The following is a 72,089-nucleotide window of genomic DNA, read 5'->3' as shown; positions in this document are numbered from 1 at the left end:
AATCTTGCACAAAACCATTAAATTCACTTTCAACTCGCTTATTCACAAAACTAAAGAAAAAATATGAGTTCAAGCTAGTTTCTGAATGTTAAAGGTTGCTTTTAGTATCAATTTTAAGCATGAAAATAACAGTTTTTCAACTGTTATCAGCTTTCAGCGCCCTAGGAAGGACGCCCAGGTGTGAAACGCTACTTGAAGACTGGCGCTCAACGTCCCTGAAAGGGCGCTCAGACATGTGTTAAGACTTCGACAAGTGTATCGAATAGTATCAAATAATAAACAAGGTAAGACCAAGTATCGTTTCCCTAGAGACTCACGACCTAAACAATTATGTGATTTCTTGATTAAATAAGACTTGAAAACAAACTCTTTTAGGTTTAAAATGCAAATACTGAAAAGTAAATATGCATGCAATTTGATCAATTGGAAAAAACTGCAAAGATGGACGAGGTTAGATTTCACCTAGTTTACTCTCATGTATATATGAATTCTACTTCTTCATTAATGTTAATGTCACTATCTAAAATACTTAAAACCCGATTCCTCGGCGAAGAAAGTCTATCCTTAACTATTAGTTCATACGATTTTTAGCATTCCTAATAATTAATTCTGAAGAACAAAAGCTTAAGACAACCAGAACTCATACCCCCATTCCTGGGCAATACTGCTTCTAGGAACATTTCTCCGGATCATGAATTGTAAGATATCTTTCGGTACTCATGCAAATCATACATCATGCTAAAGAATGAGTTAAACGAAGCAAGCATTACACAAAGAAGAATTACCCTAACAATTAATGAAAGAAACATATACAATCAAGAATCAATTCAATACATGAGAGTTTACAAATGTTACATCATCCCCAACAACAAATAGAGTTTAGTTCACCATTGACATGGTGAAACTAGATGAACAATGGAAAAAGAATGAAAGATAAAACCCTAAAAATTGAAGGTAGGAGCTTCCGCATCCAAATCTGCCTCCGAGGAAGTAAGGAGTGTGTTTCTAAGCCTATTTCGTCCAATGATGTGAACCCTAGGACGTCCAAGTCCTTAAATAGAACATAAAAATAACATAAAATGGGTCCAAGCCCACAAGACTGACGCTCAACGCCCCACTTATGGAGCCCAGCGGCGTGTGGGTCAGAATTAACGCTTAAGGTTAGCTCAGAGGGCAAGCAAGCATGGTGCGAGTCGAGGAAGTTGCGCTCAACACCCCTGAAAAGGGCGCGCGGGCGCGAGCCAAGGGTATCCTATGCTGAGGGCTCCAGAAAAGGGCATCCAAGCATGAGACAGCGTACTCTGGCGTTGAGGGCCCTAAAGTGACGCTCAACGCTGCTGCGATCCTTCTTTCTTGATGCTTTTCCATCCCTTCCTGAGTTCCAACTCCTTACTATTTCAACTCTTCTTCCAAATCATCTCAATTACTGTTGAAAACACTGAAATCTAGCACAAGACCATTAAATTCACCTTCAACTCTCTTTATTCATCAAAACTATGATTCCAAGCTAGTTTCTAACTCAAAAAGGGTGTTTATAGTCTCAAAATAAGTATCAAATAACAATAAATTCAACCGTTATCACAACCCCAAACTTAGATCTTTGCTTGTCCTCAAGCAAACAAAATGTAACTTGGCTTTCAAACAATCAATACAATGGTTTCAACACCTTTCAAAACCTTTTCTTTCAAGACAAGTAATTGTTCAAATCAGCTTATCATAAAGAATATCAGTCAAGATGAATAAATGCCTTGATTCAATTAAGCTCATTGTGGAGCTCACATACTCACAAAATGTTCAACAGATGCTATACTCATGACTGATCAACCAAGCAAAGATGTAATCATGCATACATGGAACTACTCCTCACCAAGAAAAAGTGTTTCTCTCAGACACATAGGTGTATATAGAGGTGACTCATTCATTCTACTATCAGAATGTCACATAAATCAACTTTGCCTTTCATTTAACCACAATCAATCAAACTCACAAGCAAGTATCATCAAAAGGGCTTTTCTATGGCTTGTAATGTGGCTGGGCTAAGAAGAAAATTGGTTTTTTCGGATCAAAAAATCCTTGAGTTAAGAGAGTTATTCATAATTTCATCATTTACACACAATCTCTCTTTTTCAAGAAACCATTCTCACTTCTTCCCAACTTTCCCTTGCATTGAGCTTTTCTTTCTTTTCTTTTCTTTTTCTTTTGCTTTTCATTTCCTCAACACTTAGATTAATGCTTATTCTTTTCCAAATTTCCCAACAACCCCAAACTTGAACCTTTATCAATACCGCACAAAATATTCTCTACTTAACTCAAGGTAAAGATTTTCAAAAATGGTTTTCATACTATGTTCAAAGCTAAAGGTTCAAAGGATAGAACACATTGTGCTCTCTTTTATTGGGCTAAAATCATGCATTGGCTAAAAAGGGATAACAACAGATGGCCTTGATCATATGACACGTGCAAGCAAGTGATTCAATCATAGAAACCTGGGCAAAGTCATTCATGCTTTCAAAGTAATAACAATCATTCACAAACACTCTGGAGTCCAATCCTCACCCAGGCTAATTCAAGTTCCAACATTCAGATAAACATCTTGCTCAGTAACACAATCACAAATCATCATGCATCAGTTTCACAATATTGTGAGCAACCACCTGTATATCATCATCATGCATAATCTCAACATCAATAACTATAATCAACATCATGAAGCAACACTCAAAACAAACATCATCATCATCAAACCATTGCATACAGATAAAGTTCTAAGCCAAGTATATCACATAATAGAAGCAAAATATAGTTCGAAACAAAATGAATAAAGTTAGAAAACTGGGTTGCTTCCCAGTAAGCGCTTGTTTAACGTCACGAGCCTAACCCAATAAACTCAAAGATCAACCAACTCCATGATTGTAGTAAGGCGTTCAACCTCACCACTCAAATACTTCTTTTTGGATCTTCAGTATACGGATTTGTCAACTCAATTGCTCCATGCGGATGAACATTCTTCACTATAAATGGACCAGACCACTTATACTTCAACTTCACAAGAAAGAGCTTTAAGCGTGAGTTAAACAATAACACCTGCTGTCCTGGATGAAAAACCCTTTTTACCAGCTTCCTGTCATGATAAAATTTTACCTTTTCTTTGTAATTCCTAGAGGAATCATAAGCATGCAACAACATCTCTTCAAGCTCAAGGATTTGCCTTCTTCTCCTATCATTAGTGTCAAATGGATCAAAATTTAAGAACTTCAAAGCCCACAAGCTCGATGTTCCATCTCCACTGTAGATGACATGCTTTTCCATAGACTAACTGAAAAGGAGATAGCCCTATAGTTGTCTTCATTATCGTCCTGTATGCCCAAAGAGCGTCATCTAGCTTTTGAGACCAATCCTTCCTTGATGAAGCAACCGTTTTCTCCAGAATCCTCTTTATTTCCCTATTAGACACCTCTGCTTGTCCATTTGTCCGTGGATGATAAGGTGCAGCCACCTTATGTTTCACGCCATAGTGCTTGAGTACCTTTGCAAGCTGACAGTTGCAAAAACGAGATCCTCCATCATTAATGAGTATCCTGGGAGTTCCACACTTGGCAAAATTTGTCTTTTCAAAAAATTAATTACAATGCTAGCATCATTCTTGGGACACGCCATAGCTTCTACCCATTTACTCACATAATCTACCGCCACCAATATAAATTCATTATTGAAAGACGGCGGAAAAGGTCCAACAAAATCTATCCCCCAACAATCAAAGACTTCAACTTCCAAGATACCTTGTAATGGCATTTCATGTCTTCTAGAGATGCTTCCAGTTCTCTGACATTTATCACAATTTCTGGCATGATTATGAGCATCTTTAAACAAAGTGGGCTAATAAAATCTTGAATAAAAACAAATCATCCCAGATAAATTGTTTTACATCATGCAAAAACTTTTTCTTCTGTTGACAATTAAAATCTTCTGGAATTACTCTCGCAGCTTTAAAATTAGTCATATCAACAAACCATGGCCTTTGTAGAATATACAAAAGTGTTTCATCTGACCATTCACTAACCGGGATAGATGATCAGCAATCACATTCTCACTCCCTTTCTTGTCACGGATTTCCACATCAAACTCTTGCAGTAAAAGTACCCATCTAATCAAATGCGATTTAGAGTCAGGTTTAGTTAGTAAATACTTTATAGCTGCATGATCCGTGTAGATGATCACCTTAAACCCAATGAGATAAGGTCAAAATTTTTCCAAGGCATATACTATAGCAAGAAATTCCTTTTCTGTGGTAGCATAATTCAACTGAGCTTCATTCAAGACTTTGCTAGCATAATAGATGGTGTGAAAAACCTTCTCCCTTCGCTGGCCAAGTACAACACCTATAGCATAATCACTGACATCACACATTAACTCAAAGTCTTGATTCCAATCTGAAGCTACAATAAGTGGCGCAGAGACAAGCTTCTTCTTTAGAATCTCAAAAGCTTTCATGCATTCATCATCCATTACAAAAGGCACATCTTTGACAAGGAGATTGCTTAAGGGTTTAGCAATCTTTGAAAAATCTTTAATGAATCTTCGATAAAACCCAGCATGGCCCAAAAAGCTTCTAATTCCTTTCCCATTTGTTGATGGTGGAAGTTTCTCAATAACCTCCACTTTGGCTCGATCAACTTCAATTCCCCTGGAAGAAATCTTATGACCCAAAACAATTCCTTCAGTCACCATAAAATGACATTTTTCCCAATTAAGCGCAAGATTTGTTTGGACACATCTCCTAAGCACAATATCCAAGTTAGCCAAGCACACATGAAAAGAATCACCAAACACTGAAAAATCATCCATAAAGACTTCAATGCATTTTTGTATGAGATATGCAAAGATTGCCTGCATACACCTCTAAAACGTAGCCGAAGCATTACATAATCCAAATGGAATTTTTCTGTAAGCAAATACACCAAATGGACATGTAAAAGCCATCTTTTCCTGGTCCTTTGGATCTACCACAATCTGATTGTACCCAGAATATCCATCCAAAAAATAATAAAAAGCCTGACCTGCCAATCTTTCCAACATCTGGTCCATAAAAGGAAGAGGAAAATGATCCTTCCTTGTAGCCTTATTCAGCTTTCCATAATCAATGCACATCCTCCACCCAGTAACTGTCCTAGTAGGAATGAGCTCATTTTTCTCATTATAAATTATTGTCATTCCACCTTTCTTTGGCACTACCTGTATTGGACTTACCCACGCACTGTCAGAGATAGGATAAATAATGTCAGCCTCCAAAAGCTTCAAAACTTATTTTCTCACCTTCTCCTTCATCACATGATTTAGTCTTCTCTGTGGTTGAGCAACTGGTCTATAATCATCCTCCATAAATATTTTGTGCATGCAATAAGTCGGGGTTATACCTTTGAGATCCATAATTGACCATCCAATAGCTCCTTTGTTGGCTTTCAACACTTCTACCAACTTTTCTTCTTCTATGAGAGATAGAGAATTACTAATGATGACCAGTTTCTTCCCATCTTCTTCTAAGAAAACATACTTTAAATGTGGTGGTAACACTTTCAACTCCAGTTTCTTTTCCTTGACCTCTTCCTTGGTATCAATCTTCTCAAAATTTGCCTCATGCAATGGAAGTTCTTTTAACACCTCCAGGTCATTCAAGCACTCATCAATTAGTTCTTCTTCCTCTTCATTCAAATCTTCACATGCATCAATGAGCGTCTTCTCTAAAGTAGAAGAACAACTTACCATCTTCTCTTGCACCATACAAACTTCATCAAGTGTGTCAAACTAGAAATATGCTTTATCATCCTTGGGATGTGACATGGCTTCAAACACATCAAAATTCACTTCTTCATCTTGAACTCTTACTTTAAGCTTGCCATTCTCCACATCAATTAAGACTCTTGCAGTCTTCATAAATGGTCTCCCAAGAATGAGAGGCACATTCACATCTGATGACAACTTTATGAACACCGAAAAACAGTGCCACAAACTTGTTTAACAATCGGCAAGTGTGACTGAATCGTATCAAGTAATAAAACTCGGTAAGACCAAGTATCGTTCTCCCAAAGGACTCATGGCCTAGTTAGTTATTTGATTTGTTGATTATTTAAGACTTGTGAACAATTGATTGTAGGTTTTAAATGCAAAAGACAGTAATTAAACATGTATGCATGAATTTGATCAATGGAAAAGAGGAAAACAAACACTTTAATGAATTAAATGGATGAGTATGTTGTTGGAGTTATCAATTTCATCTTGTTCACTCTCATATACTTTAGGAATTCATCATTCTTTTCATCAATTGCTAATGCCACTCTCTAAATCACCTTGCAAGAAGGCCTATCCTTAATTACGAGTTCATACAATTCCTAGCATTCCTAGTAATTAGTTCTGAAGTGCAGGAGCTTAAAGGCAACCAATATGCTATTGGGAGAAATTCCCCGGATCTAGATTTCTCCGTACGTTCCCATATCGACAAAATCAATAATCATGGGAATGAATGAGTTAAACAAAGCAAGCATTAAGCAAAGAGGAAAATCCCTAACTAAAGATGAAATAAAGCATATATCTTAAAATAAGATGTTAAAACAAATTCCATATATGAGAGTTTCACAAGACTACATTGATTCCCCAACAACAATACAAGGTTTAGTTCACCATATTCATGGTGAAACTAGATGAACAATAATGAAATAATGAAAGAGATAGAAAAACCCTAGAAAGAGAAGAGGAGAGCCGTCACCATCTCCCAATCTACCCCCAAGGGGTGAAAAGTGTGTTTCTGCTTCCTCCCAGCCAAAGATACAAACCTAGGACGTCCTAAAGCTTATATACTATTCTAAAATTATAGAAAATTAGGCCCAAACCCAAAAATAGTGCCGCTCAGCGGTAAACTACCGCTCAGCGGTAAGTGCGTGAGTTGTTTTCTTCCCCTCAGCGGCCAAATCACCCCTCAACAGATCCAACGTGACTGCTTGAGTGCCGCTCAGCGGTAAATTGTCGCTGAGCGGCAGTTGCGGCTTCTCCTTTTGCACTTTTTGATGTCTTTTCTGATTCCATCTCTATCCTTCTTCACTTCTTTCACCAAATTCACCTTAAAACCTGCATAAAACACTGAAATCAAGCATAAACCTGTCCAACTCTCTTATTTCTAAAAATATGACCAAAAGCATGATTTCAAGCTAGTTTCTAAGTGTTAAAGGTTGCTTTTAGTATCAATTTTAAGCATGAAAGTAACAGTTTTTCAACTGTTATCACAACCCCAAACTTAGAACTTTGCTTGTCCTCAAGCAAACAAGATGTAACTCAATCTTCTACCAATCCTTATAATGGTTCACTCATTCAAAAATCCTCTTTTCAAGGTAAGTAAAACTTCAATCAAACTCATGACAAAGATTTCAATCAAGATGTACACATGCTTTAGTGTTTCACAAAGTCACTTAATATCAAACAAATGCTAATTTTCATGAATGATCAATCAACTAAACATGGATGTTCATGTGCTCAATGAATATTTCCTCACTGGGTAAAGTGTTTCACTCAAACACAAGTGTATAAGAGGTAATCACTCATTCACTCTACTATCACAATGTCACATGAATTGTCTTTGCCTTTCATTTAACCACAATCAAATAAATTCACAAGCATGCATCATCACAAGGACTTTTTCAATGGCTTATAATGTGGCTGGGCTAACAAGAAAATTGGTTTTTCTAGATCACAAAACCCTTGAGTTAAGAGAAATATGTAAACACAATCATTCTTATTTATTCCCAACTTTCCTTTGCATTGAGCTTTGCTTTTTCTTTTCTTTTCTTTCTCTTTTACATTCTTATTCTTAGCTCTTAGCTCAATGCTTTCAATTTCCCTTTCTATTTTTCAACAACCCCAAACTTGAACATTTATCAATACCACAAAATATTTTCTACTTAACTCAAGGTAAAGCTTTTCAACAAGGGTTTCCAAATCATGTTCAAGGCTAAGGGTTCAAAGGATAGAACACACAGTGTTCTCTTTTAGTGGTTAATGAAATTGGCTAATATAAGGGTTACCAACAAATGGCCTTGATCATATGATACAAACAAGCAAGTAATTCAATCATAGAAAACCTGGGCAAAGTCATTCATGCTTTCAAAGGAATAGCATTCAATCACAAAAATTCTGAAGCTCAAAACCTCACATATAAGCTCATTCATATTTGACATAACATCCTGCTTAATATCACAATCACAATCATAATATCATGCATTTGTTCTCAAAGCTTGTGAATCACCTGTACAAGCATGTAATGTGCACAGCCAATATCAATCCATATCAAAATATCATCAAGCATCACTTATCAAACAATCATAATTATAAGCAAACCATCACACCAGACGAAGTTTCTAACTGAGTACATCAAACCCTATTCTAAAACAAAAGTAAATAAGTTCAGAACACAAAGCTTATATACTATTCTAAAATTACAGAAAATTAGGCCCAAGCCCAAAAATAGTGCCGCTCAACGGTAAGTGCGTGAGTTGTTTTCTTCCCCTCAGCGGCCAAATCACCCCTCAGCGGATCCAACGTGACTGCTTGAGTGCCGCTCAGCGGTAAACTGCCGCTGAGCGGTAGTTGCGGCTTCTCCTTTTGCACTTTTTGATGTCTTTTCTGATTCCATCTCTATCCTTCTTCACTTCTTTCACCAAATTCACCTTAAAACCTGCACAAAAACACTGAAATCAAGCATAAACCTGTCCAGCTCTCTTATTTCTAAAAATATGACCAAAAACATGATTTCAAGCTAGTTTCTAAGTGTTAAAGGTTGCTTTTAGTATCAATTTTAAGCATGAAAATAACAGTTTTTCAACTATTATCAACATCCTCCTCCATCTCCATGATAACAAAATCCACAGGAAATAGAAACTTGTCTACCTTCACAAGCACGTCTTCAACTACCCCATAAGGATATTTCAGAGATCTATCTGCTAGTTGAAGAGTCATTCGAGTAGGCTTGAGTTCCAAACCTTCAATCTTCTTAAACATAGAGAGCGACATTAGATTAATACTGACTCCCAAATCAATTAATGCCCTTCCAACAGATATATTTCCTATAGTGCAAGGAATGGTGAAACTTCCTAGATCTTTTAACTTGGGAGGTAAAAGCTTTTGTATGATAGCACTGCAGTTTCCTTGTACTACAATGGTTTCCTCTTCAATGTATTTCCTTTTCTTAGTAAGGAATTCCTTCAAAAATTTAGCATATGAAGACATTTGTTGCAAAGCTTCAGAGAAGGGTATGTTAATCTCCCATTTCTTGAAAATCTCCATGAAATGCTCAAACTGTGTTTCCTTCTCCTTCCTAGAATAATTCTTCGGGTAAGGAAGAGGTTTTTCATACAATTCTTTCTTTTTTTCTCATTCTCTTCCTCTCTCTTTTTTCTTTTCTTCTCTCTCACTTTCTTCTTTTTCTTTCTCTTCGTCTACATCTTTCTCTTTTTCACTCAACATTTCTTTTTCTTTTCTCTCTATTTTTCTCTCATCTAAAATTCTACCACTTCTAGTAACAACGACTTTGCATTCCTCTCTAGGGTTAATTTTCATATTACCCCTAAAATCTTCCACCTTCTAAACTAAATGACCAATCTGCATCCCATCCTTTTGAGTGTTGCTTCAATGTTATTATGATGAGATACAAATATCTGCATCAACTGTTGAAGCGTGTCATCTAGCTTTGCAATTCTTTCTGTAAGAGAGGTTTGTTGTTGCCATTAAGGCTGTTGTTGTGGTCCATTGAATTTCTCAGCAAGTTTCCCAAACTAACTTTGTCCCATGCTTAGATGAGGTAACCACCCATGGTTGAAAGTACCTTGGTGGAATTGAGTGCCCATATAGTTAACTTCTTGTCTGAATTGCATCCTGCATGCGCTGAACACAAAACCCTAGAAAAAATTGTTAGCACAAAACAAAAGATCAAAAAAATCAAGTCAAAGCTATTTAATAATCACACAAGTGTACCGAATCATATCAAGTAACTTGTTAAGACTCTAGCAAGTGTACCGAATCATATCAAGTAATAAACATGGTAAGACCAAGTATCGTTTCCCTAGAGACTCACGGCCTAAACAATTATGTGATTTCTTGATTAAATAAGACTTCAAAATAAACTCTTTTAGGTTTAAAATACAAATACTGAAAAGTAAATATGCATGCAATTTGATCAATTGGACAAAAGTGCAAAGATGAACGAGTTTGATATTATGGAATGAATATGTTGTTAGGGTTAGATTTCACCTAGTTTACTCTCATGTATATATGAATTCTAGTTCTTCATTAATGTTAATGTCACTATCCAAAATACCTAAAACCTGATTCCTCGGCGAAGAAAGCCTATCCTTAACTATTAGTTCATACGATTTTTAGCATTCCTAATAATTAATTCTGAAGAACAGAAGCTTAAGACAACTAGAACTCATACCCCCATTCCTGAGCAATGCTACTTCTGGGAATAATTCTCTGGATCATGAATTGTAAGATATCTTTCGGTACTCATACAAATCATACATCATGCTAAAGAATGAGTTAAACAAAGCAAGTATTACGCAAAGAAGAATTACCCTAACAATTAATGAAAGAAGCATATATAATCAAGAATCAATTCAATACATGAGAGTTTACAAAGGTTACATCATCCCCAACAACAAATAGAGTTTAGTTCACCATTGACATGGTGAGACTAGATGAACAATGGAAAAAGAATGAAAGATACAACCGTAAAAATTGAAGATAGGAGCTTTCGCATCCAAATCCGCCTCCGAGGAAGCAAAAAGTTTGTTTCTGAGCCTATTTCATCCAAATATGTGAAGCCTAGGACGTCCAAGTCCTTAAATAGAGCATAAAATTAACAAAAAACGGGTCCAAGCCCACAAGACTGATGCTTAGCGCCCTACTTATGGCGCCCAGTGGTGTGCGAGTCAGAATTGACGCTCAAGGTCAGCTCAAAGGGCAAGCAAGCGTGGTGCGACTCGAGGAAGTTGCGCTCAACGCCCCTGAAAAGGGCGCTCGGGCGCGAGCCAGGGGTATCCTGTGCTGAGGGCTCCAGAAAAGGGCAGTCAAGCGTGAGATAGCGTACTCTGGCGCTGAGAGCCCCTAAAGTGGCGCTCAGCGCTGTTGTGATCCTTCTTTCTTAATGCTTTTCCATCCCTTCCTGAGTTCCAACTCCTTACTATTTCAACTCTTCTTCCAAATCATCTCAATTTCTATTGAAAACACTGAAATGTAGCACAAAACCATTAAATTCACCTTCAACTCTCTTTATTCATCAAAACTATGATTCCAAGCTAGTTTCTAAGTCAAAAAAGGTGTTTTTAGTATCAAAATTAAGTATCAAATAACGGTAAATTCAACCGTTATCAGCATGACTACGAGACTCCTGTGCTGAGGGCCCAGAGGAGGGCACCCAAGCGTCCTGCGACCTTTAGCAGCCTTCTCTTCTGGTGCTCTTTCTATCCTTTCTAAGTTCCAACTTCTTAACATTTAACTCCTCTTCCAATTCATCCTAGTTTCCTACAAAATCAAGGGACTTTAGTGATAAAATCTTCAAGTATAACCTCAACTCTCTTATTCACCAAAATAAGCTAAAAACAAGAGAACAAGCAAGCTTCTAAGTCAAAAAGGGTTAATTAATTATCCAAATTTAATCCCAAATAACGGTGAAATCAACTGTTATCAACAGGCGTTGAGGCTGGTTCAACAAATGAAGAAAAACCCAACCCATAAATTGGAGATATAGTTCTTGTGTTTGAACATGGAAAATAAAGTTCGTCAAACTTGGCATGTCTAGGTTGAGGGATCCAAACATTGAAATCTTTTATTGTTTCTGTTGTATCCAAGAAAAATACAAGGTGAGACAATTTGTTAGTGGTATAGTCACGAAGACAAGGATAAACCCGACAACCAAAAGGATGAAAGTGTGCATAATTGGGAGGAGTATTATATAAGGTCTCAAATGGAGAAACACCATTTAGAAGAGTGGTAGGTAACCGATTGATGACATAGACAGCATAACAAAAAGCATGTAACCAATAGTGAGTAAGGAGATGTGAATGGAAAAACATTACAAGTCCCATTTCAGTGATGTGACGATGTTTATGTTCAGCTCTACCATTTTGGGTGGGTGTATGAGGGTAGGACTTAAGATGAAGAATTCCATTTTCGTGTAACAAGGTTTGGACTTTGTTGTTTGTGAATTCGGTGCCACCATCACTTTGGAATGTTTTTATAGATGTATTGAATTGATTTTCAACAAATTTCTTGAACTAAACAAATACATCATAAAAATCAGATTTTAGGCACATTGGACATAACCAAGTGAATATGGAATGGTCATCAGTAAAAATCACATAATATCGAAAACCAGATTTTGAACAAATGGGATCAAGTCCCCATAAATCACAATGAACTAAATCCAGCACATGCGATGCGCGTTTCTCATTTAGGGAATAAGGTAGTCTTTTGCTTTTAGCTAATTCAAGGAGCCATAAATAGATGGAGTTGATAAAATGGAAGATAAAGACAAAAGACCTTTTTTTCTTAAATGGGAAATAGTATCAAAGTGAACATGACCCAAACGATAATGCCACAATTCAAATGATCCTCATAGCTTATTGGAGTTTAAAACAGAAACAAAAGCACTATGACCATGCTCTAATACATATAAGTTGTGTTCACACCTCCCTTTTGCCAGAATTTGGAAAACTCCCTAACAGTGGATGAGCCTTTTGTGAGGTGCAAAAGTTGATCTCTAATCCCGATTTCTCGTTGGTTGGAGTCACCACCATAGAGGGATTCAAGAGTAGTTCAGATATGCTCTGCAGTGTCACAATGCAGTACCTCAACTAGAATCTCTTCAGTAAGAGAGGCCTGAAGGAGACTTACAAGTCTTTGATCTTGTTGTTTCCAAGTGATAAAGGCTGGATTAGCAGCCGTCAAAGATCCATCAGCAGTAGGCAATTTCGCAGGAGGAGTTGTGACTGAGCCATCGATATGACCATAGAGGGTTTGTCCTTCGAGAAGAGGAAGGAGCTGACGACGCTATAGAATGAAATTGGTTTAGGTAAGGCATATGTTTAGCATGTGGATCATGGTGTTGAATGAAAAAGCACCATCAGAGGAAAGAGTAATATTAGTCATGGGGAAGAAAAGAAAAGAAAGAAGGGTGATGAAAGATCGAGGTTAGGCTGATACCATGTAAAGATTGCTGCAAATGTGTTTTTTTTATTTAGAAAGAATAACCAACGTACACTATATAGACTATACAAAATATCTTGATCCTACAATTAAAGAAAGAATATATCAATTATTCAAGACATAATCAATTATGTAAAAAGCTAATAAGGTAAATTGCAATAAATATATTATTAGAATGTATTATTAATTGGACTTATATGTTCTAAAATTGATAAAAGATGAATCAATTGCGACTTTTGTTTGTTATGATTGTTCTAGGTACTTAAAGGATTAATTAATTATACTTATCTACTTGATTTTTACAACATAGTTTTCGTATATGAACAGATTTTGTTTAATCATATTTTATTTTCCATTTTTTATGTACCGGCTAGTTTTGGTGCTGGAAAATTTTATATATAATTGGGTTTTGGCTTAAGTTTCTTTGTGGGTTTTGAAATTGGGTTCATAGTTGCCTTTATTATTTTTCTTCCTGGTTTAATTCTAAAGTCATGGATACTACGGAAGTGTTGACTTTCCTTTATTTTGATCCTTGAATTGATTCATCACTATGTCTATGTTAGTTTTATATGCAAAGCTAATAAATAGAATCTAAATCATGTTGCTAGAAACTTGTAAGTCTAATTCTCTTCTTGACAATGATTTAACTGTATGCTAATTATTTGGACAGTTTTAAAATTTAATTTTCTCTCTATATTCATTATTAATCATTTTAAACCTAATTATCATTATACACATAATTATGAAAATAATTATAATAATAACAATTTATATTTCGTACACAACTTAAAATAATTATTTAAGTTAAACCACTCTATTTTATTATTTATTTTAATATTTAAAAATTAAAAATTAAAATTATATTCAACACTTTCTATTATATATTTTAATTTTAATTTTTTATTTTAAATTTATCCTTTTCCTTCATTTTAAAATTATTTGAAAAATAAAATAAAAGTTCGACAAAGAAGATGGACCACTGTCCCATGGTATGAACTCGAACTTAATAAATTTGGAAGACATTATTGGGAAGAAGGTATATTGGGAAAAGAATCATAACCAAAATTTGTAAATAAACAAATTAGTTTACAATACACCCAAGGTTTTTTCTTTCTGTTTTTTTAATTGTGGGCTTGTTAAGTTTTTCGGAAGAAAAACGGTTTTTTATAAAATTGCTTGATTATTTTTTTCTTTCACCTTCTTGTTTAAATAAAAATGATTTTTTTAATCCAATTATATTGAATCCTTTTATGTATCAAAAATATATCATGTTAGCATTTGAGTCATTATACCTTTAACACATTTCAGTTTCAATATTAATTAAAAAACATATTTGATAAATAAAAAACTTAATGTAATTAAATTAAAATAACTATATTTTTAAAATTTGGAACCAATATATAAGTGATAAATCTTAATTTTACGACATACTTAACTACTCTAAATATTATTACGTATAACATCCCAAAAATACAGTATCAAACCATATCGTAGAATACTCACATATTAACAATATTATAGTTCAGTTCAGAAAGGAATGGTACGTTTATGGCCGAACGACCTTACAAAATAATACAGAATTTAAACCTTTACAAAGCTAAATACTGGACCGAACGGTTTTAACAAAACACTCTTAACCGAACGGTTAAGTAAAAACAAACCGAATGTTTGTTACCGAGCGGTCTTACGATTCAGTCTTAATCTCCACTTCTTCAAGAGTCTCTTCCAGTAACTCCTCTCCTTCTGCTCAGATCCACGGGATGATCATTGCAACAGAAAATGACGACAGGAAGGACAAAACAGACAAGACAGGAAATATGGTAAGCTTATGTAATTTAATTAATGCAGTAAAACATATATCTCACATAATTCTGATATAATTCAATAGTCAAGCTTACAACAACTAATCATGCATTTCAAACCATAACCAATACATCAATGCATGCAATTACCGACCACTTTACCGTGGTTGTCCGGACTGTATGAATTCTGTGTAGCTACGATGTTTTTGCACTTGGGTGATGTAGTAGCTGGGATGCCCTCAACAGCTGCCACCAGAGGTTAGTCCGTTCTTACATCACCCATCTTAACCTTATGGACTAGGACCTCCTACCATTCTCACACATGATTTACTCCTCTCTACTTGAGAATGAGTAATCATAGAATATTAGGATAAACGCCACCTTAGCATGACCACATTCATACTTTACCATTCCATAACAAATCTTAAGATATTCCTCCCTGGAATACTCTTTCATATCCATACCATTCAAATCACATCATACTTTAAAGTCATCATACTTCATTATCAATACAGTCAAACCAAACCAATAAAACCAGATTCCATCTTAAAATAGTGCTTAAAGATAAATCTTAGAAGTAAGATCGACACAAGAGAGTAATGTTTAGATTATCATAACTGAACGCTTAGTGTAAGACCGAGCGATCTTTCACTTATCCACAGAATAAGACCGAACGGGCCATACGAGACAAGACTCATCAAAAGCTTAACACTTATAATAATAAGGAACGTTTACTGGATACACCACAATTTTTGACCGAAAGGTCTTTACTAGACAAAACTCATGGAAGGTGTGTAATACTATATAACACATATTTAAACATAATTGAAGATGATGAAAGTTTGTTATTTGAAACCTAAGAATTTAAAACAAACACTACCAACTAGGCCGAACACTTTGTTTGATATCGAACACTACTGAGACCGAGCACCTGGTCTATGACCGAGCACTACCGGGACCGAGCACTTGATCTATGACTGAGTACTACTGAGCTTATACCAAAATGAAGGGCATATATACATATACATATGTATATGTACATGTACATATATATGTATATGTATACATATATATACATATATATATATACATATATATATATATATTTACATATATATTACACTTAATTTCAATAAAAGACAATTATAATATCTCCAACTTTAATTATTAAAGAATATATTAACTAAAATGTTTAGTAAGTTTAAAGAGAAAACTCTACTGAACGCTTATTTACAAGTATACTAATAGAAAACCGATCGGTCATTAACTGAAATTCTCCATCAGAAGAAGAATCCAGTCCAGACCGAATACCCAAAGAAAATCGAACGGTCAATAATGACTCTCGATGATAAACACAGGATTACGCATAAAGCTGCAGATTGAAGATCAAATCCCATATCAACCCAGTTTAGCTCAGTTATAAATCATCCACTCATATAAACAAACATACAGTAGTCCCAATACTTCATATTCATCAAATAATCAAACAAACATACAGCCATTCAGAACCAATAATCTTAATCAAATTATATAAGCTTCTCTTACTTCTTAAACTTAGCCGAAAGCTCATAGTTTGAATAGAATAGCTCACCACCAGAAATCTTAGAATCCTACTGGTCACGATTTATGAACTAAACCAATCAAAAGACCATAAGTGTGTTCAGAATGAGATGATAAACTCATGCAACCAGAAACTTGGTTTAGAAAACAACAGTGCTAAGAGAGGAATGAACTTACCAGCTCAACCCAGCAACTTGATGGTGCAAAAGAAAACTCTTAACACCAAGAAGACTCAGACGTGGTATGATTGAAGATTGGAAGAAGAAAAGATGAGAATTCTTAGAGAGAAGAATGAAATTTGTAGAGAGAATGAGGAGGAAATGAAGAACTCAGAAGGTTGAAAAAGATGAGTGCATGCAGAAAAGTGGCACGAAATTTGAAAACTTGACTTATAAACTACCGTCAAAACCAACAGTCCACTTTGCAACTCACACTTGTTTTCCACTTTCTGAATTTCAGAAACCCTTGCACTTACACATGTCTTCCACTAACATGGGTTTTAAAGGTTCTGACATTATGTATTATAATATATTATAATATATTATTCTATTGTTAACTATCATCAAACTCTTTAAATTCTTTGACTTTAAAATTTTGTTCTCAACTTAATTAAAAGATAAGAAATATGTAAAAGTTAGAAACTGAGAATATGTGAAAGTGGTTCAATGTATTAAAATGTTTATTAAACGGTTTTTAATTTTTTTACTTTTTTAAAGTTAAATATGTTTATATTAGTTCTTAATTACAAAATTGAAATTCATTTATATTTTAAACTTTAATATAATTTGGTCTTCAAATTTAGAAAATAATAAATAGTTCAAATGTTATTTTAGAACATCATTTAACAAAGTTTAGGATAAAAATAAATTCCAATTTTATGTCTAAATCTACGAACTAACAATCATATTTAACACTTTTTTATTTTATTTTGAATATCAAGTTTAAACTTTATTATCACATTTTATAGTCTTTTTTTCGTGATTTTCAATTTTAAATTTAAACTTTGTTATCATATATTTTGAATTTAAAATATTTTTGTGTTATTAGCTATATGAATCTTGATTTTAAAAAAAATATTGAAAATGATTTCGTTACTTATTTTTAAATAGTGTAAATTTGAATGAATAATATTTTATTAAACTTATCTTTTTTTCTATTTGTTTTACAAAGTAAAAAACTGATTCTATAAATAAATTTTTTTAAGATATTTTTCTTTGAATATATAGAGTAAAATCTAATTAAAAGTTTAAAACATTTCAAACTGTAATGGTGGAAAAAGAATCCTAAAAACATAACAGGATATAGTTTTCGAAAAGAACACCAAATTTCTAACATTTTATTCTGTGCAGAGATTCTAGCCTTGCTATGAAGGAATGAAAAACTGGTGGTAGGCTTGGGCGACGTATGCAGAGTATGAAATTCAAAGTGAAAAAAAAAAAGTCTGAATTAATGACAAAATGAGTGGATAAGGAATTCAAGAGAGAGAAGTTTGATACCATGCATGTGTGTAAAACATGGTAAAGAAAAATTTATTTTGATATACACAATTTTTATATTTACTTATTTTTTTTTAAAATATAAAAGTTTAATTTTTATAATTATGTTATTTTTATGATGTGTATTAAATAAATATAAATATTTATTATTTTCCTATTTTACAGAAAACCCACATGTGAACAATTATTTTATTTGTATAATATGTATTAAATAAAAATTTATTTTTTATAATTATTTTATCCATGTATTAAATAAATGTAGACAACCTAGGTAAAATTCATAAAAAGAGAATATCAGAATTTGTACTTCTAGAAGGATAGAACAACAAATTGTGCAAGAATGTACTAAAATTTAAAAAATAAAGGCACAACCAATAAACATTTTAGTTTTATAATATTGTTTACTTAAATTTTGGCACCACAACCCTGTTTGTGTCAAACGTGTAATTAATGTTGGAAAAGACGAGTGTGAGAAAACTTAGAAAATTTTGATAAAAGTAAATGAGACAAATTTACCTGACCATTTTAAGATATCAAACAAAAAAATAACAACAGAATTAAAATGATACACACCTGATAATGGCTGGACTCAACCTAGGATGAACAAAGCCAGTATAAGAATTTTTTGGCATCAACCTAAGCCAGCTTCTTGTCACATTCAAAGATGAGGTTGTACACACATAATATGCATAGATAGTAAAAGGATAAAAGTGAAAAATGGAAGGGAAAGTACCAACTACTTCCATCACCTGAGTTTGTAGATACAATGATTCAGTCTCCTCCTCTTGAGTCTATTTACCAGTACAATTAAGGGAAATGGCATCGGTTCTTTTAGTTTATAGGCACCGGTTCTACAACCGAAGCATATTCAGGCGAAGTAAAAAAGATAGGCTTTATGTCTCGGGTTCTGAACCGAGTCAAAAGTGTTCGAATTCTGCCTCAGTTCACAGACAACCGAGGCAGTATAGTGTTTTTAATTTTTTTAATCGAAATCAAAATCTCTTGTTGGTTCCTCGTCTGTCCTTGGTTCTGTTCTACTATGTTCTTTTCCTTTCTCTTTTCTATGTTCTGAACCACAATTTCTTTCCCAGATTTTCAACCTCAACCCCAACCTGCACTAACAAAGACCTTTCCAGATTTTCAACCCCAATCATCACCATCCACCCTAAGAACTTTCCCAGCGAGTAATCAGAAGGCACAGAGAAAATTAAGAAGCAGTACCCCCAATTCAGGAGGCGAATCCAAACCGCACCTGCAGAGAAACAAAAACAAACACCCAAGGCAGAGAAACAGAACCAAAAACAGATCCACCGGCTACGCCCTCGCCGCACCGTCGCTGTGCCTAAAAACCTCTTCCACAAACAAGACAACTCCTTCCTTCTCCCCCATTTTCCAGTACAAAGAATCACCTTTTCAATCATGCTACAACCCGAATCAATCTCTTCACCCAACCGAATGCTGGTCAGACTCTGAAAATTGCAAAGGGGCAGCAGCGCGTTCTCATTGACGTTGTCGTCCTCGGCCTCCGAAGCAGAGTCGAACGGTCCCACCGCAGCGGCTCCACCACTGGCACGGGCCGCACCAGGCGGTCCACAAAAAAACCTAAATGATCTAAGAAACAAAAAAAGGAAGAGAAAGGGGATAAGAGCTAAAGAATTGTAGATCTGAGAAAGGGGATAACAAATTATAAATTGGGGATGGGGATCTGGATTAGAACCCTAGGAGCTTCACTCCCAACGGCCACCGCTTTATCTTCATTCCAGAGGTGACGCGCTCGCAGGCGAGGTGGAAGCCGCACTCGCAGTCGTCGCACACGACGAGGTACTGGTGGCTCCCGGCGGCGGTGGATGAGGCGTGGACCAAACTAGCGGTATTGTTTAGAAGAGTGAGAGTGGAGGAAGAAGCCTTGTGCAGGCGACAGAGAGAGAGTATTGGAGAAAGAAGAGTGCGAGAATGGAGGAAGAAAGGTTCTCCGCGAGAAATAGGTTAAATGGTTGAACCCCTGGACTCTATACTAACTCGGTTCTTCAATTAAACGAAGTAGTAGACCACTATATGCCTCGGTTCACATAGGAACCGATGCTTATACACCTAATAAAAAATAAAATAAAAAATTTGTTGATAGTTATATGCCTCAGTTAACTGTTAAACCGAGGCATAAACATGTTTTCACACTGGTTCTGCCCAAACCGAAGTAGTAGGCCAGTCTCGAAAAGCTGAAAAGTCTGTTGTGCAGAGGGGTAGGTGGGATTGCAGGGTGTTAGGAATCGGTTGTATACTTTAACCGAGGTAATAAAGCTTATACGTTTCAGTTCCCTTTGAACCGAGGCGTATAAGTTCGACTAAACTACAAAAATGCCACCGCGTTTTGATAGACTTCGGTTTCGCCTAAACCGATACCTATTGTGCGAGTTTAAATAGCGTTTTTTTACTAGTGATTCCATCAGACCTCACTTCTCCACAAAGTAGTAGTGGTTTGTTGGAAACCATAAACTACAACTAGCATAGTATGAAAAACTCGAATACTGATTTATTTTTGCGTGATAATTGGTACATCCAATGAAACAGTTGGAAGTTCAACCTTGAATCATTCCTATTGTTATGTTCATATGAAGAGAATGTATTGTTTATGTCATTTTGCAAGTAAAAAAATGAAGTGACTTTTGTGTTCGTTTGAAAAGAAATACAGAGAATGATTTGAAGGAATTTGCGAGATGAATCATTTTTTAATCAACCACAAATGTAGTGAGATTTGGAGAGATCGAATTTAAAAAGTCTGAATTGTCTCTCTGTTTGGATATAATTACAGTTGCAATTATGACGTTAATATATGTGTTGAGTGCAGACAAAGATGTTGAGTGCGGACGAAGAGAAAGCTGAGGTGAGGTAAGTATGACAGTAGTGTTATTTAGGCAAGTATTTGTTGGTTTTTACTTTGGAGGTTGGTGGTAGATGAAGAAGATAAGGTTGATGGCCATATGAAGATGAAGAAGAAAGTGATTGATGAAGAACACGGGTGGTTGAAGCTGAAGAAGATGTAGAACGTGAAATCATATTCGGTTCCAAGAAACCCGTATTCAGTTCCAGCCATATGAAGACGAATAAAGGAACCTATATTTGGTTCCCATTTATTTGTATTCGGTTCCTCCCATTGTTTAGATGAGGCATATTCGATTCCCAAGGCTGTATTTGGTTCCCAACACTGTGATTTACTACAATATAAATTTTGTAACGATGGCTATTGTAAGAACCTAGAAAATAAAGTATTAGAGTTACTAGATGTATTAAAATAATGAGACCGAGTATTTTATTATAAAATAACCTTATAATATAAATAGAATTTTCTAAGCTCGTCTCATTTTCTAAAATACAATCTATCTCTCTAAAATTCGTTCTCTTTGTTTTCTCTTGCTTCTCTCTACAATTTCTCATTCTTAGATCATCTATTTGACGATCAGGAGGTGTCTAGGCGATCCTTGCATTGAGGGCTACCTATCTAACCGATCAATTGGTTGATTGAAGCAAGTAAGTGTTAAACCCTTTTTCCTTAGTGTTTAGGGTTCTTGATCATGTAAAGTAGTTCTGTTTTGCATGGATCAAGAATCCCTCTCCCTTGATTCTTGGTTCGTTTGTGATTCTAAGGTTGGTCTTCAATCACAAATCAATGATTTGTAGGTTTTCTAGAAGTTCCTTATGTCGCAAGAGGAGCGTTTAAAGGTTTTTGAGCTGTTGAGTCGAGGTAAGGGAAGCTAGAATTTTTACTTTTAAGGTTTAATCATTCAGGAAGTCCCTTTTTTGGAGCAGAATCTCAATTTAGTCCCTTATTTTTTCGGTTTCTCAATTGGATCCAAATTTTATGAAAATTGCAACAATTGGGCCCCAACCGTTAAATTGGACCCAACGTCGTTAAGCTGTGTTTGACGTGGCATGCTGGGTCCCGTTTTGTAATTGACGTGTCACGTTGGATCCCCTTTCATAATTGACGTGGCACGCTGGGGTGAATTTTTGAATTCACGTGTCTGATTGATGTGCATTTAGGTTTTTTATTAAAAAAACAACTTGGTAAAGGTGGGAGAAAAGTGGAAGGGAGATAAATTTGTATAAATGTGTGCTTGAATCCCTAATAACAGCCTGAGTTTTGATTGAGCTTGTTCTTCTTCGAAGGTGGATAAGTTCGTTGTGGTTGAAGATGACCCATCGTTGTTCGTCTTCGTCATGCAGTGGGTGGCGGAAGGAAGACGATAATGTGGTATGTGTTGGTGGTCGAGGAGGATGTAGCAGTGGTGGTTCACTTTGCTATTGTGGGATGAAATGTGTTGTGAGAACTGCGAGAACATCTAAGAATAGAGGCAAGCAATTTTGGGGCTGTCCTAAGTTCAAGGTAAGGTTTTTTTGTTGTTGTTTTTTTAGTTGGAGGCTGCTGTAATTGATGTTTTCTTCTCTCATAATGGTGGTGAAGATGGTGGTTGCAATTACTTCAGATGGTGTGCTGATGATGGGACTATGGAAAGGGAAACCAGTGTAAAGCGTGAAGGCAAGACTGAGACTTTGTTGAACAGAGAAGCAATGGAAAGTGGATGGAAGATTATAAGTGATTTAGACTTGTCAGTGAAGAATATGGAAAATAGGCTTAACGTGTTTTTAGGGATTGTTTGTGTTCTTTGTGTTGTGAACATGATTGTAGTTACACTAGTGTTGGGTCGTTCATAGAAGTGTTTTGATTGTAATTATGAAGGAATGTACTCACGATGCACTGAAGCAAAGTTATTTTGACTTCAAAAGTTTGTAACTTTTGGTAAGGAAGTAATGCAAAGAATTGTTTGTAAGTTCTGGCCAAACATATAACATGATTTCTTAGTGAAGTGATAACCACAACCATGATTAGTCAAATATATCATTAAAAACAGAATAAAGCATTAACCCAGAATACAAATATACAAGGCTGTGTTTTCAATAGCAGAAGCAAAATAACCATTAAACCAGAATAACACCAAAACCAGAATTTCAACCACAACAAAATAACCATTTAACCAGAATTTTCAATGTGTTTTCAAAAGCAGAAGCACAATAACAATGATTGTATGAGGTAGAATGTTGCATGTTTTTGCTACATATACTACTTTGTAGCCTTAAACTATTACAAAAGTTCCTCACAAAAGCAATAAGGTGTTGTCTACCCTTAAACTATTATAAAAGTGCATTCCTATAGTGAACTAGGCTTCAGGTTGTGTCTGATGTGCCATTTCAGATTGTTGAGTGGATGGAGGTCCTACTTGGGTGGCTGAAGGTCCTGCTTGGGTGGTTGAAGGTCCTGCTTGGGTGGCTTTATGGCCATGTTCCCTACATATGCCACATCTTTTCCGCAACCCAGATTTGGTCATTCTTGAATCATCCTTCCTCATTTCCCATTGCTCTAGTCTTCGTTTTCTTTTTGGTCTTCCAGGCAATACTCTTTTGTGTGGAGGAGACACATCAGGATATGGAGTTATGTTCCACATGTTGGCTTCATTTATGGGATATATAATTGATGAATATGTCTCCTCATATGTGGACTTCATGTAGCAAGGGTCAATAAATTGTTCTCCATCAATGTTGAGGAACTTCATAGCAGCTAATGAATGACAACAGGGAATTCCAGTGATCATCCAAGTTCTGCATGTGCATGAGGAGTCATCTATGTTCACTACGAACTTATCTCCACTGTTGGACATGTGACGAACTTCAAATAGCTTGTTGCCTGACCAACTGTGTAGAAGAAGACAACAATAATTATGAACCACATTAGTTAATTAACATAACAAACAAATCATTAATGGAATTTACCTAGGAATCCAACTTTTAGTTAACTGGGATTCCTTTCTAAATCTGGATTGGATCTTGGGACAAATGGATCCAGTAAATGATGATATCCTTGACCTGTTCTTGGCCCATCTTTGCATGATGTACAACCGTATCTCCTCCAACAAGGTAATAATGGGTTTACTCCTGGTAGTTAGGAGGACACTGTTGAAGCCCTCACTCATATTGTTAACTAAGGTGTCACATTTAGCTCTTGAAGTGAACCTTGATCTTGACCAATACCTAGAACAAATAATAAAATAATTGTTAACATTATATCAGTCCTCTGATGTTTCTGAAATAACCTACAACAAATAATAAAATAACCTTGGAGGGATGGCAATCAAATGCTTATAAGCATCTTCGTTCAGTCCTCTTATGTTTCTCATTTCCATCTCCCAGGTTTGTGGGTGTGTGGCTGTAGCTGCCCTCCACATTAAACGTTTGAGGTTTTTGCCAGGGAATTTCTTCCTGAAGTTGGCATACAAATGCCTCACACAAAACCTTTGCTCAACTCCAGGAAGCAATTCCTGTATTGCTGGAAGAAGACCCTACAATACAAATATACAAGTAAAGTTCAAATGTATTCCTGTACAGGCAACCAATACTTGAGGGCCTAAAGTTCAAATGTACAAGTAGAAATTAATGATGAGTATTACCTTTTGCTGGTCTGATATGAAGGTAAATGAAGAACATTTTTCAGCCCCTCCAAGGTCATTTATCAATAGTTCCAAGAACCACCTCCAGGAATCCTTGTTCCCAACTTCAACAACACAATACGCAATAGGCAACATCTGCTCATTTCCATCTCTGCCCACAGCTGTTAATAACTCACCACCGTACTTACCTTTCAAAAATCTCCATCTAAACCAATAATTGGCCTGCATGACAGAAAATTGTCTTTACATCCCTTTAGACATACATAAAATCTCTTGAAAAGGACTTCACCCCCTACATCCTCAACCTTTACTTTCACTGTTGAGCCTGGATTTTTTTCAACCAACTCATGGGCATAATCATATAACCTTTTATACTGTTCTTTGAAAGACCCATCAATATGCTCTGTTGCTATGGTTTTGGCCCTATAAGCCATACACCTTGAAATACCAATGTTCCATTTCCTTTGAATTTTTTCCCTTATATCCACACCCTTAACTGTTGGATTCTCTCTAACTGTTTTCTCTAACTTCTTGCTCAACCACTTGGCATCAATTAATTTAAGGTTGAACTCCCTGCTGCAGGTATGGTTGTCCAGCATAGTTCTTAGTTGTCATGTTTTGACTGCCTTCATATAAGCACAATACAACTTCCATGGGCATTTACCTTTTGCACCCAAACACTTGAACCTCATTCTTTCTTTATCATTCTTAACAAACTTAATATTTCTTCCATTATCCAAGGAATAACTTTTAATAGCATCCAAAATGTCTTGTTTTTCAGCAAAATATGTCCCAACTTCCCACTTGAAGTCAACCATACTTTTTGGCAAAACAAATGTTGCAAAACTCCCATAACCCTCTACATCGGTATTGTCTTCATCACTAATTAATTGTTCAATTCCCACTCATCATCTGACAAACCTCTATCATTCCCACCCTCTACATTAACATCAAACATGCTGTTAGAACTCCCATTGGAATATGGTCCACTAAAGTCATTTGACACACTTTGGACTTCCACTGGAATATTTCCCTCAAAATCTGCATGTATATCATCATCTATATCACAACCAACATTGACATCAACAAGCCCCTCTGACCACTCACTATTTCCATCAAAAGAGGAATTCCAACTTCGGATTTCCACATCTTCTTCAACTTCATTCATTTCTTCACCTTCATCTTCACCTTCATCTTCACCATCACCACCAACATCTTGAACTCCATGCTCCTCTTCCTCCACAACAGCCTCAACTTGCACTTCTCCATCAACATCACCCATTTCTTCTAACACACCACCAACTTCTTCAACTTGAAGCACCTCTTCCTCTACAACAGCCTGAACTTCCACTTCTCCATCAACGTTACTTATCTCTTCCAACACACCACCAACTTCATGAAGTCCATGGACCTCTTCCTCAACAACAACCACAACTTCCACTTGCCCATCAACATCACCCATCTCTTCCAACACAACACCAACTTGTTGGAGTCCATTTCCCTCTTCCTCCATAACAGCCTCAACTTGGACTTGTTCTTCACCCATCTCTTGTTGTTCACCATCAACATCACTCATCTCTTGCTGTTCACCATCAACATCAGTCATCTCTTCAACTTGTCCTTCATCATTACCAACATTTTTCAGCATATGTATGACTTCGGCTTCAGAAACAGGGTGTATCACAAACACATGCACCTCACCATTCAGCCTAGCTAAATTAACCATATGCATGGCACCAGTGTCATCACACAAACACTCTAACTTATCATCCAACACTGAAGCCCCTCCTACAGAGTACCACAAATCTTTAAACCCATCGTATCCCAAACCTTTTACTACACTAACAACCACGAAATAACTCCAAACATTTGGGTCAAACAAAAACCTAGATGTCTCCCCTCCTTCATACTTAAGCTTCCCATCATTAACTAATTTCCCTCCATGGTGAAAGATAACCTCAATATCCTCGTCCATGACGCAAAACACTATATATATGTTTTTACACACCTATAATGCAATCACATGACGACAAAACATGTATTAACACCATAAACAAAACGCACTCACACACATAGAGAAAAACAACTTTAAACATGGGGGGACCACTACAACGCAATAAAAAATGAAACAGAATACAACCACAGGAACCACAACCCAACATCGCAATAAAAATATAACACAACATATGACCTCTGTAATCAATAATCAATACAAAGTCAAACTTATACTGACCTGGCCACTCGAGATTCCAGTGGAACAAGGTCCCACAACTTCAACCACGACGACAAAAGCACGCTCTTTGTCAACGTCAACTTCGATTAAACCCTAAATCCCCAATTTCAGACCCCAATTTGTGAATTTCATGGACCTTTGCACGAAGCCTACAACAACCCCTCAATCTCAGAACAAACTTCTCTCAATCCCTAATTCCATAAAATTGAATCTCAATCCCAATCCCTATATTTCATTTGTACTTTGCTTTTATTTGTATTTTAAAAAATATAATTATCCATGTCAAACAAACTTCTCCCAATCCCTAATGCCACGTCAATTACAAAACGGGACCCAGCGTGCCACGTAAAACACAGCTTAACGGCGTTGGGTCCAATTTAACGGTTGGGGCTCAATTGTTGCAATTTTCATAAAATTTGGATCCAATTGAGAAATCGAAAAAATAAGGGACTAAATTGCGATTCTGCTCCAAAAAAGGGACTTCCTGAATGATTAAACCTACTTTTAATTGTGATTATGTTGAATGAAGTGAGAAATGTATATGTGTGTATGTATGAAGAGGTTGAGAAAATGAGAATTTGATTGTAATTTTGTGATAATGAGTTAATTGATAATTGGTGTGAGGATGAATGATTTAGAACATGTAAAATCTGCTTATATGTGCTATTGATGTTGAATGGTGTATTGTTGAAGTTAATTGGTTGTAGGTCATTTTAGTCTAAAATGAGGTCTTTAGTAGTGAAACAATGAGAGATTTGTTGTGAACTGTTTTAAAGGATGTGAAGTCTGTTATAAGTTGTTTTGTGAGTGGTACAAACTAGTAGAAAAATGACATTTTATGACATACAAAAATGATATATTATGATGTCATAATACGTCATAATATATTTACGTCATAATATATGTTTTTTTTTAAATTGATCATTACAATTGACATCCAGTCAATTTATAATCAATATAGCTTCAAATGAACAAATTCAATGTAACTAACAAAATAGAATTCATTTCAAACATTAAATTGTCTAATAATATTTAATACATCATTTATACATAAAAATATATATTAAATCCAAATATTACATTAATGTACATACAATATTGAATTATAGTCAAGTTTCTACTAACACTTAACATAAAAGAAGTCTAATTCCTTCTAATGTCTTCAATGCAGCTTCCATGGAAAATGAATCATTGAAGATCTACAAATAAAATAATGAATTTAAAACAATATTGTAATGAATACTCCTTTCATCACAACCATACTACAAGTAAAAAACACATTCAACTTTGAACCTCCATGAGCACAAATGAACATCACAAGGTAACAAATTAACAATTTTCAAAGCCAATGCTAGAAAAAAGAACTATTGTACCATGACAACCACAAATATATCCTTTGTAGGCTCTGGTCCAATGTGTGCACAATAATTAATAGGAGACAGGATCAATAAAGTAATTTATATCCCTTCATATATTATTTGCACAGAGGATTTCACATAATGTGGCTGCTAGATTTCAAATAATTTATAAAGATTCTTCTTCCTTATCAAAGTACATTTTCAAGATAAGCAACAATCATTCAAACAGAGAATAAAATAAACGCAAAAGATATCAACAAATTTAAAGCGAGAATATAAGAGATAAATTGAATCTAGTTAGTTATGATAAATATTAGTTTTAAAATTGTGATAATTGAAATAAGCAAGGATTAAATTTAATCATATTACAAAAACTTGAAAGAGCATATTTTATTCTTACTTATTTTCTAATTAAATATCTAGCAGAGCGTTGCTTTAAATTATACCTATAAGAAGAGGGAAAGGCCTAGATTTCTAGCATAGAGTAGTAGATATTTTGATCCCGTTTCTATCAACTTGCCATTTGCTTGGTGTGGCAGGTGAAGGATGGGTCTATCCTAAGCAGTTCAACTAGTGTCTTTGTGGAGTAATACCAAAAGGTCTCTTTAAGGGGATGTCTTTCATACATATTCAAAGAGATGGGTTGTTGTTTCACACGAATGTTTCTTTTCTCTTTTGTTGTAATTTTTAGCCGTAGAGTATACCTTTTTAATTCTCTCTTTCTCAATCAAATTCACCTCACATAAAACAATTTTTTATAAATAGTCTTACAAGAATAGTTTAAATGGTATTTGTTTCAAGCTATTTGAATATCAAGATACTTGTTAGGTTTGCTTATTTTGACCCGGAATCTCAATTAACTCTCATTTCTTTTTACTGTCTCAATTGGGTCCTTATTTTTGTAAAATTGTAGCAATTAAAGACCTACCATCAAATTGGACAAACGGCCGTTTAATTGTTCGTTAGGTGGCATGGGCAGTGTTTTCAGTAATCACAGGTGGAATTAAAAAAGAGTTTTGTATTAAAAAGTATGAGGTTAAATCAGCTTTAGGGAAAGGGCACAGTGGGAAAACTCATTATGATTCCCACTTCAATCATTCATTGTTGTTCCCCTTCTCCTTCTCATACACCAGAACAGAACACCAAAACAGAACACCAGAACATAAATGATACAGAATCTGAGCCTCAAACCACTCCTTCAGCTCCACCAACCGCTCCAAGACGCCGTCGAAAACCTCTGCCGCAAAGCCGCAATCGGGGTCGAAACGAGAATCGTCAGAGTTGGAGGAGGAGACGAATTTACAGAGGACCAGGGTGACGCCCTTGGCAGAGAGAGTCTGGAGGAAGGTTCTGGAAGTTTCCCAGGAGGAGAGGGAGTCCTTGACGCTGGTGAGTCGGAAGCCGAGGGGAATGGTTAAGGTGGTTATGTCTTTGCTGAGACATTTGGCGATGTAGTCTTCGGAGTGACCGAGGTGCCAGGTTCGGGAGCCGATTTTGACGTCCATGACGGAGGGTTTAGTGTAGGGGGCGATGAGGTCCTGGAGGAGAAGGTGGGTGTGGGGTCCAGAGATATTATCAACCATTCAAAACCATTTTCCAATTTCCAATTTTCCACTACTTCTCAAATCCCAATCAAGAAAAACACTAAATCACACAAAAATGGAGATATTATCACAAATGTGGTCTATGTTAGGGTTACTCACCGTGCTCCAAAACGTTCTCTCATCCCAACTTCTCTCATTGCTCCATTCCTTATACAATCTCTGCAATATCTGCTTTCTCCATATTCCTATTTCGAGATTCCAGAGTTCGACGGCTACTGAGGCGTCGACCTCAACGACCTCTACCGTCACGTGCACCTCTACCTCAATTCCGCAAACCACGCCCTCGGCGTCGCGTGCCGCCAACTAACGCTCTCTCGCTCGCCTTCCTCGAACCGCATCTCCTTCGCCGTCACCCCGAACCACACCGTCCACGACGCCTTCCGCAGCCAATGCGTCACATGGACGCACCACGTTGAGACCGCACAAGACTCACTTGAGGAGAAGCGCAACTTCACACTCCGCCTCTCAAAGCGCCACCGCCACTCTGGTTGTGTGTGAGAAGGAGAGGGGAAGACCAATTACTGAAGTGGGAATCGTAACGAGTTTTCCCACTATGCCCTTTTCCTAAAGCTGATTTAACCTCATATTTTTTAATACAAAACTCTTTTTTAATTTCACGTGTGATTAGTGAAAACACTGCCCATGCCACGTAACGTACAATTAAACGGTCGTTTATTCAATTTGACGGCAGGCCTTTAATTGCTACAATTTTACAAAAATGAGGACCCAATTGAGATGACAAAAAGAAAGGGGACTTAATGGAGATTATGGGCCAAAATAAGGACCTATAGAGACATTAAACCTACTTGTTATATGTTTAAACATGTAACATGTTTGCTAATTAAAAAGGACATATATTTGCTTCTCATTCTTGAAGCTAATAATGCAAAACAAGTTTAACATAATGATATGTAGATGTTAACAAACAAATTTGTGAGTTTCAAATATTTTTTGTTTTTGCCTAATTCTAAACAAGTAATTTTAAGAAAATGTGTTCTCTAAAAGATGCTAAAAATAGTTTCTTCCTCATAATAAATTAAATAAAAAGCATGTCTAATATCCAACACAACTAGATTCCATGCTTGACAAAACAAGTCATACTTTCATTGAGCTAAATAATAATAATGAGATAAAAAAACAGACATGCATAATTCCACAGTTCAAATGATCAATTTTGCAATATACCATAAGACAATCATATATTATTCTTACATTAAGAATAGATGGCTCTGGCAACAGGCTCTGAATTGGCCTATCACTGTCAAGAGGTTCAATTGGATGTTCAACAGGCTTAAACTCCACAGCCACTTCAGTTCCATGAGAAGTGGCAGTTGCACACTCGCCACTACAACAACAACCTCTGAGTTTGGGGGCATCAATTCCATGAGAACCGAACAACAAGGCACAACTTTACTGCTGCATCGGGATCCCACTCATGATAGTTAAGTTCTAAATCGCAACAAAAGCTATGTTAAGTCCAATTATATGTAACACCTCATACCATGTGTGAGGTGTGGATTTCAAGTATCATGTGAGAAAGGAATTCCAAGGAGGAATATCCTAAGTTGGTTATGTGGTGTTATGTATTGATGTAGGGGCTCTTGGATTGGGAAATGATCTTGACACTCTCAATAACCCCATTTCATATAAAGATGGGTGATTATGTCATGGAGAGTAGCAGAAGGTCCTAGTCTATGGTCACTGGTTAAGGTCATAAATGTTTGACGGATGAACTTTGGTGTATTGTAGTTCTTGTTCTATCATTATGCATGTAATGCTCTAAGTGCACTGCTTGGAAAATATTACAATGATAACTTTGGTGAAGATAGCAAGGGTAAGAACTAGCAAGTGGGTTTAGATGAATGTATTGCTTTCACCTTAGTTTAGTGCTTGTCATGTTATAATTTCATTTGAATTTTGTCAACATTTTTAACTCAATCTATTTTGATATACACAATTTTTATATTTATTTAATTTTTTTAAATATAAAAGTTTAATTTTTATGATTATTTTATTTTTATAATGTTTGTTAAATAAATGTAAATGTTTATTATTTTTTTAATTTACAGAAAAATCACATGTGAACAATTATTTTATTTTTATAATATGTATCAAATAATTTTTTTTATAATTATTTTATCCATGTAAATAAATGTAGGCAAACTTAGCTAAAGTTCATAAAAAGAGAATATCAGAATTTGTACTTCTAGAAAGATGGAACAACAACAACAAGGTGGTCAAGAATGTACTAAAATTTAGAAAATAAAGGTGCAATCAATAAACATTTTAGTTTTATACTATTGTTTACTTAAATTTTGGCACCACAAACCTGTTTTTGTCAAACGTGTAATTAATGTTGGAAAAGAGGAGTGTGAGAAAACCTAGGAAATTTTGATGAAAGTGAAGGGGACAAATTTAACTGACCTTTTGAAGATATCAAACAAAAAAAATGCCAACAGAAATATATAAAATGATACATACCTGTATTTGACACTTAGATAACAATGGAACAAACAGAAAAGGGAATAAATTTAAAATCCACCCCATCAATTTCTATCTACACCTCAAATATTTTGGAATTTTATTTTACCCTTGGTTGTTTTATGCTGGTTCCTATGTGTTTGGTGGAAGTGTTCGTAAGATGGTAGTGATTTGAAAAATGGAAAGAAGCCGTGAGAAGTATATTGAAGTATGAAAGGTATTTTTGGTGGTGCTTAATGAGTGAAATGGTGAAGGTAAAAATTCTCGAAATTAAAATCTGGAAATAGTTTTCTCGAAACTTGTTAGGTGGGAAATAGTTTTCCGAATTCCTATTTTTGAAAGAGTAAAAAGTATCATTCTAAAGCAGAAATTTCACATAATTAATAGGTTGTACGTTCAAATTTGAGAGAAGCAATTGACCAATCTCAATCTCTACTCACTCGTAAAGAAAAGAACAAAAAGTTCAAAAAATCAAATATATGGACCTTTTCTTCTAGTACTCTCATACTCACCGTCTGCACCCTTACAATTTTTAAAATAAGTGTCTGTTTCATAAATCTCCCCGGAACAAGTTTTTTAAAATCTTTGGATCAAAATTTTCGTAATACAATTTCTCAAATAATATTTCTAGAATTTTTTTTTTAAATATATTTGATGTAATCCAGAATGAGCTTCCTAAAACAAGATTTCTAGAATATGATTTTCAAAATATATGGAGATACAAGAAGCTTTCTAAAACAAACTTTTCAAAATACACTAGTCTTAGATCCGTGCAATGCACAGTCGTTTCGTTTGTTTTTTAAATTTTAGATTAAAAAATTAATATAATAATAATTATATTTCAATAAAAAAATAATTTACATAATTATATTCAAGTAATTATATATATATATAGAATATTTAAATAATGAATATGATAATATAAAAAAATTAATTATCATTATTTTTGTAATATTATTATTTTAGTATTGATTTATTTATATTAAAGTAATATATTATAAAAAATACCATTAATAATACCAAAACTAATAATAATAATAATAATAATAATATATACTAATAATAATAATAATAATAATATCATTAATAACAATATTGTTATTATTATTATTATTACAACAATGGTAAAGACACAATGTCACTTTAGCCTAAGTTAAGTGTTTTTTGCATGTATTAAAATATTACAAGGCTTTACATGTTTCGAAAAGAACATTGACAGTTCCAAACACAATTGCACAAAAATACATACATAGAATCCATGGCTTGCTATCTAGGCTTTTAATGGATCAAGCATAGTGCATGGTTGATGTCGGAATGGAATATAAGGGCTTCAAACCATAGGCCGGCTTAGTAATTTTGTGTCTCAACAAGGAGATTTTTCTTTGTTTTTTTCATCAAAATTAGCTTAGATTTTGCCAAAACATAGTTTTAGCTGTGAATTCGTGGCATAAAAGAGGGAAATTTACTTCAAATACCCGATATTAACATTAAATGCTACTTCTCAATTTGTATCTACATGTTGTCTCCACCATGTCCCTTATAAGCATCGATGGATTCATCTTCAATCAAACATCTGCTTAGTTCTTCTTCTATCCGTAACTTTTAACGGAGTTGTTGTGTTCGACATAATTTCCCACTGCCATTGGTAGCCAGTTATGTCAAGTTTGTGGCTTCTTTTGTGTTTGTATTCACTTGAACACCTTTTCACCACCTAAAGTTCAGTTCTAAAGAGATTGACCAAACATAATTCATGGCCACCACAGCAAAGAATGTTGTGGTGATACAGGATGCATCTAAAGGACTTAATTTAAGAGTTTTTTATTGGATTATAAAGGCCTTATCACTTGAGCCTGAAGATATGGTGACTGTAGTTGCAATCCTGCATGAGGTTTATACTCCCAGTACGTATTCTTTTACTCGTTTTCAGAAGTTCTAGTTATTCATGCCCTTCAAAAAGAATAGTTAAACTGTAATATGAAGAAACTGCCAAAAAAAATAAATTCCAAGGATTTAATGTAGTGTTTGAGTAGCTCAGGATGAAGAACGTTGTAACCCTTTTGAGCAAATTTTACTTATCAATCACTTCTTTTGTTTCCCTTTCCTCCAATTCCTTTTGTAGTGGGATACAGAATCACAGTGGATAACCGGTTGGTCGGAGTAAACCAGAGAATCATCGACAAAGCACTTGCAAATAAGAAAGAAGAGTACCTGAACAACGAGGAACTTGCTCAGATTGCCAAACAATACGAATCAAATAAGGTAATATTAGTACTGTTTAATAAACCTCTTCTCTATTTTTGGTTTTCTATTGAACTTCACCTGGATATATAATGATGAAAAATAACCTTCATGGTTTGTTGCAAGTTGACAAGTACCAATAGGAAATATCAAAGTTGTGCCTTAGTCTGATGATGTTTTTTGTGTTGTAGGTGGGAATCACACTAGCAAATTTAATGCAAAATAGCTTTTTAGTTTTAACTTAGCATTAAGAAATAATTTCATTATATTCAAGTGATAATAGCAAGAGTCTAAAATTGTTGGAAACCCAAGTGTGGGTCTAAACTTCACATTGGATAGAAATAAGAAAGTTGAAGACAAGAAAAAAAACTTATAAATTCATTGTTTTAAGGTTTTTGTTGAAAATGGTGTCGTGGCTCATATTATGTTTATGTAATCTTTCCTTAGTGAAGGCTTAGGACCCTTATGTAACAGGGGGCTTAGGAAGGGCAATATGTTTGAGCATGCAGTGTACATTATACACGCAATCAAATCGTATCTTTCACACTAAGAAAATAAATTTTTCAGACACCAATAGCGGACCATTCTGCCACTATCTTCAATTTTAATAAGGGATATATACATACTCAAGTTTCTATTGCATAGTTGAGTAAGAATCATCCTCAATTTCCATACAATAATTGATAGCAAATATGGATGAAAATTAATGAATGATGTAAAATGTTCATTCAGTTATTTAACTAAAAGATGCAGCCCTGCATTTGTTTCGTTCCTAGCAAGAGATAATTAACAGAAAATGATATGATATCCCTGTCATGTTGCATGCTTTACTATTTTTGCAATTTATTAAATTGTGCATGGTATTTGCAGGTTGGACTAAAGATAAAGCTGTTTACAGGATCTCCACTAAAAGATGTGGCTTTAGAAGTAGCCATAGACCTACAGGCAACTTGGGTGATACTTGACAGGTCAGGCAAACTCTAACGGAAAATCTGAATTCACAACATGTTTTATATTTTTAAAGCAAGGGCATATGAAGTGGAATTGCATGTAGTAACATCATAGAAAAACATCAATAACTGCTTTAACTTATAAAATGACTAGGCAAATCAGCTGTAAAATAATTTTGGCTAAAATAACATTTTGGTTCCTTATCTACATTTCATGTTTCAGCTTAGTCCTTTAAGTGTAATTTTTTTCTTGCTTTAGACTCTTAAAAGTGTTTATGTTAGACCAAATTGATCCTCTTTGGTTCTAAGAGTGCCAAACATCTGACACAATTCATATGATGTAACATCTGACAAACATTCATATGATGTAACATCTGACACAATTTGTCACGTGTCACCAAGTTGACCAAACTAGTTTGAGGGATGGTCAATTTGGTCTAACAGATACATTCTGAGGGACCGAAATAAAACTTTTGGAATAAAAAGTGTAGATAAGAGAAGAAAATCATTTTCTGAAATAATTTTTCTAAACCACCTGATCTGAAGACCATCACAACATACTATCTGTTAAATCCGCTAACTAATGCAGCATAAAGTATATGCAAATCTTATCTTTCTACAGAATTGAACTCTAATATTGGGCATATTAAATTATTCAGCTCCCTTTTACAACTTCAAGTATGCTGTTTGTAGTATACAGAAAAAATTCAAATAAATTTTATACTTCAATTAAATGCATAATTTTAGTTAGAATCAATTTTAGGAAAAAGGCAGGAGAATAGAAGTTTAAACTATTGGTCAAGTATAGCAGTTGAAATCTTACTCTTCTCCTGGATAATGATTTAAGCTACCAGCTAAAGATCTCAAACATGTAGAAGACAATTTAACTCATCAGATAATTCAGCCAGTGTTAAAACTATAGTATTGAGTGGAGCTAAGAAGTATCAAGTAGACTTGCATATAAATCCATTTTGTGGTTCAGCATTCTGAAATCAGGATTCACGAGCTTGAAATAAATGTAAAATCTGTATAACTTGAAATAAAAATTTTCCAAACGCAGGCAAATATCAATAAAAACATCTTTGATTTCATCAATAATCTGAACAGAACCTCATATTAGTCTAAAAAGTATTCTTGGTTCACAGGAAAAGGAAGAAAGATGAGGAGTTTTTCCTGCAGAGGCTTTCTTGTGGTATATCTATATTAAAGAGTAACGATCGGATTCTTCGACTAAGAGGGCCTTTAAATGTTCCAGATGAAATACCATGTAACAGCCATGAGACATATGATGAAAGTTTACCAAGTGTTCCATATAAACATCTTTTTGACGACATTGATGCTTTCCCCAAGAGTGAGTTCTGGAATATTATTTGATTTTAGCCCACATAGTAATCATAACAGCTAGGCGTTTCTACTTTCAATTTTTAATGATTTAAATGTTCAATTAGGATCTTGTGGACTTGTTTCATTGCATGTTTCAGTATAATATTTTTGAACATCTTATTGCAACTAAGAACAATCTAATGATAGGACAACTTGAAGATGATGAACAGAACCAGATACATATTAGGCCCTGTTGCTCGAATAATAATATATATCCGACAAGTCCGAATCACCAGAGCATGGATGGAACAGAAATAAATAGCAATCAAATGATAGATAAAATAGAAAGAGCTGAGCAAGGTCACCATCATGAACAGATGCAAAGCATGTCTCTTGAGATGGTGGGGGACACAACAATTATGATTACAACTGATCAAGCAACTGCTCAGGAAATAGCTGATCAACCAAGCAAAGATGAAGAGAGGAGAAACAACTTCTTCCATGGTGAGAATTGGGACTGGAGCAATCCAGAAGAGAGTGAGGAAATGATTGATCAACCAATAGATCATTTGCCGAGTCAGAATCATGCACAGACATCGAGCATTTTCAGTGCTGCTACATTGGATGGTGGAGAGCAAGAGAAAAGTATTTTGGAAAATTCAATGTACAATATCTGCTCTGTCTGCAAAACTAGACGACCTAATATTTGGGGCCAAAAGGAATTTACTTATGAAGAACTCCTAGCAGCCACAGATGCATTTTCATTGAAGAACTGTCTCTCCAAAAGTGGATCTCTATTCACTTTCAGAGGCGAGATGGAGGGAGGGATGAAACTAGTGGTTAAGAAGCATGATGCCACTAACACTCAAGTAAGGGAGAAAGCGAAGTCAGAAATCCAAACCATCCTCAAAGCTAGACATAAAAATGTGATTATGCTCTTGGGCTCATCTACAGCAGAATCTTTCCTGTTTACTGTATATGAGTATGCTTGCAATGGTTCACTTGACAAGTATCTATCAAGTAAGACATGTGGTATATGCAGAATTTGATATATTAATAAAGGACAGTAGAATTTGATACATATGAAAAATGACACATAAAAAATCTTATGCTAAAGGAACTTGTTAAATTATGCAGAAGAAAGCTCCAGACCATTGATCTGGAAAGAAAGGAAACGAGTGGTAATAGGCCTTGCCCGAGGCCTCAAGTATCTACATGACAATAACATTGTTCATTGCAATATAAAACCAAGCAATATTCTTCTAACACATGACTTCAATCCACTGGTACATACGTGAAACTTGACAACCTTGTGGCAGTGCATTTCTCCTATCTGTCTAATTTCAATTATATTTGTTGGACATCTTCAGTTAATGTCAATTAGTTATAATTTTTTTGCCATTAGTGGAACTAACTTTTATTTTAAATGATACACATATTATTAGATTGGAGATTACAACTTTGGGAGAGAACAAGAATTGAAGTCCTACAAAAATAAAAACAGAGAGGATTATGAATACGTAGCACCAGAATTCCAGGAGAAAGGGAAGTTATCATCAAAGGCAGATGTATACTCTTTTGGTGTAGTTATTTTAGAGTTGATCGCAGGGCGAAGGACTACAGATTTCACGTCAGAACATAAAAGCCTTGTTGAATGGGTAAGACACAACATAATTTCCACATACAGCTAGCAAATTATAATGAATAGTGAGTTTTTGCTCACGAGTTCATGCATAGGCTGAGAATATACGAAGAAAAGGTTTAATATGTCTCAGTTTCTCTTTCTATACATTATTACGAATATATTTTATTTTCTTCTGAAGATACTTTGTGTCTGTTTGGAAAAGCTTGTCCATGAGTACTTCTAGAAGAAAACCGAGAAGGAAAAAGAAATGAACTTCTCCAAAAGTTAATCTGTAAAAACTGTCACATAACTTCTCTAAATTCTTATCTCTTAACTTATGCATAAGCTAATTCTCCATAAACTAACTTGTTGCTTATGACATCATACGCAGTTGATGTTTTCCTTTTTCCTCTCAGGCAAAGCCTCTACTTAAAAAGAAGAATTACTCAGAATTGGTGGATCCCATAATCAGAAACTCATACGAAGAGGATCACCTTCGTTGGATGGTCCAAGTAATAACAGAATGTTTGGAAAAGAATCCTAAGAAAAGGTCATCAATGAATATGGTAAGTTGCAACAAATTTTCTTATGCAAACTACAAAACCAAGTTCTGAATATCTATAATCCAGTATATAAAGCAAAACGCAGAATCCTCCTATAACTAGGGCAAGAGCGCTACTTAGTAAGAACAAAATATGCATTACTTTGCCAAAACTTGCTGGTCTTAGTAGCAAGGAGTTTGGTTCCTCTTTAAGTACGATCTCAAAAATCATCAAGAATGAGTATAATAAGAAGCTTACGCTTTCCTTTTATAAAGGGTCTTCTAGTTCAATTTGAATGAGTCAAAGCTCCTTGTGGCATACAAAATACTTAGGGTCAAAGACAACAGAAAAATGTACATTACTTTGAATTAAAATTGAGTAAAAGATATCAGTGACCAATATTGTTAAACTCTGGACTGCAATTCCAAGTCATTCAATGAGTAATGATCTAATCCCATGACAAATCATTTTTGACCCTTTAAGATGAAAAATCATCCTAAGAATACCCTGTGAATAAGAAATAGATTTTCAAGATAGATTCAAGATGTAGTAGCTTCAAGAAAATTTCCAAGTTCAAAGATAGACTGTACATTAAGAATCAATGGAAGGATAATACTCAAGTATGCATGATAAACATGCAAATAACAATGTGCACTAACCCTTAATTGATAACGAGGTCATTTTCGGTCTGAACCTAGAATATGTGTATCTACTAGACCATTATTAGAAGGGATGAGATTTACTTTTCATGACTTACTAGAGAATAAAACCTGATAAGAATAGGTACTCAGATTTGTAGTTATTGCTTGTAGATAAAAATGTTCAACTGTCTATTTTATTATTTCCTCACGTATACCATGACAACTTATATCGCTTCACTTGTGCAATTTCAGGTTGTTTCTGCATTACAAGGCATAGCAGACAGTGAACTCGACCACATGACAGACGATATTACTCCAGCTGTATCAGATTCGAGAAGTGTGCCAGAAATAAATGGTTCTCAAGGTAACAAATAAATCCAGAACAAGAAAAATTATAAATACAATGAGGAAAGCAGAAAATTGTAGAGGAGTTTATAGGTGATTTTATAGGAAATTCAATAAATTGAAAGTTTTAAAAGGGCTATTTCATAAGCTGGAAGAACATAACAGCCTCCAAATAAAGAGGGGTGGGAGAGGATACCCAATGTATATTAGTAATCTTTAGGTAAAAGAAAGTTTACGTATGGGAGGGAGGTTATAGGTTAGACCATGTAAAAAGAACCCTATTCTTGGTACGTACAAAAGACATAACAATGAAGGACCAAGGGTAGGGAACAAAGCAAAATCAGAGTCGCTACATTTGTTTTAGCACGGTCTACACAGTATCCCAAAACTGATAACCAAGGACTAAGTTGCTACAGTTTGATCCACGTAGTTGTGCCAACCTTCATTTGCATTGGTACGAAGTGTTTTGTTATTACTAAATAATGCATTAATTTATTGTAAATACTCAAGCACGTTTCGACATTTATATATTGCTTTCCGGGAGACTAGCAAAAATCTAGTGTAAGCATATTAGTAAGGCGCAATTATGTCAAGGAATGTTTATCTTGTATATTCTATATTAAAACCGAACCCTCTTAGATATACTTGTGGAGACACAATTTACATTGTGGGTTAAGATAATTCTTTGTTCTTTATTTCATTTTCTGGTGGTGACAGTTGTGTTTAAACTAAACAGATGTGGGTTCAACAAAAACTAAAGCTGATCAGAAAAGTCAGAAAGTCGAGCAAATTGAGAGCATACGCGGTGGGGAAAAAAATAAGTTAAGACTAACAGTTGAGAATAATCTCTTTTACAAAGCAAACCAGGGAAACTCTGATAAACTCAGACATAATGAAGAACAGAAGCAAAGCAGGTCTCGAGGGGAGGATAGGAGCTCAGGAAAGTTGATAACGAATGACCACAGAATAGACGAGACAGAAGTTGGACTGCTGAATGAGTTTGAAAACCAGATTCCAAGGACACTCCATATGGAGAGCATCACAACACAAAAAATTAGTGTTGATGGCATAATGGGTAACACAAAAGTTGACCAACTGAGCCAAGATCAAGAAGGAAATAACTTTGCTAAAATGATGGAGGTAGGCTTAATTCCAGCAACTATCAGTGCAATGATAGATCAAACAGAAGTTGATCAGCCGGTCCATGATAAAACTCAAACACAGAGAAGCTTTCATGAGAACTTACAGGATGGATGTCAAGGTGAAATAGTTTTGGAGAATTCGAAGTCCTCTGCATGCTCTATTTGTAGAAGTAGACGACCAAACAATGCATGCTCAAAAGACTTTACTTATGATGAACTTCTAGAAGCTACAGAAGGATTTTCCACTGAGAACTCTCTATCTGTAAATGAAGATGGACCTACTTTCCAAGGCCTTCTAGAGGGACGGGTAAAAATTGTTGTTAAGAAATATCAAGTCAACACCTCCCAAGAACAGAAGATAATAAACTCAGAAGCAAAGCTGCTCATCAGTGCTAGACATAAAAATGTGGTCATGCTGTTGGGTTTATGTACAAATGAAAGCCAACTGATGGTTGTATTTGAGAAAGTATGCAACGGTTCACTTGACCAGTACCTAACAAGTAAGGACTAAGATGAGTTTTACATATCTTAAAATGAAGTTTAAGCATTTCATGCTTGGAATTGCACTAGAGAATTGAATTTGTATTTTACCTTTTGGTGAATAGAGAACTGAATTTGCTATTGACACGAAGATATATGGGAAAAAATTTAAATATTATGCAGGGGGAAGTTTCGAGTCATTGACTTGGAAGCAAAGGCTGAAAGTAATAATGGGTACTGCCAGAGGTTTAAAGTACCTACATGGGAAAGACATAATCCATGGAAATATAAAACCAAGTAATATTCTTCTAACACACGAGTTTGACCCAATGGTACTTACTTGAACCTGGGTGTATATGAAGCTTTTCTTTGTGTTTCTAAAGTTATAGTGCATTATAATTATGATCTTCAAACAAATTTCTATTTTTATGTGTATATATATATAAATATATATAGATTGGAGATTTCCACTTCGGACAACAGAAAGTTGGACCAAAGAAATCCAGAAAAGATAAAAGTGTAAGAAATTCTGGATATGCAGCACCTGAGTATCTGGAAAATGGAAAACTATCTTACAAGACAGATGTATATTCCTTTGGAGTGGTTCTTTTGGAGCTGATCAGTGGCCGGAGGGCTGCGGACAAATTACCAGATGGAAAAAGCCTAGTTAACTGGGTAAGAGAATCATGTTAATAAGTTGATACATCAGTATGCAAATTAGGGTCTATTTGAACAAAGTTTTCATACAGACTTCCAGAAGAGAAAAAATAAGGTAAAAAATAAGATGAGTCTCTCCATATGTTAAAATTAGCTTAAGCACAAGAAATAAAAATATAGATAAACTATTTGAGTGAGTTTCAACAACCTAATTTAACTTGTATATAAAAATACTCATTTCATTTTTTCTCATTATTTTTCTTCCTTAAAAGTCTTTGTGGAAAAGTTTGTCCAAATATGCCCTTTATGTAGAATAAGCCTTAGAGCAATGGTAGGGTTGCTACCATGTGACCAAAAAGTTATGGCTTCAAATTTCGGAAAAAACCTTGCTGCTAAGGCTGCATATGTCTACCCTCCCCAGAACCCAATAGGTGGAAGAAAGCCTTTTGCAACGGCTCATCCTTCTTTTAACATGCAAATCAATAAGGTTTCTTTTTCCCAAATGCAGAAGTCAGGGGATACCTGAAAGAAATTTCCCTTCTCATTTCCCTTGTTTATAAGAAATTTTATCTGGGCATTATACTTTCTTGTGATATACTTATCAATATAACCTCTCTGATATGTCTCAGGCATACGTATCTTTTTACGACAAAAGATAAAAATCTTTTCTTGCAATTTATCCCTTAATTTTCCGAAGTTTCGACTCATTAAAACATGATATAGATATATCATTTGTTAAAGTAGCATTACATTCTGCAATGCCATGCAAATATACTGTGCAGAGGTCACTTTATTCGCAAAGTTTGTTTTACATCATGTGTGTGTTCATCAATGTTTCATTTTGAATAGGCCATTTGTTCTCACAAACCAAAAACTTCAGGCACTGAATGTTGTTGGAGTAAAAATTGCCTACAAGACTCATTATTTGGTTTGGGAGTTTAGCTGTTCGCATTCTAATTTTGTTGCTCTGTGCACCACACCAAATCCTTTCTTTGTGTTTGTGTTCCCTTCCAGGCCAGGCCCCTACTGACAGGAAAGAAGTACCACATTTTGTTGGATGGGAAAATCAGTAACTCTTGTGAAGAAGAAAAGCTAGTATGGTTGGTCCAAGTAACAGAACAATGTCTCAAAAAGAATCCTAATGATAGATATTCGATGAATGTGGTAAGTCCAAGTGATGCAGAATATGTCAATGTGAACAATTGATAGTTACTAGGTAAATAACAATCTATATAGAGTGAAACTATATATGTCAAAGAACTGCAGGACACGTAAAGCATATATCAGAAAAGATGGATTTTGTCAATGGGAAGAAAACTAGCCATCCTAATGGCTTAATCTTTCAGATGAGGTCTCTAAATAAATTTATATCCTAATGATCATAAAGGCTTTTTGAACTTGAAACATACATAAAGCACAAGCACAACTTAGACATGAAAGTTTTGACACTACACCGATTGCCAACTCTCAGAAGTTTAGGCTATTAATTTTGGAATGATTTTATTTGTTTGCACTAATTATGACATGCTTTCTCTCAATGAAAGCACGTGGAGCTTGATAAATTGTAAATTATTGTATACTGAAAATTTAATTATATAACGTATGGTAGCTGGATTTAACTATATATCTAAGAGGCTAAATTGAAATGCTAGAGCCCAAAAGTGATTATATAGAAGTTCAACAAGGAAACATTGAAGTTCAACATAAGGACAAAGCCGAGATAAAAGAGCTCCACAAATAATGTATCGAAGAAGTTGTTTCACAGCAATACACATTTTTATGTCTTGTATGGTTTCACGTGAAAGATTCATTCAACCCTTGAATATGAAGCTCTTTGATACACCAGAGCTAAAGGAAACCATACTCAGAATTTCTAGGATAATGACATTAAAATTTAAAACCAAGATAACAATGTGAAAAGGTATCTACTTTTTTATTTATTTACATTAAAGAACATGTATACAATTCACATTTTAATTAAGGAAAACAAAGAATAATAGTAAATAAACCAGTCATGACATGTTCACAATGCCATTAAATATAGAAAAGAATAGTGTTATGAACAATTTATAAAACACGTTGTTAACAGCTTATCATTTGAAACTTACACAAGTTTTCTTTGGGCTATTTCAGGTCCTATCTTCCTTACAAGACATAGAAGAATCAACTGAGTGTTGTGTAATTCAAGATTCTTCTCCAGAAAAGTCATATTCAAATGGTCTCCCCACGAGTAGTACACAAGGTAATTTAGGAAAACTACAAGAGTGTAAGATATATAGTAGACAAAGTAGAAAGCAAGACATATGGGTAAAATTATTGATTTTACATGATTAAGAATTGAAGACGTTAAAATAACAACCCCATAAGTGAAAAATTTAATATCCATGTAGACTAAGCTGAAATGGTAACAGGTTCTCCTGGTTAAGTGGAAGTCTTCAGCTTGCCATAATTGTCCCAAAAGTGAGTAACAGGGATAAAAAGAATCATATGTTCAATTCAGTTAACCTTGAGTCATTTTTTCTGAATACTATTTTATTTAAAAACACGCCAAATCAATTCATACATAGAATACTAGTTTCTGGTATCTTTGTTTCTTTAACTTTTTAAGTCAAGGAGTCTCAATAACAATAACCGAATGATAGGTCAAATGAAGGCCGATCTAGGGAAGAAACAGGAACAAGAATTGATCCACAGAAACCAATACAAGGAAGAAAGCAGTCCAAGATTGACAGTCAAAACCAATCACATGAAAGGTCATAGAAATGAAGATCAAATGATACAGGGGGAAGAAGATGTGCAGAGGAGTCCTTATGAGGAGATGTTCGGGGTAAGACCTATCAGCAATGGCATGATTGATCAGATAAACCCTGTACAACAATTCCAGGAAAAACTGCACATTAAGGGAAGCTTTGAGATAGAAGAAATGAGTAAAAATGTAGATAAACAACAAAAGGTGAGCAAGGATAAAAAACAAATACAGGGAAGCTGTGATGATAGTTTATTGAATGGGATTGAAGGCAAAATCATTTTGGGAAATTCAAAGTCTTATGCTTGCTCTATCTGCAAAAGTAGGCGACCAAACAGTAGATTGCAAAGGAAATATACTTATGAAGAGCTTCAAGCTTGTACAGAAGGATTTTCAGTTAAGTACTCTCTATGTGAAGGTGAATATGGACCTGCTTTCAGAGGCCAGCTAGAGAATAACCAGGAAATAGTGATTAAGCAACATGCGTTCACAAACTTACAGGAGCAGAAGGTGTTCATGTCAGAATTCCAATTGCTTATAAATGCCAGACATGAAAACGTGATAATGCTGTTGGGTTCATGCATACGATTAAGTCAATTGCTGATTGTATATGAGAAGGCATGCAACGGTTCTCTTGACCTGTACTTATCAAGTAAGGATAAAAATATGAATGTTAAATTTATAAGAAAGTTATTTTCAATGAGGTTTGAGTACTATTTACACAGACTTGGTTAAAGTATGTTCATACCAGAGGAACGTTCTGAATCATGCAGGAGAAAGTGGTAGAACACTGACTTGGGGAGAAAGGGTGAAAGTTGCAATAGGTGTCGCCAGAGGTCTAAACTATCTACATGAGAATAATATAGCACATGGAGGAATAAAACCAAGTAACATTCTTCTAAATCATGAGTTGAAACCACTGGTACTTACTTTTAACCTTAATGCCGTGGAGCAACACGTATATTTATTTTTTTATAAGCCAAGTTTCAATATGAGTAAGCTAACCTGCTATCTTAACAAACTAACCATTTGCTGAATTAGGTAGGAGACTTTGCGTTTGGAAAAGAAAGATGTGAACTGAAAAATCTCAAAAGACTTAAAAGAATGAGGAATTGTGGACGAACTGCACCAGAGTGTTGTGAGAGTGGAATACTATCGACTAAGGCAGATGTATACTCTTTTGGTATAGTTCTTGTGGAGTTGATCACTGGCCGTATGATTTCAGAAAAAGTATCAGGAGAGAGATGTCCCACTGAATGTGTAAGAGCCACATGATTTGATTTCTATAAACTATATGGTACTTCAATTGATTAGGATTATTTGAGAGCAACAATATGTTTCACATTTCTTTATTATAGTCCAACCATATATGAGAACAGTTTGTGTTACTGTTCTTATCGTACACATTTCATCTATCAACATTCCTGAGAATTCTGCAATATCCATTCATTATGTACTTCACAGTTTACAGAGATAAAGTCATTTTTTACAACACATAGATCCCACAGCAGTGAGCCTTTATACGTGTAGTAACTTAAACATATTCATCACATTTTCTACCAATAGCAAATTCAGGTGTTGAAAATTGATAGTAGATTTGTTGGAGGAGCATGTCTAACATTGTTTTCTGAATCTTGTGGTCCTCGTAATCATTTCTTGCTTTAGGAGTTTTCTTATAACCTTTAGAATCTACTTGTAAACCTATTCCACAACCTATTTTATCTTACTACTGAGTTGTGCATTGTTAGGCTTCAACAATTTCCATTAAATTGAAGTCACAAGTGCTAATGATAAGAAACTGAGCATTTTATCTTAACATTTTTTTTCCATTTATATAACTAGACTGTCATGCTGTATTGATTTCATTCCTTATGCGCATTGCACAAAATTCTCAGATAAGGTCACTTCTTGAAGAACAAAAGTTTCTACAGTTGGTAGATCCCAAAGTCAGCAGCTCCTATGATGAGCAAGAACTAGTTTCATTGGTCCACGTGATAGAAAACTGTCTGAAAAAGAATCCAGAAGAAAGGTTTACAATGGATATGGTAAGATTTAAACAGGAAATATGCAAGTTGAAGAGTTAAATTTGTAAGTTGTACAAGTTATTTCATGCTTGAGTGTCAGAAACATACTTTCTGATACACATTTTATAAGAATCTTTTTTTTATTATGGGTTAAAATTCGTAGAAAACTATAAAATCAGGATGGAGAGTCACCAAATAAGATGAAGATAAGGGTTTAATTTTGTCATATCCAAAAAATTTCAACTTAAAAGCGATAGTGTGTTCAAAACATTTCTCATAATTCAATGAGATTGGTGATAGGTTAATAAATCACCAAAACGATTTGTCTGTGTTAAATTTGATGGAAGGCAGATCAGTTGTCGATAGTAGACCAAATCTTCAGAGCAAGTTATGGTAGTGTTCTAGGACAATGAAAAAATCAATATTTGTCTTCAGATTCAGCTGAGAAAAGTTACTTCTAAACTATGAGAAGAATGTGAAGTCAGTAATAACCTTTCACTCTGACAAGAATGTATAAGATTAAGTCAATTGCTGATTGAATATCTGTTATCTAAGCTTGATATTTTACATTGGTTAATACTCACTTCTATATTTTTTTCTTTTTCATTACATTGCTTATTTTCCCTCTCTTCCTTATTTACTTTTTTTGTCCTCTCATAAGTGTGAGAGAATAATTTTGTTAATAATATGTTGATTATGCTTCATTTGATTGATATAATTAACTTGTAAAATTGCAGGTTGTCTCTGCACTGCCATCTATAGTAGATTGCAGTGACATATATGCAAAGGAAGACTTTTCACCAGAAAACTCGCATGTTTCAGAAGTAACAAACTCAAAAGTGAAGGAGGAACCACCAAATGAAGAAGATTTAAGCATAGAGAATAGTGAAGAAAAAGGGGACAACATAACGTACATTGGAGGCAATGAAACAGAAATACGTCAAGAGTGTGACATCAACCCAACTGGTTGTGAAAATAGTAAGGAAACAGAAGAAAAAGAAAGCTTAAGCACCAAGATATGTTGGGAAGGTTGTTCATCCTATGGTGGAGCTAGAGAATTTTATCTCGAAGGGATCAAAGAGTACACAGCATGTGAAGAACTTTTCGGCTTTTGTGATTTAATTTGAGTATTTCTTTCAACATTATATGCATCATTTGCACATTTCTTTTGTAACAATATATGGAATAACAAACAAAAGCATTGAGATTTATACACCAACGTTTGTCTAAGAAAAGGTACCGTGACATATAACTTGTTAAGTCAACGATTATTTCTTTGCATAAAACTTAGATTAAGCAGACTATTTTCATGTAACATTTATACATGAAAAAGAAAAAGACTGTATAGTAACAGTGTAAAACAGACTTATATTGCTATCTAATCCCAAATCAGTATGTATATTTTTTTCCTTAAACTTTTCTAATAATTTTATTAGAAGTTATGTATATAACTGTGATATGTGATTGGATAGCAGCGTAAAACTGTTATACATTAAACTCTACTGGGATTATTGCACTACAGTCATCACTTATCTGGTTCCCTCGTTTGGGAAAAGAAAAAACTGTAAATAAGGTTCCAAAGTATGCCACTTCAAAAATAGATTGGGTGATTAATTTTAACTAGATCAATTAGATTTAGATTTTTTTTTCAATCCAATTTAAATTGGATTCAATTTAGACTGATTCCTCTTTGTCAATTATATTAAATTCAATGAAATTGGGCTTGGACCAAATTGACTCCACTTGGGCTCAATCCTAGTCGGTTTGATCTATCTTGGGCTGACTCGGCTTATCTTAGGCTCGGTCTAACTCAGGTCAATCTAGGCTCAGGCCTAATTGGCTCGACCATGACTTGAGTTGACTCGTGTCGACTTGAATCTAGGACGTCCTTCAGCAGGCTAAAGCTTACTTGAGTCAACTTAAGCCCTAGATCGACTCAACTCGACTTGGGTCCGTGCCAACTTAAGTTGATTAACTTGGGATAGACAGACTTAACTCGATCTTTAGAATGGACCGACTCAATTCGATCTTCAATCTGGACCAATTCGGCTAACTTTTGACTCATGTCGACCTAATTTGACTCTTCGACCCGAACTGACTTGACAAGTGGTTTGACAATTTGGATCATTTAGATCTAGGTGTCAATAATTATATTAGGAAGAAGAAGGATGGTGGAAGGGTGGTGGAGAAGAGAGGGGAGAAAGGGAAGGTGGATGGTGTAGAAGAAAGGAAAGAAAAGAGAAAAGGGTGATGGATGGTAAAGGAAGGTGAGGGAAGAAGGAAAAAAAGAAACTAACACATAATAACTTAACTCGAGTTATGAATCCCATGCATGGGTACCTATGTCTCGTAAATGGTTGGTATAATGTAATATCCAATTTTAATGGTATTAACACTACTATAAGAATTATTATATATCGAATAAGAAAAGAACAATTAACTTAAAAATGACATATAAAATGTTATTATATTTATCCAAATATAACTATAATATCAAAATATATACAAGAATTCTATACTACTAGGAATTTCATTATAGTGAAACTAAAAGTGCAATTCTATAGTTTTACAAAAGTCGATATATATGAATATATATATATATATATATATATATATATATATATATATATATATATATATATATATATATAAACTAGAGTCCTACTCTATATTTCTAGAATTATTCTCACACTAGTGCATAAGGGAAACGATGATTGTTTTTGACAATATGCTTCGATTTTTGAACCGAGGCATATACTGGCAAGGTATAAAGGTGGAGGACTTTTGACTTCGGTTCAAACCGAGGTAATATGTCAAAGGTTTCTGCTTTGGTTCCCGTGCACCTGAGGTAATAACATGGGCTTATGGCAGTGGTTCAGGCTAGAACCGATGCCAAAGCCTCTTTTTTTTGGAAATAAATTAACTTATAATTCCAAAATATTTAATTTTAATTAATTTAACTTTCAATTAATTTAAAATGTCGTTAAAATTATATTATTTTCCTTTTCAAACCAGCTAACTGTTATTTCCAATTATACTGTTAATAAATTTTATTTTCAATTTTCTTTTTAACTAAATTTTATTTCTAAGCCTTCATTGGCCAACGTCGGTCATCGTGACCCCATGGCAGCACACACCAGCACTTTCATTGGTGCCACCCATGCTTCAACCACACAGCCACCGGGGAACCTCAGATCCACGAATAAAAGAACTCAAACGCACAATCAAAACCACCCCCAAACCGAAAACTCCACAACCGCTAATCGCAAAAACAAAACAAGATCAAAACCCCAATTTCAATCATTGAAATTCCAATTACACCAGAAATCCCTAATTTCTAAATTTCAACAAACCCTAATCCCCAAAATCAGAGAACAAAAAAAAACCTAAACCCAAAACTCGATGTCGCCGCTACCTTTGCCAAACAGGGCGTCGCTGCCCTTGCCATCTTCATGCATTTAGAATCACGAGCTCTTCACACAGAAATTGAAACCCCCAAGATCAGAATTGAAAACAAGAACAAAAACCCCAAAACAAAAACAAAACAAAACGAAGAATAACACCTCCCCTTCTCGCAAAACAAACCAGAAAAGGAGAAGAGGAAGGGAGCCTCCATCCTTACGCCACAAACCAAAACGGAGAGAATGAGAGTTCCCCGAAATCGTCGAACTAGAAACAGGGAGAAGAGGAAGAAGAAAAGGGTCTCCTTGTGCGACAAACGAGCACTACCCAGATCGCACCTTCATAAGTGTCGTTGCCTCCTTCGAACAAACGGGGTCACGATCTCTTCACTTAGGGCTTGGAGCCACACCGCGAGTTACAAGCCCAGATTCTCGCCACCACAAAGCCACAAAACAACAAAAAACTCTCTCCCACAATCTGAGTTTTGATTTTGAGAAGAGTAATTCTCATATTTAGGGTTCGTGGGGTAGAAGGTTTTTGGCCTCGGTTCTGGGAGCAACCGAGGCCAAAACCCCTACACAGAGATTTTGGCAGGCTGCAGAAATGATTGTCAGTTGGAGCAGGGGTTTTTGGCCTCGGTTTTGAGAACAACCGATGTCAAAACCCCTACACAAATATTTTTTTAGGTGAAAAGTCTTTTGTTGGCAGGTTTCGCAGACTTTATGGCCTCGGTTACCTTCATAATTGAGGTAGTATCTACCCTATGGCTTCAGTTAACAAAGAACCGAGGCATATACATTAGTGAAAATTTCAAAAATGTCACCGCGCCATATTATGCTTCAGTTTCTAATCAACCGAAGCATAATGGACGCGTTAGTATCCTCTTTTTTTACTAGTGTCATTGTTTTCACCATTAAAGTGATCATAGAAAACAAGAAAACAAACAACACAAACAAAAATAAAAGGGTAAGTTAAATTTACCAAAGAAACATACATACAATTGAGTTATGAATATAACAATTAAACACAAGTAAATCAAACAAATCCTGAGCATACAAATATTAATTCTAGACTTGGCCATCTGAATACATGTATTGATGTCAAACTATGACGGGTGATGCACTTGTGGTGGCCTCTACTACTCTACAGAGTCATTGCCAATGAGTTTCACCCTACCACACACAAGGTCAATATGTTAACACTTTAGGCCAAGGTAAAACCCCTAGACTAGGACCTCCTGATCCTCTCACCACATACCTTACCCTTCTCTACTTGAGATTGGATGGTTATTAGAGGATCAGGATAACCCTCAATACAGAAACCTTACATCAATACATACACAACTTGAAACCACACAAGAAACTTCTCCTTAACATTTCCTTAACAACATACTTGGTACTTACATAGAGTCATAATGTAATTCCTAAGGCATCACAAACTTCATACTAAACAACATAACATCCATAAAAAACCACTTCAGATAAACAAAGATCAGAAAATCATAGAACAACACACTAGCACTTAGACTAAAACTCAAAGTAGAAGCTCTCACAAAAGAGAGTGCTCAATGTCAAGTCTGGCGCCAATGCCAAAACTCTCGTACTTTTGCTCGCTCCACGAGACTTCCTCGTGGCTCAGAACAAAAGGCATAAAATAGCTTCAGACGTGCAGTGGTAACTGGCGCTTAGCGGTGCCCTATCATCACTCAACACCAGACATTTGGATGCTCAATGGTGGAATCTGACGCTCAACGCTATACTAGAAATCTACACATTTCAAACCATGATCTGATTGAACTGGTGAGCTATCCAAATGACCAGATTGATATTTCTAACTCAGTACTCAGTCCAAAAACATGCTTTAATGTCAAAGTGAATACAAATTTGTCAACTAGCTAGAGACTAAGTCCATCAGCTCAACTCCAATTTCAAACAACACATAGCGTATTAAATAACCAAATTTCAGCAACAAATTTAATTAACTAAATCATCAATTTCATTAATCTCAGGCAACCAAAACAAAAACTCATTCAATCAAGCAATCACAACAGGATTTCCCCATTCTAGTATTTCAAATTTCAAATTGTTTCGGTAAGGATTTTGTGGGACCGAGAGACGTACCTTTCTGATGTGGCTTTGCTGCTTTCCGATGCTGGAATCGAGTGCTCCGCTCGCTTGGACTCTGATGTCGTTCGATTGGACTCTGGATGGGGGAGGTACCTGCAAAAGGCACTCTAACGCTCAAGTTAGGAGCGGTTTTATGAACTATTTATCATAGTTGAATATTTGAGTCTCATAGAGTATGAGTTGAACGTAAGTGGAACGTACCTGACTTTTAGCCTTGGCCCTATATTTATAGGTTACCACAAGCCAAATAAAATATAAACAGACTTACCTTAAACAGATTTACCTTCCGGTCGATTGCTCATAAACAACTTTTTGAATATCTTTAATAAGATATTTTATCCAATAACTTAAATATTGGCCCAATTGTGGCCCAACATCCTTTAACCTGGTTTGTTGACGAGCGCTTCTACAGTAGAGTTGACGAGCGCTGCTACAATAAATAGACCGATATCATACTATACACAAACTAATTCAAGCATACACCACAAATTTTAAACGTATGAAAAACTCTAAAATAAGGTATTTAGCTTCTTTTATCTGTTAGAAGCTCAAATTGCTTTAAGGAACCTAGAACAACTTCCTCGACACAAGGAACTCTATTTGCTCATACAAACCACAAAATCATGATCAAGAAATATTGTTAGTATCATTGATCAACTGAGTCTTATACAAGACTCAAATGACACATGCGACAAAAAAAATGCTCAAATGCATGGGAAAATGTATAACTAGAGAAAATAGAAGAAACTAACTTATTGTTGTATAAGAATTGATCGGATAAACTTGAGGACCTCGCCTTAGTGATTACTCAAGTGTTCTCTATCTTCAAATAAATGATGATAAAACTTAGAGAGATAGGAAAGAACTCTTAGGAAATAGGTCCTAGAGAAATAATGTGGTTTTATATAATGAAACTCCTTAATTGAAATTCTATTTATACATTTAAACTTTCAATATTAAAATAAGCGAGTCTCATTATTTAGAACAGATTATACTTCTGTTATTTTCTAAACTCTCACAAATAAACACTTACAAACTACTAATTTGTTAAACTTTGATGATACAATAAAATAAAAAATTTAATTAGTAAACAAATTTCAAACTTGTTTAAATTATATATATATATATATATATATATATATATATATATATATATGAAACATTATATTTTAATATAAATAATAAAAAGACAAATTTATACCATTATTTTAAGGACATTAAATTGGAAACAATTTTTTAAAATATTTTCTCATGACCATATGCGTTATTATTCATTATTATAATTTTACATTTCACTATCGGATAGTACAAGGAGCTATGTTTTTCATAAATGATTTATAGATTGAACTCTTATTGAAATAGACATTCATGTAATAAAGAACGTAACTAGTTAGATTTAATTAACATTATTGTATTTACACAAAGGTAAATACATATTTCTCAAAATAATTGCATAGTGTGAGATTAGTTTAGTTTAAAAGTGATAATAAGTTTGTGTCTGGGTATATATGTAATTGATTAAACATATAGTAATCCTAAATAAGGTTGCTTCGTGTAATAGTTATATATAATCTCTAAAATAAATAATTATATGCGCCAACGCAATATATATATATATATATATATATATATATATATATATATATATATATATATATATATATATATATATCACTCATATTCTTGTGGTAGACATTTATTACATTTGAGAATAGTGAAATTTTGAGCCTGTATACCACGAAATAAATATTTCATAATCAGTGGACTGGATAGAAAAAAAAATCTAAATTATTGTAGAAGAATTTGACTTTCAACGTTTGACGGGTGGGGTGATACTTTTTTTTTTTCAAGATAAACGTATACTGTTTAAGTGAAAGAAGATAAAAAAGAAACTATATTTAAATAGATTGGTCAATGCTCCTTCACACAAATTTGACCTCGCGCAAAATCATTGTGAAAACCAATTTGGCAAGTTACTTTGTCAATAATAATAAAATTATAATCTACATTGATTTTGTTGTGTTGACCAATAGCACAAGAATCAGAATATATCCTAAAAGATAAAATAAAGTTTGACCATAATATATATATATATATATATATATATATATATATATATATATATATATATATATATATAATATAATATATAATATGCGAAATAATCAAATCATTTCATTATACTTTTTACCACATGTTATATCATTCAATATTTTGCGATTAAATTATAGTTATCCTAAAATTTTCCTGTTACATGAAAAACTAACTGATAAAATAACAAACTAGTTTATAGTTGATAAACTAAATGATAATTTGATAATCTCTTAACTTAGTTGATAAATTATTTTATTCAATTAGAAATAAATATTGGATTTGATAAATTTAAAAGAATATAATTATATCATATTTATTAAAATTTACGTTTTATAAAAAAATATTATTATGTAATTATAATTGTGAATTGTTTTTAAATGATTAAATTTTAATTAAAATTTTCAATATTTATATTCACTTTTTTAATGTTATATATGTCTTTTTATTTGAATAAGTCATTTTATTTAAATTTATTAATCAAATTTAAACTTTATTTATATTTCACAAATATAATTTTTTTATTTCTTAATTTAAACTACTGTTATATTAAATTTATTTTTTTTACAATTTTTTAACGTGTAATTTTCACATATTAACGTCATATGATAAAACATTCATACTTCCATTTCTAATCAAGTAATCCAATAAAATTTAAAATAGTACAATAATTAATTGCGTTTATACGATTAAAATATATAATAATAGATTAAACAGAATTAAGAATAACAGAAAAATATATTAAAATATAAGAAGATAGGAGTGGAAGAAAATTAAATAAGTCTCAAATGTAGCTAAAAGCCACTTATAACTTATAATTTAGAAGTTCTTAAAATAAATTACTTTAAATTTATATTAATTAAAATAGTCTGTAAAGTAGTTAAATAAATTAGTAGCTAGTTCATTGATCTTACCAAATACATTATATATACAAAAATTTATATCAATATAAATTTATTTGATACTTAATTATATATAGTATACTAAAACATACATATTTTTTAAATATATTAAAATATGAATAATTAAATCGTATTTTTATTTTTTCAATTCTAATACAGTTAATGTGCATAATCATGATAAATTATAATTACAACATTCACTTATTAACAATAAATATCTGGTAAAGTTAGACTTATATATATATATATATATATATATATATATATATATATATATATATATATATATATAAATTTATTAGTTGTAAATAAAAGGTTACTAAATATATCTTTTCTGTATTGACATCACACGGTAATTGTTGTTGGCTCAAATTTGTACATTATCTAATCTAACAGGTTTTTCTTGGAAAATTGTATAGGTTTGTTTTAACTAGCACTATGATACCGTATGACAATATTGAAAGCTATCTATACATATCTGTTTATCTATCTAACTATCTATCTATCTACATCTTTATCTATATATATATATATATATATATATATATATATATATATATATATATATATATATATATATATATATATATATATAAATAATTGTTATCATGAATTCATATAAAAAATAAATTTTATTATCATGTTATTATTATTACTTATATAAAATTAAAATTTAAGAAAAATAATAATAATATATTGTATTAAACTTTGAAAAATATATATTTTATCAATTATATATATATATATATATATATATATATCACTAAGAATTTTATAAAAAAATGTATAGATTATTTATGTCAAAATAATTTACAATCTAGTGGTGAATTTAAAAGAAAAATAATATAATTTAAAAATATTGATTGATATAGCAATCTGGAAAAGTTATAATGAAATATTTGGATTTCTTCATTTTTTTTATATATACAAAATTTGTTGACATTGTATTATGAAAAGAACAAGCAAGTACTAGCTCAATTTTCTCTAAACAACATTGTTCTCAACCTAGTAGAGCAAGAGAAATTGTATATATGTATTACATAACAATCTTGAACTCCTTAAATAACAAAAAAATTATGGTAGAAACGAAAATAGAAATTAATATGTAATTTAATATCATAAATAATTATTTAAAAAATTCTTAGGCCTTATTAGTCTAAATATTAAGATGTATTGAACAAGTATTTTGTGTTTGAAATTAGACAGGAGCCATTGAGTTCAGTAGAAGAAAACACTAATTTCTCATATTAAAGTGTGAAAGAGATTTAATAAAATAAAGAAGACACGTAGAATATAAACATTGGAGGAAAGAGTGGATTATATAAAAAAGTTTAAAATAGAGAAAACAGTTTGGGAAGAAGCTATATATTTTAATATATAGGAAAGAGATTATGTCAATATTCTCACAAGAAATAAAGATTTTCTGAGTAATTAGGGTGAAGGAATAAGATTAGCGTAATAATATAATATATTTGAGACAGAAAGCTTTGAAAGATAATTTGACCTAGAAAAGATTTCTATATCAGAGATAAAAAAAAGGTTAATTAAGATAATTAAAGAGTCATTGGCAGCATGAAATCTGTTATTTTTGAAAATATTGAATACTCACTTAATTGCTGCATCTCTTTGTGAGAGATTATATCTTTGCAGGCTTTCTCTCTCCTGTGTTCTTTCTCCCCTCTTCTCAGTTAAGATGATTATTTTATCTTCCTTTTATCTCTGTGAATCTTCGGAATAATCCAACAAACACTCTAAGTTTCTGTTCTTCGGATTTGTTCCACAATTTTCTACCTTCTCACCCTTCAATTCTCATCTCTCTTGAATCACTCTAAAGGTAAAAAGGTTTCTTTGGTGCATGATTGTGGCATTTTTATTTTTCCTTCTTTGATTTTTGGTTTCAGATTGTTCTTTCTTCTTAACCCTAGCTCATTCTTTGGTTTTCTGTGTTTCTAAGATGGATCGCAGAGATAATGGTAAACAAGCAGTTTCTGATCACGTTTTGGTTTTGGATTCTTGCACGAAAGAGAAGATGAAGAGATCCGTTTTGGGTTCTTGCAAAGCTGAAGTTGAATCAGTGGCGGATGAGGAAAACCCTTCCCCAAAACTGAGTCAGTGTGATATCTGCCTCAAGATTTTTGGCTGCGGCAAGGCTTTAGGTGGTCACAGAAGATCCCACTTTATGAAACAGCAGCAACAAAAGAAGGTAAAGACCCGTTTCACTGATAATCACACATCAAAACCTTCTGGCGATAATAACATTAGGGTTATCTGTGATTTTGACGATGATGATGGCAAACACATTTGTTGTATTTGCAAGAAGGAATTTCCCACCAAGAATGCTTTGTTTGGTCACATGCGGTCTCATCCTGAGAGACCATGGAGGGGTGTGTCCCCTCCTACTCAAAAGAACTCATCTTCTCCTTCTTCTTCTTACTACTATTCTCCTTCTTCTTCCTTCAATTCTGATTCAATGGAGAAGAACAAGGACGATCATGATGTTGATGATGGTGGCGACCGACTGATCTCACCTTATGAACATCGCAGAAATGAGATTGATCTTTTAATGTGTACTTCACCCAGCTGGCTTTGTAAAGATACAAGAGGCAGAAGCTCTATCGGTGCGTATCAGGCTGCTGAAACTCTTTTCTACATGAGTTGTTCTAAGTATTTTTCTAGTCACGACTGGAATAGGGTTTTCCCCAAGAAGGATGAAGTGCCGCCAAAGAGTGCCCCAACCCTAATCAAGCAGCGCAAAAGGAAGACTTTTGAATCGTCACCCAGTAAGAAAGATAAGGTGAAGAAGATAAAGTTTTTATTTAAAGGTGAATTGAATTGGGGAAGCACGTCTAATGGGGTTGGGGAATGTGATGGTGAGGGTAATAGGCTGAACAGGTGCAAGGGTTTATCTGAATCTGGGGTTGAGCATAACCATGATGAGAAGAAGATGAAGAGTTTTGATGATTTGAAAGGTGAATCTGTTACCCCAACTATGCAAGATCATGTTGGTCCTTCTGATGTGAAGAAGATTAATATGGATAAGAAAGGGAAGAACGGTAAGAAATTGGTACTGAATTCAAGGACAAAAGACTCGGAATCTGAGAAAGCAGCAAGTCAAGAGAAAGCAGATTGGTATAAATGTGCTGCATGTGGAAAAAGCTTCAAAACTTTCCAAGGCCTAGGAGGACACAGATCAGTGCACAAAGAGAAGAATACTGTGAGCATTGATGAGCCAAACCCCTCGGAAGCTGTAGCTGAACAAAACAACTCTAGCAGCTCCAGTAACATGAACAAGATGGAGGACCCATTATTTAATGAAACAACCTTAGCCGACCAGCCATGCCAATCTTCAGGTGTCAAGAAACTGAACTTCGATCTGAATGAGCTGCCTTGTGCCAATGATGAGGACTGAACATTCTGTATAGTTCTCCACTTTGCTGCATCTACATGGTTTTTTCTTATCAATCTTGCAATCTTAATCTTATATATTATTCTATTAAGTTTGAGTAGAACTTTGTATTTAGGATTTCTATGATACAAAATTGAGGAGTTCTTTGTACGGTTACTGATGACCCTAAACTCTTCTCTCGTTACTAGAAAGTAGTAGCAGAACTCTTAAATTTTGTACCTTAGTAACTGTTCATTACTATGCTGGATTAAACTTCTTAATCAGTTTATGTTATACATGCTTTTTGTCATTTTCTGATATTCTGTACTTTTCACAGCATTCCATTTTTTAGATTTTCAATTTCTATCGATTATTCATGTGTTTGGAAATTACTTGATAAACTTTAATTCATTGCTTTCTAATAATTTTTGACAGTATTCCATAGGTTAACTCATCAAATTGAAAACTAATGCCACTTGCTTTTATGTCTTTGAAATGGATTTTGCAGTGAGATAGAAACCGTTTTTAAATTTGAGATTTAATTGACTTTTGGAATTTATAACAATATATAGAATGAAATTTCTTCAAGTTTTGTAATTTAATGTTTATATTCTAAAATAATTAATTTGCAAATTTTAAGTCTTTAATTTTGATGCTAATTAAATGGTTCTACTGGATGGAGAAACTAGAAGTAATTTGACGAATTATGCTTGGATAACTGAGACTCCTGAGTCTTTTTTTTTAGTTATCAATATTCTACTTCTACTTTTTACATTACCAAAATATAATAAATGAAACGTTATATTATAGGGTATATAAAAATTTATGTTTGAATAACTATTATTATTACTTTTAAATAATTTTTATATTCTAATATAGTTAAAAAAAATTAACTTCTGTATGAATATAAATCTTTCACCTTCTCAGCATAAGAATAAAAACTGTAAAGACAAATTCCTATTTTCAAATTTCTTTTAGAAAGGTTAAGTAAAACCACTTGTGTCTACAAGAATTAGTTTAAAAAATAGTCCAGTGGGATTTCTTACTGAATAAATCTTACAGGAATATTTCCTATAATTCAAACGTAGTCTAATCCAGTTTGTCAAAATATATAATATTTTATAATTGATATATTTAGAGCAATCAAGGGGAATCAATAAATTATATTGTATTCTTCATGTTTTTAATTTATACAGTATTTAATTTCGAACAGTCAAGGAAATCATGCTATTTTTGTTTAGTGTGGATTTTTGGTTGAATCATATTAACATACCAAGTTATAAATAAATCAAAGAAATTAATTTACCTTAACTTATAGATAATTTGCTATTTGAACAGGACCAGTTTTTTGGTTTCACAATGACAGAATAAGAAAACCTTAATGAGGGTGCATTTTGCGTGGTTCACTTAAGCTGACCAAAATAACTGAATTGAACTGAAACTTGTAATAGCTAAATTAATCTGAATTTAAACAAACTAAACAACTTCTTAATTAATATTAATTTTATAACTGAATTATTTTAGAGAAAATAAAAGTAATTGTATTAATAATTTTTAGGTTTCCTAGCTTAGCTTGTTTCTATTGCTACTAATCTATGTATCTACTGAACAATTAAAAGTTCTGCAGCAAAGTGAGATTTTTTTTATTGATCACTTTTGAACTCTATGAATGTGAGTAGATAGTCAGGAAATATTTTTTCCAGACTAGACCCTTTTGTTCAAGTATAGTTTCTTTTTGTGAAATACTAAACTTTCATCATGTTTTTTTAGGTTGTTTGCTTCTAGAATTTTGTTTTTTTAAAACGAATTCTTAGCAACATTTTTTTTATAATTTTTTAGATTTGTATATTTATTTATAATGAATTACTTTATTAAAATTTGATAATTTTTTATAAACTCATGTGAATATAAATTTAAAAAATATATTTAATTTAATATTTATAAATTAATTAGGAATAAAAGTTTTGAAGAATGATTATAATAAATAAGATAATTTAAACATATTGTAATTATGATAATAAGAAAAATTACCATAATAAAATATTGTAATTGTAAAACCTAAAAAATGATATTTTAGAAGTGGTAGTGATTTAAAAATAATGAGACTTGATTATTTTAATATTAAATAATTTTAATATAAATAGTTTTGTTATGAACGATTTTCATTATTTTTTAAAACATATTATCTCTATATAAACCACTTTTCTAGAGTACTTTGACTTTGTTTTTCATCTGATTGGATAACTAAGACTTATCTTGGCGGCAAACTCTTCAATTTGGATCGATAAGTTTATCATATAGAGTCAGTTAGTTTTCTGCTCCTCTTTTTAGTCTAGTTGTATTCCTTGACATGCGAGTCTATTGGGGATGCATGTAACGATTGAGTCTTCTATAAGACTTTTTACTGATCAGTGATTCTAATAGTATACATTGAACGTGTTTATGTTGTTCATAGGAGCAGATAGGACTTCATGTGTATTTAGAGTTGATTTAAGTTTTCTAGAGCGGTTTGATAATCTTTCAGGTAAGAGAAGCTAAGATACCATTTATTTTCAAGTTTTAATGTGATTAGAAATGTGCGTGCATGTTTGATGGTTTGTGAGTGGCTTATATTACTGGTTTTGATTGATGGAATCATTGTTGAAATCTATTTTTAGTTTTATGACGGGTGTTGTTTGTCATGTTTGATTTGGTTTATAATTGGTAGTTTGTTATAGGGATTATATGTTAGGACAACTGGTTAAATTTTTCATGTGTTTCTTGTTCGAAACTAAATGAAATTGAAGTTTTTGTTAGTTAAAAATAGTGCTAAAATATTGATTGAGAAATATGATTATGTGAAGTTGGAAATTTACCCAGAATTGGTGTTATAACATGTGATTTTCGATGGTGGCTTCCTGTTGAATCAACTTGAGATGTTAGTGGTTTGAGTTTATAATTTATAACTATAATAGCTTTATGTATATATTTTTTTGGAGTTATTTTTTATCTCAGTCCCTTGTATATGATGTCTCTTTTAGTAGTTATATACTATTAAAATAGGATGTTACAGTAATTATTATTATTTTCTAAAATTATTTTTTATAAATTTATATTTATTTGGTTAAAATAATTTATGTAAGAAATATTTTTGTGTGTAATAAATTAGAAAAATTAAATTAAATAATAATATGATTGTAAGTGGTTTGAAAAGAAATGTAATGTAAAGTTAAAAATTAATAATATTAATGTAAATAATTTAGGTTTATTTATAAAAAAATATTTAAAGAAAATATTAAAAAAGTATAGAATATTTTTTTAAAAAGTTTTACTTAAAAATATAAATTTAAAATATAGCAAAATATAAAAATTCTTAATAGAATTTTATAAAAAATATAAAATATAAAATTAAAAAATTCAAATTTAAAAACAATAAAATAAAAGAGCACAGATACCTATTTGTTGTTTTTAAATTTCATTTTCTTATTTTTCATTTGTTGTTTTAAAACAAACAACTTATAAAATTAAAAAAAGCATGATAAAAATTTAGTTATTTACAAAAAGATATTGTACTTGATCAATAAAATGCTCTAGTTTAAGAAATAAATTTTCTTATGATCTACTTCTGTCAATACAGTTCAAAATAATACTCGGGCTGAGCGGTACTCATAAGTCCATGAGTCCATATATAACAGTATTTTTCTGGTACTATATTGTTCCAATAAATCCTGTTTGGTTTTATTTATTTTTAATAAAATGAATTTATATTTATTTCTTAGATTTTGTGTACGGAAATAAATTAAAATGAAATAATTTATTTCACTTTTAAGAACCATTTTTAATTTAATTAGATTTTTGAACTCCTGCGAGGGCTGATGTCGGAAATGCCTCTCCAGTTTTTTTCACCCATTATATTTTTGTATAAGAAATTTTGAATTTCAAAATTTTAAAGAAATTAGAATACATTGATTTGGAATTTTCTTATGGAGCATTCCAATTACCACTAATTTATAAATTATTTTAATGTTAAATCATATTTAAGTACTCAAAGATATTTCGTCAAAAAACAAATTCAGATAATATTAGTAATAAATGTCTTTTCTTCACATTGACTAAGGTTATTTTTAATTAATATTAACCATCGTTATTTTGACTAACATATGGGCGAGAGATATTTTCATCATATTTCCTAAACCAAAGTTCAACCAAGGTTTACTCAAAGTTTTGCTAATTAATTTTGAGAAAAAAAAAAAACTTGATTGAATTTTGACGTAAAATAGCACCAACAATGCCTATTGAAAAATAAGCTTGGCATTATCAACCAGAAAAACTTCAAACGTATAAAAAATAACCTTATCAACATTACTAACGACAGAGAAATAACTCAATTTACGTCAATGCAAATAATCTCAATAATGTTAACCCAAAAAGTTTATCAATATTAACTTTAAATCGCTATTTATATTTTCTCAAAAAAAGTTAATCGCTTTGGCTCAGTAAAACAAAAAAGAAAAAACCCTAACTATAACACTCCTGGAGAAACCTTTTGTCAACACTGGTAAACAAAATTCATCACTAATATTGGTTGAAAATCCTAGCTTAATTAATGAACAATTATATTTCATCAATATAGATTTAAAAAAATAACTCTAATTAACATTAATTGAAAATATAAATTAATGTTAACTAAAAAAACATTTGACATTTATCATAACATATCCATAATATTGATAAAAGAAAATTCTAATTAACATTAATTAAGAAATTACACTAACTTACATTAATTAATTAACAAGTCTTCTTGATTAACTTTGATATAAAAGAAACCCACCAACACAAACAATATAATTAAAAGTGTAACATATATTATTATAAATCATTTCAATTTCTTTTAAAAGGGAATTAGTATATATATATTGAAACATACTATTAGAGAAATCGAAGAATAATGGTGTTATTGTTTCTAGAGGTGGTCCTATAGACGAAGAAAGATAATGCGAATACCTGTTCGGTTCAAGTGATTTGTGATGATAAGTAACTGCGGATTTAAGAAGATTCGCATTTCTATATTCTCCAAAGAAGTAAAGAAAAGCGAAGACATGCAGCTTTCAAACATATAATTACCAACATAATAATCTCCAGAAAAGACACTTCTATAAAAAAACGAATAATAATAATAATATTTTATAATTTTAAAAATAATTTAATTTCATGACATAAATTTTATTATTTATATTTAAATTTATATCACATTTATTTTTAAAGATAAAATCATAATCATATAATTTTAGACATTAAAATATTTATCTATCTATCTATATATATATATATATATATATATATATATATATATATATATATTAAAAATTATATAATTTTATAACTAATATAAGATAATATCACAATTGATACAAAAATAATAAATAATTTTTGTTACTTTAATTAAAAATACGATCACGTGATGATAATAATAGTACTTTTATCACTCATTAGAAATGATGACATCAAATTTGAGAGTATGAAAATATTGTTATCCAATATATATTTTTAATAAGAATAGTAAATTTTAGTTATAGTTACATATTAACTAAGTAACAAAATCTAATATAATAGTAAGTAAGTAAAATGATAGAATAATATATATATTTTTAATAAGAATAATAAAATTTAGTTATAGTTTTATATTAACTAAGTAACAAATCTAAAATAAGAGTAAGCAAGTAAAATGATAAAATAATATAATAGTTAGGCTTAATAGCACTGAATGGTCCCTATTTTCGTCAGATTTGCTCGAAATGGTTCTAGTTTTTTTTATTCTGTTCAATGTTGTCCTAAAGAATGTAATTTATGTTCAATTTAGTCCTTTTTACAGACGGCGTTTAAATCGTTAACGACGCATTGTCCAACTGTGCAATAAGTGAATGTTAGGTCATTTAACTCCTGACCTGCCTTGACTAAAACATGACACAGCTAATGAGGGACTGCCACGTGGCAGCCCCTTCCACACCCAAAAAATTAGGGTTTCTAAATGCAATAAGGGAAGGCTTTCTTACGCTTGCGCCGCTAGAGGAAAACTGAAGCTTGTGATGGTCCAACTGACCATAGTGGGTTTGTCGGAGTTTCGTAGAAACGAGAGCGAACTCCATTCTCACGGCGCGGTGAGGGTTGTAATGGCGGCGCCTCCGTGAAGGTTCAATCTCCGACGTAGCCACGATGCGAGAAGCCCATCGTTCTCAGGCAGTTTCGCGGCAATAGGACTCGCGATTAAGGGTTTTTGTTATGTTATCTGGTTTTCGTTTTGGGTTCATTTGATTCGCGATAATGGGTTCCGTGGTGGTTGTTGTTGGATGCACGGGTGGCGCCAATGAAGGTGTTGGTAGGTGACCATGGGTGGTGTTTTTGGGTGGTTGCTGGACGGAGAAGATGATGGAGGTGCGAAAATGGTGGCTGGTCGTGACTATGGCGACGATAGTTAGGGTTAGGTGGTGGCTAGGGTTTCTATGTAGGGGAAATTAGGGTTTCTGGAGGTAGGAGATGATGATGACGTGTCAAGGGTGATGTGTCATTGATTGCACATCTGGACAGTGTGTCGTTAACGATTTAAACGCTGTTTGTAAAAAGACTAAATTGAACATAAATTACATTCTCTATGACAAAATTGAATAGAAAAAAAAAACTAGGATCATTTCGAACAAACTTGACGAAAATATGGATCATCAATGTTATTAAGCCTAATAGTTATGTCTTTAGTAAAGATTAAGAAAAAAATATTTTAGAAGTGATAATGGTTTAAAAGTATTAAAAATTCATTATTTAATGTTAAAAGATAATTTTAATATAAATAATTTTGTTATGGAATAATTTCACTATTTTAAAAAAACATCATTTCTAGAAACCACTTTTCTAGAGTTCTTTAACTTTTCTTTAAGGGTTCTTTCTCTCTACTAATATGATTGAAGAACTAAGATTGTAGGATTGATTCTTGTAGCGAGCTCTTTAATTTTAATCGATCAATTTCTTCGTTCATGTAAGTTGATTTCATCTCTTTTTCTTAGTTTTTTTCTGTTATCGGTTGCATGTGAGCCTTCTTTTACTTGCATGCGTCTTTTTACTTATTTATATGAGTCCCTGCTAATGAATGGTTCTAATGGTGTGCTTTGATCGTGTTTGTGTTGTTTCTAGGTATAGATAGAACATCCTATGAGATTGAAGGGTTTTGGGGTTCCTTAGAACAAGTTTTTATGTCCCTTAGGTAAAGGAAGCTAGTTGCTTTAGTGTGTGTGAGTTGGATAATTTTGATTGAAAATAGTATGTGTTGAATCTAATTAATGTTGTTTTTGGAATTGAATTGAATGGTTTGATAATTGAATTGAGTTTTTTTATTGTGGTTTCACGGTTGTGATTGAGAGAATTGAAGCGTTGAGAAATTGTTCAAATTGGTATGAGTTTAAGGTATAGAAACTGTGTTGAACCATTTCTCTGGAAAAGAAATATCAATTTGAGCAATTGATTAGGTCTCATTTCAATTAAATCATAAATATGAGTGTGTTGAAATTTGGTATGGTGTTGACCAGTACTTGTGTGGTGTTGAGCGCAAGCTTGGTTGTACAAGTCTAAAAGTATTTTTGTTCTAGATCGTTGAATGCCCTTTTTCACCACTGAGCAACCAATTTTGCAAATGTTTTGGCACTAAGCGGTGGCATGATACCATTGAGTGTTGTCTTGCATTATAGGTCTGAAGCAATTTTAGTTTTAGGATGCTAAGCGATAAGAGGGTAATTAAGCGCAACGTTTTGAAAGAAGAGTGGCACTGAGCGCCAGGACTACTACTGAGTGCTAGGACTGTTGCTGAGTGCTAGGACTACCATTGAACGCCACCTTTTGTTAGGCATCAAGACTGTTGTTGAGCGCAACCTTTGTGCTAGAGGTTTCACACTGAGCACCACCTCTGAACACCAGTTTGTATACTTATTTTTGTTTCTTCTTTATGGCTGATTAGTATTGGTTTAGAAAATATTTGAGTATGCTTGTTAATATTATACTTGTATGTATATAAATGAGGAATTTGTTATCAATATGTGTGGTATTGCTATTGAGAGAATTTCATAGAGAAATTTTGTGTGGTGGTGATATAAGTTATTGTATTTCATAAATGTTTAGCTTATATATAATATAGTTTAATTGTATTAGAAAACCTTTTTTACACATTAACTTATCTTGTCGTTTTCTTTTGGTGTTTTCTTGTGTCTTTATGTTTTTCTTTTGCGATGATCACCTTATCTGTGTAAATAGATGAGGGTAGATGTTGCAACATGTCTAGAGGAAGACAATGATGCAATGAAGTTTCCTTTGTGGTCGTCTTGTAGTTTTTGTAGTTGTTCTAGATATATTTTATTATTACGGTTATTTAATTTTTATAATTGTATTAATACTATATATTTCCTAACTGGATAGTTCCTGTTGAGTGTGTGAAGTAAAAGAAGCAGGTGGGGAAGCTGTTGATAACAATTGAAAAACTATTATTTTCATGCTTAAAATTGATACTAAAAGCAACCTTTAACATTTAGAAACTAGCTTGAAATCATGTTTTTGATCATATTTTTAGAAATAAGAGAGCTGGACAGGTTTATGCTTGATTTCAGTGTTTTATGCAGGTTTTAAGGTGAATTTGGTGAAAGAAGTGAAGAAGGATAGAGAAGGAATCAGAAAAGACATAAAAATTGCAAAAGGAGAAGTCTCAACTACCGCTCAGCGGCAGTTTACCGTTGAGCGGCACTCAGGAACTCACGTTGGATCCGCTGAGGGGTGAAAAGGCCGTTGAAGGAGAAGAATCAACTCACGCACTTACCGTTGCGCAGTAGTTTACCGCTAAGCGGCACTATTTTGGGCTTGGGCCTAATTTTCTGTAATATTATGAATAATATATAACCTTTAGGTGTTCCTAGAGTTTGTATCTTTGGCTGGGAGGAAGCAGAAACACACTTTTCACCCCTTGGGGGTAGATTGGGAGATGGTGACGGCTCTCCTCTTCTCTTTCTCGGGTTTTTCTATCTCTTCCATTCTTCCATTATTGTTCATCTAGTTTCACCATGAATATGGTGAACTAAACCTTGTATGGTTGTTGGGGAATCAATGTAGTCTTGTGAAACTCTCATATATGGAATTTGTGTTTTAACATCTTACTTTAAGATACATGCTTTCTTTCATCATTAGTTAGGGTTTTTCCTCTTTGCTTCAAGCTTGCATTGTTTAACTCATTCAATGCCATGATTATTGATTTTGTCGATATGGGAACGTACGGGGAAATCTAGATCCGGGGAATTTCTCCCAATAGCATATTGCCTAGACATAGGAATATGAGGGTTGGTTGTCATTAAGCTTCTGCACTTCATAATTAATTATTAGGGATGCTAGGAATTGTATGAACTCGTAATTAAGGATAGACCTTCTTGCAAGGTGATTTAGAGAGTGGCATTAGCAATTGATGAAAAGAATGATGAATTTCTAAAAGTATATCAGAGTGGATAAGATGAAATTGATAACTCCAACAACATACTCATCCATCTAATTCATTAAAGTGTTTGTATTCCTCTTTTCCATTGATCAAATTCATGTATACATGTTTAATTATTGTCTTTTGCATTTAAACCTAAAATCAATTGTTTACAAGTCTTAAATAATCAACAAATCATATAGCTAACTAGGCCGTGAGTCCTTTGGGAGAACGATACTTGGTCTTACCGAGTTTTATTACTTGATACGATTCGGTCATACTTGCCGAGGGTTAAACAAGTTTGTGGCACCGTTTTTCAGTGTTCATAAATTTGTCATCAAGCTGTTAAAGAAGTAGTGATTTGAATTTAGTGTGATCACTAGAATAACTGCAAGTTTGGTGTATTTTGGAAGAGAAACAGAAGGCATGTTGAACCATTTAACTGTGAATCCTGGCTTAGGGAGGAGTGCCTTTTAGGACATATGGTTCTAAGGATGTTGATACGATGTTGAAGAAAGTAAATGCTAAGAATATAGTTAAAAAGGTGAGTTTTGAGGATTTTGCAAATTCATAAGAGTTTTGAAGGAGGTTTCTCAAGGGTGGTCATTTCATTGTCACAGTTGACATGAAAGGATCATCCTTTTCAGTAAACAGAGGAGTAAGAAAGTTTGTGGGTTAGAGTAACGTAGCAAAATGGTGACAAGGTAGATTTATCGATGATAAAAGGTACATGAGAAGAGTTATCTAACTCATGACCTTATGGTTGATGCGGTAGGGAGTTCTCTAAGACAGTAGAGGTATTGTCCATTTGAAGATTATTTTAAAAAAATGTATGATGATCATCAAGGGATATAAGTTTAAAGTTGTACAGAGGAAGTTGGGTAAGAGATGAAGACGATGAACTGAGTTATAGTTTCAAGTTATGGTATGAACTCTGATATGAGAAAGTGTTAATGAGTTCTTTGAACAAAAATAAGTTTCTAGTTGTTGGTTTGATGCGAATAGAGTAAGAGTTAGTGGGGAAGTATGAAGACGAGAGTCTGAAGTGAAGTTGTGAGGAGATTTCATTAGTATAGTCTCCATACTATAACTAGTGAGTTTCTCAATATGGATGGGGAAAAAGGCAAACTGAACAATCTTAGTTTGAGATGTATCATAGTGTTGCTAGGTAATGATCAAGCCAGTGATGTCAAGTTGAGGAGGATGCAATTCTAAAATTAGTTATAGACGAATGGGTCAAGAAGTGCAGATGAAGTACCAGTATTGGTTTTGGTCGTCACAACATATGAGAGTTTTACTTTGGAAATGGGTAGCATTATGATGGACTTTGTTAAGGTGAGTTCAATTGGTATATACAACTTTGATTGGTTAGTTGTAAAGGATCTTTCAAGCTTAGGTTTGAAGGCTGAGAAGTTTCTTTGGAAATAGTGGCTAGCCCAATCTACACTATTGAACATTATATCATTTAGCACACAGGTAAGGTTTTTAGTCAATTGAGATGTTGGGGTTGGTATCTCGGTCAAATTAGGTGTTTGTGATAAGAGAAAATAAGGATAACATACTTTTCTTTCTACCTGATTAGTGAATTTTCAAGGATGAAAAATTTTCTTTTAAAAAGAATGTAAAGACTTAGAAATTTACATTTTAGAATTCATAGTGGTTTAAAAATAGTGAGACTCGATTATTTTAATATTAAATGATTTTAGTATAAATAATCCATTATAAACGAGTTTCATTACTTTAAATCACAACATCTCTCTAGAAACCACTTTTCTAGAGTCCTTTGACTTCTCACTAAGAGTTCCCATCCTCTGCTCATCTGATTGAAAAATCGAGACAATAAAATTGATCTTAGTGACAAGTTCTTCAATTTAGACCAATAAGTTTATCAATTTGAGTAAGTGGAGTTCTAACCCTTTTTCTTTGCTCTTTTCTTGTATCTATTGCATGTGGACCCCACTTAGCTTGCATGTGTCTTTTAAGTCTTCAGTTTAAGTCTTTATTGACTAGTGGTTCTAATGGTGTATCCTGATCGTGTTTATATTGTTCATAGGAGCATATAGAGCTTCTTGAGGTTTTGGAGTTAAATTACGATCCTAGAGTTGTTTTGTCATTTATTAGGTAAGGGAAGCTCATTACTTTGATTTTAGCTGATAGACAAGTTTTGATTGATGCTTGTATGCTTATATGGCAGTTGGATTGTGTAATTGAGTTGTCTGATGAGATATAACCTATTGAGTTAAATTAGGAAGCTTGAATTGCCTTAGATATAATGTGACTGAAACTTTGCTATGATTGAATGATTGAGCTTATTGTTCAAATGCATATGATATGAGAATTGGTTGGTTTAAACGTTTGTGGTTGGTCTTGGTTTTGTAGGGTTGGAATGACATAAATATGTAAAATTCTGTTCTACAAAATTATGCAGACTCGCTGAGAGAGCATATACATACTAGATGAAGTCAAAGTAAGAGAGTTCATTGACTTGACGATCGTTGGACGAGAATATACTCGATGGGCAAATTTTTAGAGAATTTAAGTATGTAAGTTCCAATGGTTTTCTTGTTAAGTGAAAATACCAGAATTTTAACTAAGTTTTCATATACCTTTTATGATGTGTTTAATGAGTGTGATTATGTGAATATTAAAAACAATGATTGGTTTATAATATGATTATGAGTATGTATGAAGTTTATTCTGTATGATAATATGATGACCACTTTGTGATGTGTAATTGAGAATGGTTGGAACCAGTTGAAGGAGGAATTGGTGGTAATGTTATTAATGTGTGTTTTGACATGTGGGGATTCTAAAAGTAAGTATCCTAATATACTACTAACTATTCAACTCATATAGAGATAAATAGGGTGAGGGAGAGAATGACAAGATGTTTTTACCCTAGATTTTTTGTATTCGGTGTGAAAGATTAACCTCGTGAGTAGTAGGGTGATAATCCCTACGTTTATGACTCTGTAGAGTATAAATACTACATGTGCACACCTATATTGAATACATATGTCAAACCATGTATTTCGATAATTGAATCTAGAGTCAACTGATTATATGTTTATGAGTTATAGAATGTCATAAATGTTGAACTAATATGTGATGTGTTAAATTGTTTATGAAGTTTTCTTTTGAACAATAGCTTACCCTATTGTCTCTTTTGTTATCTTTGGTGTGTTATTTGTTTCTTTGCAATGATCACCTTATTGGTGTGAGCAAATGAGAAATAGGAGTTGAAGCATATTTGATAGATGACGATGATGCTATCGAGTGTCTTCTTGATTGTCTAGTGGTTACGTTTAGCTCTTTTAGATATATTAACTATTATAGTTATTTTCTTCTATATAATTGTTTTAATATTGTATCTATAACTTGAGACAAATATGTTTTGTTTTATCAATTTTATAACACTTTATATTATTAGTGATAAATTGTTAAAATTATGATGTTATAGTGTTTGCTTCCACAATAGTGAACGAAGTGACATGAGGTTCAAGAGGGAAAAGTTGTTGTCGAAGTTAAATATAATGAGAACTAAATTCAAGGAAAAAAAACTAAAGGATCACATTGAATAACCTCACAAAATATTAGACCAAAAAACCTATTAAACAAAAATTAATTTATTGTTCATATTTTTTTTCACAAATACACATATATTCATAATATATAACTTAGTATTGATTTATATAACACAAAATTAAACAAATATAAATACTA

General features: G+C 33.4%; 3 protein-coding genes and 2 pseudogenes across 3 annotated transcripts; 2 read left to right on the top strand and 3 right to left on the bottom strand.

The window, feature by feature from the left end:
* Window positions 1-8,862: 8,862 nt before the first annotated feature.
* Window positions 8,863-9,327, bottom strand: LOC124839638 (uncharacterized). The gene has a single exon (XM_047315524.2). It carries the CDS (start codon window positions 9,325-9,327, stop codon window positions 8,863-8,865), a length of 465 nt encoding a protein of 154 aa, XP_047171480.2.
* Window positions 9,328-23,316: 13,989 nt separating this feature from the next.
* Window positions 23,317-25,768, bottom strand: LOC148198462 (uncharacterized; annotated as a pseudogene).
* A 3,517-nt stretch (window positions 25,769-29,285) lies between these two features.
* LOC124839639 (inositol polyphosphate multikinase beta pseudogene) lies at window positions 29,286-29,774 on the bottom strand (annotated as a pseudogene).
* Window positions 29,775-33,870: 4,096 nt separating this feature from the next.
* LOC124839636 (uncharacterized) lies at window positions 33,871-48,253 on the top strand. Its single transcript, XM_047315520.2, has 19 exons — window positions 33,871-34,177; window positions 34,396-34,535; window positions 35,385-35,482; window positions 36,610-36,815; window positions 36,995-37,807; window positions 37,925-38,073; window positions 38,233-38,445; window positions 38,828-38,977; window positions 39,847-39,958; window positions 40,676-41,581; window positions 41,745-41,893; window positions 42,018-42,236; window positions 43,233-43,382; window positions 44,352-44,460; window positions 44,861-45,616; window positions 45,738-45,886; window positions 46,006-46,224; window positions 46,860-47,009; window positions 47,726-48,253. Exons 1-19 carry the CDS (start codon window positions 34,027-34,029, stop codon window positions 48,113-48,115), a joined length of 5,229 nt encoding a protein of 1,742 aa, XP_047171476.2. The 5' UTR covers window positions 33,871-34,026; the 3' UTR covers window positions 48,116-48,253.
* A 9,210-nt stretch (window positions 48,254-57,463) lies between these two features.
* LOC124833551 (uncharacterized) lies at window positions 57,464-58,918 on the top strand. The gene has a single exon (XM_047308063.2). The coding sequence runs from the start codon at window positions 57,464-57,466 to the stop codon at window positions 58,916-58,918; it is 1,455 nt and encodes a 484-aa protein (XP_047164019.2).
* Window positions 58,919-72,089: the final 13,171 nt, after the last annotated feature.

The sequence above is a fragment of the Vigna umbellata genome, chromosome 5 (genome assembly GCF_029865625.1).
Source record: "Vigna umbellata cultivar VRB3 chromosome 5, Vumbellata_1.0, whole genome shotgun sequence".
Lineage (NCBI taxonomy): Eukaryota > Viridiplantae > Streptophyta > Magnoliopsida > Fabales > Fabaceae > Vigna > Vigna umbellata.
This window is presented reverse-complemented; position numbering and strand designations above follow the sequence as displayed.

What these genes read in the sequence shown, in the direction of transcription:
- LOC124839638 (XM_047315524.2), bottom strand. Translation starts at nt 9,327, where the DNA reads ATGGAGATTTTCAAGAAATGGGAGATTAACATACCCTTCTCTGAAGCT.
- LOC124839636 (XM_047315520.2), top strand. Translation starts at nt 34,027, where the DNA reads ATGGCCACCACAGCAAAGAATGTTGTGGTGATACAGGATGCATCTAAA. An exon ending in ACTTGACAAGTATCTATCAA is followed by an intron (nt 37,808 to 37,924) that starts GTAAGACATGTG and finishes TAAATTATGCAG; the next exon opens with AAGAAAGCTCCAGACCATTG. An exon ending in AGAAATAAATGGTTCTCAAG is followed by an intron (nt 39,959 to 40,675) that starts GTAACAAATAAA and finishes TAAACTAAACAG; the next exon opens with ATGTGGGTTCAACAAAAACT.
- LOC124833551 (XM_047308063.2), top strand. Translation starts at nt 57,464, where the DNA reads ATGGATCGCAGAGATAATGGTAAACAAGCAGTTTCTGATCACGTTTTG.